Genomic DNA, 72089 nt, shown 5'->3' with positions numbered 1-72089 from the left:
ATTGTGAACAAGTTAATCAAATATTAACTTTTTATACCCTATCACATGAATATGGCCCAATCTTTATTATGTTTAAACAGCTATATCTTTTATATATATTTTTGGTTTTCCTGTTTACTGTTTTATGATAAAAAGGGAGTATACAAATTATCTAAATAATTTAAAATATTAGAGCATTAAAAAAATGTTACGATCCAGTTAGGAAGTAAGAGATACTGTGTGATAAAGTATGAGATACTATGCTTCAATCACTGAGTTGTCTATTACTCATTTTTTAGCATTATTACTATTAAGCTACCCAATTCAACTTTGCAAAAAATCCCTATACTTTGCCCAATTATATACCCCCTACAAGAGTTAAAAAGCATATACTTTAACCATCATATACTTAAATCACCTCATTTCTACTGAATCACTCAGAAGGAGGATAGATGGAAGAAGCAAGCTGAAAACAAAAGAATCAATAAGAAAACTATAATAATACCATATATTAAGAGATAATACAGTTTGAAGGTGTGGTCATTCCATCAGGACATATTTTGGTCTTCATCATCTCCTCTCCACAGAAATAGAGTAAGATCTATATCATTCCTTGATAAGCGAAATAGTTGATGTGGAAATACCAACCTAAGTTTCATTTTCTGGAAGCAGAAAAAGAGGATCAGGAAGAAGAAAGTTCAGATAAATGAATTTTCTTCTAATTCCTGTGCAAATGTTTTGTTATTGTTGTTTTTCCCTATAGTTCTGGACGTCATTCTTGGCACAGACTTAGTAAAAGGCAAAATACAAAATGAGACTTTTCTATTTAAACACTTTACTTTTAAGAAAACACAATATGGAATTGTTCCCAAACTATCACATTGAAAATAATAGTGTTTATTTATTTACTGAGTGTTTACTGTGCTAACCTCTTTAAAAGGATTTTCTCATCTAACCCTAACAGTAACACTGGAGGGTATGTACTATTATTTCTCTGTTTTGCACCTATAAAAGCTGAAAATCACAAAGTTGAAATAATGCCTAATGCCACACAACAACTAATTTATAAATCCAAGTTTCAAATACAGCTATTGTGGCTCCCAAGCTATATTAATTTGATAATCTAACTTTTGAACAATATACAACTGTGTCTTAGTTAGGATATTGTAATTGTATCTAGAAATCACTGAAACTTATTGTATGAAAATATGCTGAAGGATTTATATGGATTTTCTTATTTAATTCTTATTTAATTCTTAACTAATTCTTTAATTCTTAAAGCTGTGATGTTACTGTGACCATTTTTTAGATGAAGTAAAGTGGGAAGTTAAGTGGGAAGGTGAGAAGTGTGCCATCACAGAAAGAATGGAGAGGAAGACAAAAGACAGGAAGTGTGACAAGGATAAATGGTCTACGTTACCACAACTATGGCTCACTCCTGTCTATGACTAGTCATGTCAAATAACTTTAGCATCCCTCTTCTGAAAAGATTACTAGCCTATACTCAATTCCATAAGAAACTGAAGATCACCGATGTTCACTTTTTTTTTTCTCATTTGCTGCATTATAATTTAAAGAAAATGTACAATGGTATATAACTAAGTTCTGTCAATGCTAATGTAACAACCTATTTTGCTCAAGGTAGCATTTATGAACTGTACATCTCTGAAGGGTTTATTTAAGATGATTTAAATGGCACATACCATCTTTGTTACTACATTATCACTACCTATATTCAGTCAGTAAATAAGATAGCATACCCAGGAAGATAACATGACATCTCACTTAAGCATAATTGCTAGCACGTGTAAAGGACTTGGATAGGCATATAACTCTATGACATGTGTAACATTATTATTACACCTTTATAAAAGAGGTAGTTGAATCTAAAACTAAATTGCCCAGGGGCGCCTGGGTGGCTCAGTGGGTTAAAGCCTCTGCCTTTGGCTCAGGTCATGATCCCAGGGTCCTGGGATCGAGCCTGCTTCCTCCTATCTCTCTGCCTGCTTCTCTGTCTACTTGTGATCTCTGTCGCTCAAATAAATAAATAAAATCTTTAAAATAAATAAATAAATAAAGCTAAATTGCCCAGTGTTAGGAAAACAATAAGAGGCAAAGCAATGGCTTAAAACTTTTTTTTTAATAAAATCCTGTGCCTTGGTGCATAAACAATGAACCTTGGAACACTGAAAAAATTAAATTTAATTTAAAATAAATAAATAAATAAATAACAAGATAAAATAAAATCCTGTGCTTTATGCACAGAATGATACTGTTCACTTCAGAGAGCAGAGAATGGGCTCAAGGAAGGACCGAACTCCCCATTATGGGATGTGTCCAAATATAGGCAGAAACACTCTGACAGAGAGGCACAGGCCTCCAGCCAAAGATGGACTAGGTAGTTTCTACAGTACCTCTTAACTCTGAGAGGCCGAATTAGATTAAATATAACATGTTTGTGAAGTATGATGATCTCCGTCTCGGGGGCAGGTTCCGAGTCTCTGCTGCTCTCAGGTTATTCCACCGGACACGACAAACTCAGTGCGATGTACTGGATCTTCACCTGAAAGAGGGGCTTAAATTTTGTTGTTGTGCTCTGGAGTTTTTAATGCACTTTTACATATATGATTTCATTTCTGCCACAACCCTGTGTAGTAGAGAGCACGGGTGTTTTAAGCTGTGTATAATAAATTTGAAAATTAGGTCCCCGCAAGGAAGAAAGTGACTTGGCCAGATTTCCATAATTAATAACTCATAGAATTGAAGCTAGACTCTATTTATTTCCCCTTCATTTTTTGCCGTTGAGGTCTGTACCTGATACAAAAACCCTCCTACTTTCCTTAATTTTTCCAGGAATAAAAGAGAAACTTCTTTAAAAGCTACATTTCTCTTGAAACGTCCAGTGCCTATTAAATGTCACTTTGTTATCTGTAATTTTATGCTTGCTCTATACCAGGAAAATGCAAACATTAACCAGGTAATGAACTGTTTTATCTCTGATGCCAAATAGTCTATGTTCTATTTGCCTCCTTTTAAATTTGCTGCTTCAGTGCTTTGTGGAGAGACCTGGTCTTAATCTGTAAGAGCAGGCCGCCTGCAGTTAGTTAGAAAACAATTTCCCTTAGCCTTTGCATGACTAGCGTTTTATATTTGAAACGGTATTGACATAACACTTACACCATTTGATAACTCAACTACCCTGACAAGAGAAAGTAACGAGGGGAGAAAGGACACCCCAGAATGTTGCAGGCACTGCTATCTAATCAGGTGTTGCTCCTGAGTAAGCTGGAAGCTTTGCAGAAAGGAAACCACCATGAAGAATCAGCTTGTGTAAAACTGGGGAACATCTGTAGCTCTGTGGCCTCTGTAGCCTGGTCTATGTTGCCAGTATCACCCTAGACTCCCCGATATGTTCTTTAGGGTTGAGAAGACATAAGGGCTCCAGATAGAAGCAAAGCCAATTCCCCTTATTGAAACTTCTTTTCTCTCCGAAGGGAGAATCTGTTTACATTATTGTTCCCAGAAAGAACAATAAGCACACATGAACACTAACCTGATTCCTCACCTCTTAAGAGCGCACATAAGCTTCTAATCCTCTTTGCTCTACAGAGTCTTTTAATATGTCTATATGCAAGCTCTACACTGTGGTTCAATGCCATTCTAACTTAATAAGGGGCAAAAAGTCTCCTTTTTTTATGCAAATGAAATCACCACTGAGCGCTCAAAATTGGAGTTTAGCAGATGCCTGGCAACTGCAGGTCGGTAATAAAGGTGAACATATGGGCAGTCGCCTTCAGGGATGGAAGCTTCAGGTGCTGCAGGGAACCCTGAAACCAGAACAAATGTTGTGCACAGTGGAGGGGCCCTGAGTTGCCCCACCCTGCATGTTGAGTCATGTTTCTCTGAGGCTGTTGTGTTTCCTGTAGTTTAACAGTCTGCCAGCACCTGACCCTATGAAGAGGACAACAGCAGAGCCTGAGATAAATGAAAATACTAACAACAGTAGAGCTAAATTGAAGTATGTGTCATTTTAAGTACTTTAAACACTGAGAACCAGAAAACCCAAATCAAGCAGGCCTGAAAAATGAGGAAATGCGTTATTTAAAAAAATTTAAAGCATGGAGGTAGAGCAGACTTTAGAAATAGGACGCTCAGTCAGATTATTCTGCTCTCTGCTATCTGCCTCAGCGTCAGCTTTCTCCCAAGGCTACACCACCTCTCCCCACATGGTTACAGTATGATCTCTGTGGCAATCAGGGAATGAGTTAAACAAACAAACAAACAAAAAAAACACCCATCACTCTCCTTCAAGAGCTTAGCTGTGAACATCTATATTCACAATGAATTACCTCAGAGGAATATAAAAAGAAAAATCAGTTGCCATGTGGCTTCATGGGTGGGAAGAGAACTTTCAGAGGGCACTCATTCGATGTAAGCACATTACTTATAGTTTATTATCTAAAGCTTGAAATAACTCAGGAAAACAGATACTATTAACGGATATTATAGAGATAAAAGAGTTGAGGCTCAGATGGAATAATTGGTTGCAAATATAATGTCATCATGACAAACTTTTCCAAACCCAGAAGTTAGGATTGAAGCAAATGCTACAAAGTACACACACGCACACACACAGAGAGAGAGAGAGAGAGAGAGAGAAAGAAAATTCTTGTCTTTGGGAAAATTGTCTTCATTAGGGCAACCAGAGATCCCTCACTGGGATATAAGAGGAGGAGGAAATGGCTTTTTCCTAATGGGGCAAAATCAACGAGGGATAATCTGAGTTGGGAATTAAAGGAAAGGCAAAATTAGGACAGGCAGAACTGAGAACAGCACTTAAAAGTACAGATTTCCTTGATGAAAATAAGCAAGTGGGAAAGGAGAGATCAGGTTCACCAAATAAAAAGTAACCTGGTCTATTAAAATGTAGGATAATCACATTGAGCCAAACATCTCTTATGTACTGCTTGACATTCTTTCCATTCATTTCTTATTTTAGCAATGATCTAATTCCAAGCATTTTTAACCACGATAGGCCAGCTTCTTGGAAGTGTAACTCAAGTGTACTGCCTCGCTGCCTACTGTGAACCTCTTTCTGTCCTGGGGCTTCTCAGGGGCTTGAAAGTCAGATAATTGCAGAATCCATAGGTATTCGGGTACTTACAGAGGTCTGGAAAGAGTTTAACAAGTAGAACAATTCTTATCCAAAAATCACTAAAGACGTTGGCTAAATGCTTATCCCTTCTATTCTTCCAGTTGATGGATTCTTAGCTGTGCCATAAAATTTCTCAGAAGTCCTGTAATCAAATGCTCATATTCCCCAACTCCAACTCTAATCTGCTTTCAACCTACCCCAGAATTTACATCTTTGTCTCTGTCTCTCCCACTATCCTTTAAGACATAATGGTTTTGAAATATATGAAGTAAACAATAACAGCAGGCAAATAGTGGTGTCATTCAGAGAATATTAATATGCTAGAGGAATATCCAATACTGAAGAGAAAAAAAGTTTGTTTACAGATTAATTAAGTTTGAAAAGTAAGTTACTAATATAGAGCTGTTAAAACAAATGCACATTTTCATTCATAACAGAATTTAATAGAAAAAATATGTGTAGCAATGTCACAAAAAACAGTAGCTAAAGTGACCTAATTAATCATCATTCGAAGACTATAGAGAGAGAAGGCCCAATACAGAATGTGAAATAAAAAAATCATCAGAGCGTATGGAAGAGATCTACACCTAAACCAAACTAAAACTGGTTTTTAAGAAGGAAAAGGTAATCAACAAGCATAAATGTTAAAGAAAGTCAAAGAAGGAAGGATTACAAAAGATCTTCCATTAGAAGACTACGATGACTTTAATGATTTGAGAGAGGAATTGCACTAGGGTGACAGTGACAAAATTTGTACTATAAAATTTTGAAGAATAAGAAGATGGTAAGAAAGTAAATTATATAAACACTGGTCTTTGGAAAGTTCTTCCACTTAATGAACAGAAATGTAGCAAGCCAAGAATAGCAGTTTTGAGACTTTGGAAAATATATGCATGTTTGACATACAAGGGAAAGAATCTAAAACAGAGGTAAAATTCAAAAGTACAAGAAACATATCCAGTTAACATTAAACCATGTTCTTAAAGACCTGGATAATGAGTAGCTCTCAATACAGAAAAGGGCTAAATAGTTTACCATGAAAATAAGATGACCTACAACTTTCTCTGAGGTAATATGGCAAGAAGACAGAATGACTGAATGTTTAAAAAAAAAAAAAGAAAGAAAGAAAAAATAAAGATATGTTTATTAGTTAAAAAGAAAAAAAAGAATATGAGGGCAATCACATTTGGTCACATTTATATATTAAGTAAATTTAAAAAAAATAATTATTAAGTAATTTAAATTTAGTTACAAATTTAATAATGTCCTTACCAGAAATGTTAAAGAAACTCCATTAGGCTGAAAAGAATGGGTGCTAACTAGTAACAAGAACATATATGAAAGAATAAATCTCCCTGGAAAGGTAAATATATAGTGAGGATAGTGGATTAATCATTGATAAAGCTAGTATGAAGATTAAAAGACAAAAGTAGGAAAAATAACTGTGATTATGATACTTGCTTATGGGATGTATAAGATGTAGGTAAAAAGATGTAACGCATGACATCAAAAACAAAATGTCAGAAGAGAGAGAGCAATAATGTTGAGCTTTACAATGGGGTCAAACTTAAGTTGTTACCAACTTAAAAAAGATTTTAGTAGATACAAGCTGTTATATGTAAGCCCCATGGTAAGCACAAAGCAGAAAGTTATAGTAAATACACAAAAGATAAATATAAGCATACTATTAAATAACCAAACCCCAAAGTCAGAGAGCAATAGAAGAAACTGAGAAGAACTACAAAAACAATCAGAAAATAATTAACAAAACGGCAATAAGCAATTCCTATCAATAATTACTTTAGGGGTGCCTGAGTGGTTCAGTCAATTCAGTGTCTGCCTTCAGCTCAGGTCATGATCCCAAGGTCCTGGGATTAAGACCCCATGGGGCTTCCTGCTCTGTGGGAAGCTTGCTTCTCCCTTTCCCTCTGCTTCTCCCCACCACCTCTCCCGCTCATGCTCTCTTTCACTCTACATTATCTATCTGAAATAAATAAATAAAATATTAAAAAAAAACTACTTAAATGTAAGGGGACTAAATTCTCCAACCAAGAGATATAGAGTGGCTGAATGAATTGAAAGAAAGAAAAAGAGAGAGAGGGAGGGAGAAGGGACAAGAAAGAGAAGAAAGACAGACAAGACCCATCTATATGCTGCCTACAAGGATTCATTTTAAATGCAAGAACATACACATATTGAAAGGGAAGGGATAAAAAAATAGTCCATGGAAATGGAAACCAAAAGAAAGCTGGACTAACTATAGTTAGACAAAACAGACTTAAAAACAAAGATGGTAATAAGAAAAAAAGAAGAGCATTAAATGATGATAAAGGGGTCAATTCCAAAGAAGATATAACATTTATAAATATTCATGCACCAACATATGAACACCTAACTATATAAAGCAAATATTAACAGACATAAAAGGAGAAACAGACAGATATACAATAATACCAGGAGATTTAATACCTCACTTATATGAATAGATAGATCATCCTGACAGAAAATCAGTGAGGAAAATTGGCCTTAAATGACACATAAGAACAAAGGGTCATCATAGGTATTTATAGAATATTATATCTAAAAGCAACAGAAAGCATTATTTGTAAGTGCACATGGGGCTTTTTCCAAATTAATCATATACTGGGCCATAAACAAGTCTTAATAAATTTAAGAGAACTAAAATGATATCAAGCATCTTTTCTGATCACAATGGTATGACACAACAAAATTAATTACATCAAAAAAAACTTGGAAAATTCACAAATAGGTAGAAATTAAAGAACATGCTACTAAACAACAAGAAATCAAAAGGGAAATCAAAAAATACTTTGAAATAAATGGAAATGTAACATACCAAAGTCCATGAGATGCAGCAAAAGCAGTTTTTTAAAATTTAATTTTATTTTTTCAGTGTTCCAAGATTCACTGTTTATGCACCACACCCAGTGATCCATGCATAAGCAGTTCTAAGAGGTGCCTACCTCAGGAAAAAAGAGTCTCAAATAAATAACCTAACTTTATACCTCAGAAAGACTAGGGGGAAAAAAATAGAAAACAAATCCCAAAGTTAGTAGAAAGAAGGAAATAATAAAGATTAGAGTGGAAATAAATGAAATAGAGACCAAAAGACAATAGAAAAGATCACTGAAATTAAAAGATAGTTCTTTGAAAAGATAAACAAAATTGAAAAACCTTTAGGTAGACTCACCTGGGGTGGGAGGGAAGAGGACTCAAATAAAATCTGGAATGAAAGAGAAGTGCTACCAAAGAAATGTGAAGGATCATAAGAGATAACTGTGAACAGTTATATGTGAACAAATTGGAGAACCTAGTAAAAATGGATAAGTTATTGGAAACATATAACCTACCATGACTGAAACATGATGAAGTAGAAAATCTGAACACACTGATTACTTGCAAGGATAGTGAATCAGTTATCAAAAACCTCCCAACAAACGAAAGTGCAGGACTAGAAAGTTTCACTGGTGAATTCTACTAAAAAATCAGAGAAAAAGTAATACCAACCCTTCTCAAACTCTCAAAAAATGGAAGAGAAGGAAACTCTTCCAAACTCATTTAATGAGGCCAGCATTACCACGATACAAAACCAGACAAGGATGCCAGTAACAACACCAAAAGGAAAAAAAAAAAGAAAAGAAAATTATAGCCTAATATCCACAAGAAACACACACATAAAAATCCTCAATAAAAGATTAGCAAACCAAATTCAATAATTCATTAAAATGATTATACTTCATGATCAATTAATTTGGAGAGACTTAATTTGGAGAGACAGGGATAACTTGACATCTGCAAATCAGTTGATGTGTTACACCATATTAACAAAATAAAGGATAAATATCATATAATCAATCCAACAAAGAAAAAGCATCTGTCAAAATTCAACAGTTTTTTATGACAAAAACTCTCAAAAAGCAGGTATAGAAAGAATGTACCTTACCGTAATAAAGGCCATATGTGATAAACCCACAGCTAACATCATACTCAAAGGAAAAAAGCTGAAATCTTTTCCTCCAAGATCAGGAACAAAACAAAGATGCCCACTCTCCCCACTTTTATTCTATACAGTATTAGAAGTCCTAACCAGAACTAGTCCAAAAGAAAGAAAGAAAGAAAGGGCATCAAATTTGAAAATAAAAAAGTGTAACTGTCATTATTTGTTGATGATATCTACAGGAAACCCTAAAGATCATTTTTGCTTTTTTTTCCCCTTGCCTTTGGAGATGTGTTTTGAAGAAGTTGCTGTGGCCGATATCGAAGAGGTTGCTGCCACCCATGTTCTTCTCTAGGATTTTGATGGATTCCTATTTCACATTGAGGTCTTTCATCCATTTTGAGTTTATCTTTGTGTATGGTGTAAGAGAAGGTCAAGTATCATTCTTCTGTATATAGCTGTCTAATTTTCCCAGCATCATTTATTGAAGAGACTCTTTTTTCCATTGGATATTTTCTCCTGCTTTGCCGAAGATTAATTGACCATAGAGTTGAGGGTCCATATCTGGAATCTCTATTCTGTTCTATCAGTCTATGTGTCTGTTTTTGTGCCAGTACCATGCTGTCCTGGTGATCACAGCTTTATAATATAGCTTGAAATCAGGCAACGTGACACCCCCAACTTTGTTTTTCTTTTTCAACTTTTCCTTGGTGATTTGGGGTCTTTTCTGATTCCATACAAATTTTAGGATTGTTTGTTGTAGCACTTTGAAAAACGCTGATGATATTTGATTGGAATGGCGTTGAAAGTACAGATTGCTCTGGGAAGCACAGACATTTTAACAATGTTTATTCTTCTGATCCATGAGCACGGAATGTTCTTCCATCTTTTTGTGTTTTCTTCAATTTCCTTCATAAGCATTCTATAGTTTCTAGAGTATAGATCCTTTACTTCTTTGGGGACTTCACCAAGATAAAAAGCTGCTGCATAGCAAGGGTCAGCCAATAAAACAAAAAGACAACTCATGGAATGGGAGAAGATACTTACAAATGACACTAAAGATAAAGGGCTGGTATCCAAGATCTATAAAGAACTTCTCAAACTCAACACCCAAAAAAATAAATAATCAAATCAAAAAATGGGCAGAAGACATGAAAAGACACTTCTCAAAAGAAGACACATAAGTAGCTAACAGACACACGAAAAAATGTTCAACATCATTGGCCATCACAGAAATTCAAATCAAAACCACACTGAGATAACACCTTACATCAGTTACAATGGCAAAAATTGAGAAGACCAGAAACTGACAAGACCAAAAATTGACAAGACCAGACAAGACTCCAAAAAATGTTGGAGAGGCTGTGGAGAAAGAGGAACCTTCTTACACTGTTGGTGGGAAATCAAGTTGGTATAGCCACTTTGGAAAATAGTATGGAGGTTCTTCAAAAAATTAAAAATAGAACTATCCTATGACCCAGCAATTGCAGGGTATTTACCCCAAAGATACAGAAGTAATGAAAACAAGGGCCATATGCATCTCAATGTTCATAGCAGCAATGTCCACAATAGCCAAACTGTGGAAGGAGCCAAGATGATCTTCAACAGATGCATGGATAAAGAAGATGTGGTCCATATATACAATGGAATATTACTCAGCCATCAGAAAGGATGAATACCCAACATCTGCATCAATATGGATGGAACTGGAGGAGATTTTGCTAAGTGAAATAAGTCAAACAGAGAAAGACAATTGTATGTTTTCACTTATTTGTAGAACATAAGGAATAGCATGGAGGACATTAGAAGAAGGAAAGGAAAAATGAAGGTGGTAAGTCAGAGAGGCAGACAAACCATGAGAGCCTATGGACTCCAAAAAACAAACTGAGGATTTTAGAGGCGGGGGTAGGAGGAATGGATGAGCCTGATGATGGGTATTAAGGAGGACACATACTGCATGAAGCACTGGATGTTATACGCAAACAATGAATCATGGAACACTACATCCAAAACTAATGATGCTGACTAACATAATGATAAAAAAAAAAGAACTATTTTTAAAAAAAGGAAAGAAAACCCTAAAGACTCCATCAAAAAACTGTTAGAAGTAACAAATCAGTAAAGTTGCAGTATACAAAAATTAATACATAAAAATCTGTTGCGTTTCTAGTTCTAAATAAATTAAGAAAATAATCCCACTGACAACTGTACCAAAAAGAATAAAATACCTAGAAATATATTTAACCAAAAATATAAAAGACTTGTATATCAAAACTATAAAACATTAATGAAAGAAACAGAAGAAAACACAAATAAATGGAAAGATATTCTGTGCTCATGCATTAGAAGAACTAATATTATTTAAATGTCCATACTACCCAAAACAATATACAAATTGAATATAATCCCTATGAAAATTCCAAAAGCATTTTTTAAAGAGATAGTCCAAACAACCCTAAAATTTATATGGAACAATAAGATCCCAAATAGTCAAAGCAATCTTGAGAAAGAAAAAAGCTGAAAGCATCATGCTTTCTGGTGTCAAACTATTTTACAAAGCTAGACTAATTAAAATAGTATGGTTGGCATAGAAACAGATGTAGATCAATAGAACAGAATACAGCCCAAGAATAAATCCATTCATATATGGTCAATTAATTCACAACAAAGGAACTGAGAACATACATAGGAAAAAAACAGTCTCTTCAAAAGACAGTGCTAGGAAAATTGGACAGTGACAGGCAAAAGACTGAGACTTGATCACTATCTTACATCATACACAAAAATCAATTCAAAATGGATTAAGGACTTCAACATTGGACCCAAAACCATAAAATTCCTTAAAGAAAACCTACACAGTAAGTTCCTGACATATATCTTGGCAATGATATTTTTGAATCTGATAAGAAAAGCAAAAACAACAGAAGTAAAAATAAAAATAAACAAGTAGGACTACATCAAACTAAAAAGCTTCTTCAAGACAAAGGAAACCATCAACAAAATTAAAAGGCAACCTAGTCCATGAAAGAATATATTTGCAAATCATGTATCTGATAAGAGGCTAATATCTGAATCTATAAAGAACTCATACAACTAAATAGCAAAAAACAATCAAATTTTAAAATGTGCAGAATATCTTAACAGATATTTCTCCAAAGAAAACATACAGATGGCCAACAGGTACATTAAAAGATGCTCAAGGGGCACCTGGGTAGTTCAGTGGGTAAAGCCTCTGCCTTCGGCTCAGGTCATGATCCCAGAGTCCTGGGATCAAGCCCCACAGCGGGCTCTCTGCTCGGAAGGGAGCCTGCTTCCTCCTCTCTCTCTGCCGGCCTCTCTGCCTACTTGTGATCTCTGTCTGTCAAATAAATAAATAAACAAAATCTTTAAAAAAAAAAAAAAGGAAAAGAAAAGATGCTCAACATCATTAATCACTAGGGAAATGTAAATCAAAATCACAATGAGATGAGGATGTGAAGAAAAGGGAAGCCTTGTGCAATGATGGTAGGAATGGGAATTGGAGAAATCCTGATGGAAAACACTAGTATGGAGGATCCTCAAAAGATTAAGAATGTAACTACTATATGATGCAGCAATTCCACTTCTGGATATTTATCCCAAGAAAATGAAAACACCAAAACAAAAAGATATCCAACCCTCATGATCATTGCAGCATTATTTACAATAGCCAAGATATGAAACAACCTAAGCATCCATTGATAGAAGAATGGATAAAGAAATTGTGGGGTATATAAATACAATGGAATACTACTCGGCTGCGAAAAAATAACATAATTTTGTCATTTGTGACAACAGGGATGGACCCAGATGGCATGATGCTAAGTTAAATAAGACAGAAAAACAAATACTGCATGCTTTCATTTATATATGGAATCAGGGGGGAAAAAGTAATTAAAACAATATAAAAACAAGCTCACAGATAACACAAAACAGATTGGCAGTTGAAAGGTGGAGGTGCTGGGGTAAATGAAATGGGTCAGAGGTCAAAGTCGCAAACTTCAAGTTATAAATGTCATGGGGATATAATGTACAGCATAGTAACAACAGTTAAGAATACTTTATTGTATATTTGAGTAAATCTTACAAATCCTTATCACATGAGAAAAATTGTACCGAAAATGATAAATGGTAACTAGATTTTCATTGTGATGATTATTTTGCAAAATATACAAATATTGAATCATTATATACACCTGAAATTAATATAATGTTATATGTCAATTACACAACTTAGTTAAAGAAAGAAAGAAAGAAAGACAGGCAGACTTAGGACCTTTAGAGTCTACAATGGTCCTTGGATTTTTTTTTTTTTTAATTTCTGCTTTTACTATTCAAGGTGATTTGCTTATTTACACTCATCAGGATTATTATTATATCCTTCTAAAAAGGTCAATTTACTACAAGCCCTCCTTTCTAAACCATGGAATGTCAGTAGTAGTTTAATACTCTAAACAGATTATCTTAAACCAAAACTCTTCAAAGGGATCATCCTCTTGCCTAACAAATTAAGTAGTTAGTTGTCAACACAGTTTTTGTCTGTTTGTTTAAAGAAGTCTTTTATAAAGTAGCCCCACTAATTTCCAAACCTTGTCTTACATTTCTTTCAGATTTTTGTTCCACAACGCTGGAAAACAGTATGACCAGCTATTATTTAGAAATCTCCCACAGTTCTCAACAGTTCCTTTTCAGCTCAAGTAATCATCTTTCCTGGAGTGCCCTTGTCTCACCCTTACCCTTAATTATTTCCTGTAACAAGTATAGCCATTCCCCAATCCTCTAAACTCCTTTTCAATTGCTTCACACCGATAGATGTTTTTTATATTACTAGCATGAACTTGACCTTAAGATTAAAGAGCTTTCCCTTTTATTTAAAAATCTAAGGGACACAGATACTGGAACCTTATAACAGTGACTACTTTATAACCTATTAAAATGTGAAAAATATATTAAATATAAAAAAGTGAACTCTTCCTTAAATATTGATTTAGATGGCTACTTCCTTCAGAAAAGTGGTAGTTGTGTATCTTACCTTTTCCCTATCACAGTACCTCTTGCATATTTAAAAACTCGCTAAGTATTTTGTGAATTGAAGCGTATTTTACTAAAGTAGAATACACATGTACACTGTCATTGAGGGGAACTTTACATTCTCAGATAAAGAGAGGTAGAGATTTTTGTATACCGTTATCTTTTTTACTCAATTTCACACTATTTTATTTTATGTTGTTTTAAACTAGTGTATGTAGGACCACGTCAGACAATGAGAAGATTGTTTTTGGTTTTTTTGTTCTTTAAAGATTTTATTTATTAGTGAGACAGTGAGAGAACACAAGCACGCAGAGAGGCAGAAGGCAAGGGAGAAGCAGACTCCCCACTGAGCAGGGAGCCTGACATGGGTTTTGATCTCAGGACTCTGGGGATCATGACCTGAACAGATGCTTAACCAACTGAGCCATCCAGGTGCCCCAGAGAAAATTGTTTTTGTTATATACCACTAATTTAAACTTTATTCAGTTTAATTTGTTGATTGAATTCTTTGCATCTGAACTATATTTGTTAAGTTACACAAAAATAATCATACCTTAAGCTAAATTATTTAACTTTTCATTTGCAGTCTTCATAAGTGCACAAACAGTAAGTCTATAGCTGAATGAATTATTACAAAGTGAGTGGACCTATTAAACTGTTACTTGGTTAAACAAATTGAAACGTATCTGAGAGTACATTCTCCTGTACTGTCCCAACTGGCACACTTTCTCTCTTTTTTCAAGGAAACCATTATTCTGACTTCTTTCAGAATAAAATTTTGTCTGCTGTTGGACTTACGTAAGTAGGATCATACAATATTACACTATTTTGTTTCTTGTGCCCAACATTATACTTATGAGATTTATCTGTGTTTTTAAAAAAATTTTCATAGCTATAGTATACCTATTCTATGAATATATCACAGTTTATTTTATACTTGATGGAAATCTGTTTTCCAATATGAAGTTATTATAAATAAAGCTGCCACAAACATTCTTGCATAGGTGTTGTGTGACATGTACTTTTGTGGTATATTTGGGAATGACATGCTGTAATAATAAAGTCTATATATTTTTAGTTTTAGGAGACAGTGACAATTTTCCAAATAAGTTGAACCAGTTTACATTATCACTACTTGGTAGAATTTTGCACCAGATTATAGTATCACCTCTAATGTGTAAGATTTCCCATGCTTCACATTCTTGCCAATAGTCAGCATTGCCTGTTTTAGCTTTTCACATATTTATTCAAATATGTCCAGATTATAGTCAATCAGTTCTGTGTGTGGTGATATTTCATTGTAGCTTTAGTCTGCATTTCTCTGATGACTAAAGGTTGAACAAATCATGTATTTATTGGTTACTGGTGTCTATTTTTCATGAAGTGCCTATTGAATTCTTTTGCCTATTTCTATGGGATGGTTTGTTTCTACTTTCTGACTTATATAAGTTCTTCATGTTTTCTGAGATTTTCATGGGCTATATACCTTGCAAATATATTTCTTGTTACATAGCTCTCAATTTCATCAACCTTCTTAATGCTGTCAAGTGATGAACACAGGATCTTAGCCCCAATGTACCTCTTCCCAGGTCACCATTTTTGTGTTCTGTTTAAAAGCATTTTCCTACCCAATGTTCATGAAAAGTCTCCTATAAATTATACTCCTTCAAACAAATCATAAAAAATGTCCAATGTTGACCAGCATTTGATTCCTTGCCCCCCTTGGATTTTGTTTTGAGTGTTTTTCAGCATAGCTTTCAATACTACCAACTTTTCCTAGTATTTTATAGTTGTAAATTTTCACACAGAAAACTGTGGTTTTATAGCAGGTATTTGAATTTATTTTCTCCCAAGCTATTGGTAGAAATTCTGTAACTTTGCTTTCAACTGAATTTTAACAGCTGTATATGAATTTTCAAAATGTAGATATCAAACATAAATAATACAAATATTCTTATTCTTATTTTCTTATTATTATCATTATTTGAGAACTCAACCAGTAGGAATTGTCTGCCTTTTCCAGAATGTTATTTTGGCAATACCTAAATTGCTTAATTTTCATTATAACATTATTGTTCACTGTCTTCTAAAATCAGAACTAGTACCATTATAAATAGTCATGGGCATTACCATTTAAACAAAATTCTAGCAGGTTAATGACATGCCAACCCCAAATTATAACTGATAAAGTGGACAGTAATTAAACATTTATAACTTGTTTTCTTTTTCAAACATCCAAACAATGGTATAAAGTAGCAGCTAATACTGATCACTGTGACAAAACTGAAACTAATTACCTGAAAAATGGTGAAGTAAATATTGAGAATGCGAGTTGCAGACAAAATTCTCGTAAGCAGACTAAATCCAAATATCTTATCTATTTATCACATTAACTACTCAGTGTAATGGCTATCAATACCCATGTACATAAAAACCCCACAGGAGTTGGTTATAATTACAGATTCCCAAATCCCACACTTAATGATTTTCGTTCCACAGGCTCAATGCTTGGTCTAGAAATCTGAATATTATATGCGGTCTCCTGGGTACTGTTACACACAGAGAGTATAAAATCCACTCAGGGTTAAATTTGTTCTGGATAGATCTGTAAAATAAAAGGAGTCTATCATCAACATCCTGGTGGTTCCAGTTTCTCTCTTGCTCTCCCTTTCTGCACCTCAATTCACGGTACTTGTACTGACCAGGACCTGACTGAGCAAGATGTGTGTGGCAAAAGGGTCTCTCCCAATCAAAAATGATCATTGGAATTTACCTCTAATTAAATACCTTGCAGATAGTTCTCCAAATTGTATTCATTCTTGCGGAAAGTTTTACTAAAAACACTTTATACTAAGTTGTCAATAATTGATACATTTATCAGTATTTTAGTATTGGTATTTTAGTATTTTAGTATCTTCCCATTTCTATATTTAAAAATGAAACTTCAATAATTTAATAATGCACTTTAAGGTTTCCTAAAAACTTGTTGGAATTGTAGATAGAGAAAGAAGTGGTAAATGACAAGATTCTTATATTTGTTCGTATATGTGTGTGCTTACTTTGGTATGTCTTATAAAGTAGAAAGTTTGGCTCTGTACAATACTGAATACCAAGATGCCAAAATGATAAGGAGCCTGGCTTGGAATTAGTCTCTAATAAATACTCTTTGAATAAGTGAGGAGAAAACCAGGTTGAGAAATGAGAGTTTATAGGCTCTATGAGAGGAGTTGGCAAAGGCAGATTTTAAGATACTAAAGATAAGTGAAAAGGAATACTGTATATGCCATGAGAGAACAGGACACTCTAGAAGCTATAGTTAACAAGTCCAAGCTGGAGAAGCAAGTTCATACAAAATTTATCTTTTTCTCTCTATGAGCTCATCAGCATACTTATCTACTAAAATTGAACAAATATGACTAGAGTCTGAGAATTGTGATGAAACATCGATCGAATAGTTGCTATAAGGATTATAAAAGTTTTCTTCTGCTATCTTTTCTTTTTTGGGGGGGTGGGAGGGTTGTTTCTTTGACTTCTTTTGTTTGTTTTCCTGGTTTATAACAGGAACAATCAGAATTGCCTGGTGACTTTAATCCATTCAAATGTATAATGGCACCAATCTGTGGGTCTATGATCAGCTATAGTTGTGTTCTGGAGCCTAAAACTATGAATAGAACTTGTGGATGGCAGTATTGCTCTCTGGTGTTAGGTTGGAGAACTGCTACAAGAGAAGGAAAAGACAGCAAAAGGTAGTAAAATTTATGATGAACACATGAATAAAGGATAAAAAGAAAGAAGTAAAAACAGGGGTAGTTTGATAGTGAGGGAGACAGGATGGATGGACTTTGATGGCAAGTATGCTAAGTGAGATTAGTTAGAATCACAAATACCTTATGATAATCACTTTTATGTGGAATCTAAAAAAAGCTGAACTCATAGAAACAGTAGAATGGTGGTTACCAGAGGCTAGGGGGAAGGGGAAAAGTGGCAATGTTGGTAAAGGGTATACACCTGCAGTTAGAACATGAATAAATTCTGGGGATCTAATGCACAGCACTGTTATTATAATAATTAACACAGTATAACATACTTGAAGGGTGCTAAAAAACTAGATCTTAATGTTTCACCACAAAAAAAGATAATTATGTGATTGTGATGGAGTCAATGGCTAACACTAAGGGGGTAATCCTATTACAATACACAAATGTATCACATCAACATGCTGCACATCTTAAACTTATACAGTGTTACAGATCAATTGTATCTCAATAAAAATACTGACAATGTCAACTTCCATTTGAAGTGAGCATAAGGAAGACAGAAAACAGAAAATGTTGGATGTTGTGGGTGGAGATGTGGCTATTTGTTGTTATATTTTCACAATAGAGTTGTTCTAGCTGTGATCACTCAGATAGGGTGGTCAAGGTAAGTGCATTGTGCAAGAATGATTTAGTGGTCAGCGAAGAATCATACTGACAAGAGAAGAAAATGGTATGGATGGATAACATGAGTCACAAAGGAAGAATGGATTTAATAGCAATGGACGAATGATAGGAAAGAATGGCAGTAGAGAAGAAAGATAATATCCACCTGTATCTTTTTTTTCTTTTATTGACCAAGAGGTTTCTATTCAAGATGTTTTATAAGGAATTAGATCGTTAGAGAATATACACATTTAAATTGAGAACAGAGATTATAAAAACCTTCGGTAAAAAAGATTTGGATCAGAATGAGATGACAGCCCTGCCCTCTGTCTCACACTCTGCTACTAAAACATAGAAAAGCTGGATTCCATATATAAAAATATATACCAATCTGAGCTCTTAAGAAATAAAGATCCTCTGGAGTCAAATGAAAAAGTATCTTACAACCAAGATATACAAGCTGAATGTCTTGTCATTTCTATTCCAAGTAGCTTGGAAATGCAAGGATGGAAGAACAGGTTAGCTGACACCATGAGAAAATGTTCATGTAAGACATTTTATAAGGCCATTAATCTGGTGTCTGGTGTCTCCAAAATACAGTGGCATAGGGTGTGTGTGAACTCTTCTAGATTGGGATGTGTGTGGTGTGGGGAGGAAGTGTAATCAAATGCAGTAATCCTGTTCAAAAAAAAAGAAAGAAAAGCTCCAAAGTAATAGCTCCAAAGTAATATTTTAGGATGATCATAGACATTTCAACAAAGGCAGGATATTAAAGAAATGTCTATAAATTACTTTAAAATATTACAAAGTATTGGCAATTGTTGGGAAGGATACTGAATAGATTATTCATTGTACTATTCTAATTTCTTCCATTTAATAACTTTCAAAACAAAATTAACAAAAGTAGAAAAATGAAATAAAGTACAATGTTATCAACAATTAGCTATTCTTAGAGAACTTTTTATTTATAGATAACTAACCTGAAAATTTGATTTAAGGTAAAGAAACTTGAGTTGCAATGGAAAATTAATTCTGGTAAATATTATCTCTTTTTAATAAGGTAGCTGCCTTTTATATGTTACATTAAATAACTCTTAATACTTGACATATATAAAACGTAGAGTACTGGAAGAATAATATTAGAATTATGGGACTTTTTATGTATTTGAACCAAGCAATATATTTTGCTTGTTCTCAAGGAAGACCTTAAAACCTTTTCAACATTTCATTTAAACTCCTACCAAAATCACTCTAAGTAGAATAATTATTATTTCTTTTCACATAATTTCTTAATCTTCCTACTAGATTTCATATTCCAAATATATCTTTTCTTCAGACCAACATGCCTAGTAATAAAATATTGACACATTTTGCTATATTTATGATACTTATCCTTACATGCTTTTTACCAGTTAGGGTGTAAGCTACTAAAATGTACACATATGCTTTCATTCCATACTCTTTTCAAAGTAACTGTTACAGTATCTGGAAGTTGTTCAATGACTGATTTTCCTTCAGGAAGGTTTTATTTCATAGTAATAGGCATACATATCTTAATACATGTTTATTCAAAAAATAAATACTAATTTTATGACATACAGAAATGAATTAATCCAATTAAACTTCTAATATCTTTTATAACCATGCAATTTAATTGGGGAAAAAATGACAATTCAATTCTCTTGACCATCATCTGCTAAACTGATCAATAGAAAAAATATATTTATACCTGCATTAGACCTAAGTATATATAATTTTATGTTTTACCATCCTGTACCAAAACATTTTAAAAATGAAAATTTTATTCATTTTGTTTCCATATATTCCTAAAACTATATAATATTTTATCAAACAATTGAATTGACTAGTTCAATAAAGAAAAGAGATCAGTGTTAGCCAACCCATCTTCCTAAAATGATGGAAATACTCTATAACTGTGCCAGTATAGTTTCTATAACTATCTATAACAATCCCAGTATAGTTTGGCTACTGACTACCTGAAATGTGGGTAGTCTGACTTAAAATTGAGTTTAAAATTTCATTTAATTTTAATTAACTTAAAATATATGTATATATATATTGGGTTTATAGTCTAATTTATGGATTTTATGTCTTTATTAACATATAATGTATTATTTGTTTCAGGGGTACAGATCTGTGACTCATCAGTCTTACACAATTCAGTGCTCACCACAGCACATACCCTCTTAAATATATATTTAAATAAACATATGTAGCTAGTGGCTGACATATTATACAGTTCAGCATAGATAATGAAAACTATAGACATAAGAAATGGTCTTATTTATTGATACAATCCGTCTTTTAAAAAATACTTATGAAAATGTCATAATTTATAGGTAAGAATGGCATATGTCTTAGATCAATATTAATAATAATAATAGCAAACATTTCTGTTCATTTATTTCATGCCATGCACTGATATACCAATTCATTTACTCTTTACATTAACTTTGATACTGGTAGTAGTATTATCCTTATTTTAAAACTGACTAGATTGAGACACTGTGTACCTATGATTAGTCACAGAGTAAGTAAAGAGCGGAGACTTGATTTGAACCAAAAGATCTGGCTCCAGAATTTTTTAACTGTCTTTAGGTAGAAATATTGCTTCCCCATCTAATTATTTTCACTTATAAAATATATAGAAACAAACATACAGTCATTTGATGTAGCATGTGCCTATTCTTTGAAATTAATTGAAATCAATTTGGGAAAGTTTATTTCCTACCTAACATAGTATTCTATGTCCCATCTCTCCAGAGGTCTCACTGAAATGGCAAATACAGAGATACATACATATATGCAAACATCACCATGCAAACATATCTATGTGTATATTTTCATATATAATAAAACTATTACAATATTTGAAAATAGGGAAGCCTGAGATCAGCAAATTCAAAACCTTAAGGAATACTTGGGTTAGTAGAATGTAATAACATAGAGGCAACCAAAGGCTGGTATAACTTCTTCCCAGCATGCTCCAGAAGATGCTTCAGGTCAGAGTCAACACACTAGCGAGCAGTTGTGCATAGGAATATAAAGTACTGAAGAACTAAGCACAAAAAACTTGAGTCATTCAGGCCATTCATTCCCTTGTCAGCTGCCCACACCAGGGCTCAGAGAATTATTTTCTAGAGGATATGAGAGGTCTATTGGAGATTCCTATGGTGGGTATTGGGGAAAAGAGGAAAACAGAGAGAATGAAGAAAAAAAATGCAGCTCTGTATAAGAGTGAAAACCTCAAATAACTCTGATGCCACAGTAAGAGGAAAAATCCCACCCATGTGTAGCCTACCCAACTGCCAGAAAGGAAATCAAACCACTTAAAATCATTTGTTCATTTAGGACAACCTGTAGTAAGCCATCTATTTCAAGGAGAGGGCCTATTGAGAAATCAATCCTAATCTTTTATGTGTGAAACAGAACCAGCCACTCCTATTAATCAATATAATTATTTGATTATTTTTTAAAAAGAGAAATGAATATCAGAACTCCAGAAATAAGACAAATGAACGTTTAACTCATTCAAATTACTCGTGTCAGTGATATTTAAGCAGATAATGTATCCCTGTGATAAGCACAGACTACTAGGAAAAAACAGCAATCAGAGAACAAACAGTACAAGAAATTAATATATACAATGCTGAACTAATAAAACGGTCACCTATGACAAACAAGTTGGTGATACAAGTCAATATCAAAAATATCAGAACAGACCATAAAGATATAAATAGAAAGATAGAAAAGTTAATATTCATGTAGTCCAACATCAAACCACTGAATGCAACATTTGCCTAAGGGTGGTTTTAGCAAACTCGGGGGAGGATTTCATGTGAAAGTTCTCAAAGCTGGAAAAAAGGCTGAGTTGAAAGGGCCCATACAGACCAAGCAGGATAAGTAAGCACAGCACCACATTTAGACACAATACTATGAAATTTTAAACTATTAAGAAAAAAATGAAAAATTTTTAATGAGAAAATTTCCTAAAAAAAAAAAAAAACAACAACAAATTAACACCAGACTTTTATTCAACAGAGCTGAATGTTAGTTCTGACAAAAAACTATATTAAACCAGAATTTTTTGTGAGGTCAGTCTTTCTATAAAGTTTGAAAGCCTAAAACAAAAATACGTATAGATGCATCTGAATTTTAAATTATTCATAATTTTTTAAAAACTGGAAAAAGAATCTAAGAATTTAGTGAAACTAGGAGAAAAAAAATAAAATGAAAATAGAGGAATTACTGAGTATGCTTTAGAATTGGTGTTGATAGCTGGATCCTGATGTTGGAAAGAGTCTTATTCAGTGAAAGAGGTTTACATAATTATATATTTCATTCTATTTTAATGATTCTCAATCTTATCACCAACCTAAAAGCAAAATGCAGGCTTAAATTTATATCTGCTAGTGAATATATAGTGAAAATATTGTTAAGTAGAAGGTAGTTTATGAGCAATAGAAGGACCTTCTGGAGAGAGTCCCAAGTCCTTGGTTAGAGAATGACAGAGACATGAAGTGGAAGCAAGGAAGGTGATAAATAGGTTACACATTAGAAGTCAGGTGGCACAATATCCTGACCCTGTGGCTTCCAAGACCTTGAGGCTGACAGACCAAGAGCCACAGGTACAGAGCATATGCTTTCCTTTTCCACCTCTGCCCCTAGACACATTATAATATATTATCATTGTGGTTATAGCCTTCCCACCCAAAGGAGAAAGGCAGCCTTTATAGTTCTGGTACTGGTATAGTTCAGTTTATATGGTCAAAAACTTCCCCTCCCAACCTGTAAGAGGATTCCCCCGAATGACTGGAAGCAGCCTCCATTAAAGACCACCCTGCTAACAGTCACAGCTCCTACCAGTCCAGAAAGACCCAATAAATTATACAATCCCAAAACAACCTAGGGGCTGGATCTACCTGGCAGAACCTGACCACTTGCCCACCTTGAGCATATAATTTTGCTTTAGTAAACTGCTTTGTGCATGCTACTTCCTTTCTGGCTGTCTATTCTAGCACCAATCCTCACGTACGTAAATCTTTCCCCGGGAAATCCAAGAACAGAGACTCCATTCACACAATGCAGACCCTCACCCCGGTAACAATGCTGTATGTCAATTATACCTCAATAAATATTAAAAATATTATAAATAGCTATAAATATGTAAAATACAGCCAACACACAGTAAAAGAGACAGTGGACTAGGATACGAAAGGGATAGACGGTCTATTACAAAACCCTTATCGGGGAGAATAAAGTGTTTATATTGACAGGAAGTAAATTTAGAAATAAGTATATTTATATTTTAAAGATTTTATTTATTTGACAGAGAGAGATCACGAGTAGGCAGAGAGGCAAGCAGAAAGAGAGGGGGAAGCAGGCTCCCTGCCCAGCAGAGAGCCAGAGGTGGGACTCCATCCTAAGACCCTGAAATCATGATCTGAGCTGAATAGATAGACAAGCCCTATTTGGCCCACAGACCTTATTTTGCCACTACCTGTACTCAAGTAATCCAGACTTGTCTGCTTTTCTTCATACCTATCTCCATGTTACCTGATGTGAGGAATAAAGGCAAAATAAAAATTGAATTTCCTTACAACTGACTGCCCCACTGACAAGTCCTTGAGACTAGCTGACACTTTATTAAGAGCAAAAGGCAATTTTGGTTAATATTAGCCTGATCTCTCTGTAAGTCTCCTTTAATATGTAAAAATTCCTTTGGAAACTTCCTCTATCTTTACCACCCAAGATATATGTTAGCAACCATCCTCCAAGCAGATGGCCCAATGACACTCATTTGAAGGGTCTCATGACTAAGGTTTTATCAGACTGAAATAAATGACCTTGTCCTAACAATAGCTAGCCCCCCTCAGGATCCTGGAAACCTTGTTCCCAAAATACCCTGGAGGCTTGTGCTATACCTAACCCTTTCCCAATTTGAAGGTCTAATATCAGTCATCCATCACAATCCTGTGTAGCTCTTTATGCCCATGGGTCTGGTCCCCATGCTTTAATAAAATCACCCTTTTGCTCCAAAGATGTCTCAAGAACTCATTCTCGACTGTTCCCTACCAAACCCCAACATTGCCATGTCATTATCTACCTGTACAATTTTGCCCCACTATAATACATATGTTAGTATTAAATTGTGATCAGGTTATAGCGAAATTATATAGTAGATCTATAATGTTTACAGTTGTCTCTGCTTCATGCTGGGCACATAGTGCTTACCCAGTTTTTTCTCCTCAGTTAACTTAATAGATTTATAACTGGTTCATGATCCAGGTCATTTACACTGATTAGAAACAATCCACACTTTCACTCTATCTGAAAAATATACTTATGTTCAATTCTAATTTCCTGTTGCTTGTAACCAAAGAGGCTAAACACATTGTGAAGTATAAAAAAAAAAAAAAAAGTGTGCAGTACTAAGAGGAAAGTGACAGTGCACTGCAATTCAATTGGGTCACTGATGGAATGACCTTAATTTCTATTCAAAATGCTCTGGTACACACTTATTCAGATGTAGATGAGAGATAATGGGCTTACAATGAACATTGCCTGCCAGCCTGATAAAACTGACAAGACAGAGATAAGAAAGTTCCACATCCTCTTAGATTCATGTTTAGCCCTTGGGGTATTTTGTATCAGAGCATTGTTGATGCTTTGTCTGATAAAGCCAGGTTAAGATATTTATGGAAAGATTGTGAAATGCTCAGAAGGAGACAACTGACAGGAATTTGAGACACACACAATGGAGCTGGAAAATCTCTAAACAGAAATTTATGCTGGTGTCATGATAAAAAATGAAAAGTCATTTGAAATCCATTGATGTTTAACTTCAATGATACCACCACCGAAGGCACATTATATAGTGGGCTCTTCCTATATTTCTCAGAACTAAAAAGGGTATGCGCCCAGGGTTTTATGCTGTAAAGTTATATAGTTCTGAGACATGGAAACCGAAGGGACCCAATGGGGGGGGGTGCGGATAAAGAAAAGAGCTGTTTTTCTTTTCTTTTCTTTTTTTTTTACTTTGCTTCCTTTCTGGCTTCTGTTCCTAGGAGGACCAGCTCCTCCACTCCACTCTACACTTGCCTTGTAATGCAAATAAGCTATGTCTTCCTTGTAAGTGACAAGGAGATAATGATATACTGGAGTCTTCCACCACAAAAGATAACATCTAACGTGTGAACAGGCAGGGTTATCAAAAGTTCTCTGAGACCACTATTTCCAAACACCAGACCCCTGAGATAAGGGAATGAGTTACTTAGGAAGGACACCTGAACCCTATCCCTGCTCTGATCAGTTCTTGGATGCTTAAGAAGATCCATGTACCAGGACCATGATCACTAAATAAAACCCCCAGACCCCAAGCAAAGACAAGACTTGTGCTCTTTTCCTTTCCTGAGTCTCCCAGACTCAGGTCCATTCTCTTTCCCTTTCCCCCTCTTCCTCCCTATTGCACTCCTTCCTTCCACCCTCCCCCTCCCTCCCTCCTCTCTCTCTCTCTCATATATATACATATACATGTGTATATATACATATATGTATGTGTGTGTGTGTGTAGCATACATATATGTATATGTGTGTGTGTGTGTATACACACACATATGTGTGTCTCTATATATAGAGAGAGAGGTAGATAAATATAGATATATATCTTCAACAAGCCCTGCTTTCACCTCCTGCTGACTCATGTTTGATTTCCATCCCATGTGAAGCCAAGGACCCTCTTGGCTAGTCCTCTGGGTCCCTGCTCTGGATCTTAGGACCCAGCATCAGTTCTACTCTCCAAATTTTACGAAAAAGGGTTTGATTTCAGGTGTTGGAAAATTTAGCCTTCTGAGAAAAGAGGTAAATTCATAGTAAGCAGAATTAGAGTGGAAAGGTCTAGTATTACACTACGCTCGTTTTTGTATTCCCCCACCTAAAAGGAGGCTGCAGACAGAACTGTCACTTCTTTTTATGTATTGTATCGTAGCAATTTGTCTATGTTGGGTCCATGGTCAAAGGAGCAAGACTGATACAAAACGAAGGTCAAGCAAAGCTTTATTTCGTGCCAAGCAATGAGAATCAAACCAACTGTCAAACCCACCAGTCGGGGCCACACCTTACAGAGAGGGCGACCCCTCCCTGCCTTACAGACTAAGTTTTATAGAGCAAAGGCCATGTGGTTGAAACTGGCCACACACAGGTAGCCAACGAGATTGTAACACACAGAGAAAGCTGCACAGTCATGCTAGGTCACACACGGGTGGCCAACTGAATTCACCCCATAGTAGCTATTTGAACTAGCCTATCACGTTGGTCAGAATTGGTGCCCAAAAGGCACCCAAAAGGCGGGGCCTACACTGCTTGGTAGCTAGGGAGACGGTAAGAGTGCTTTACTGATTGGATGTCTCCAGCTGAGCCGACTCATCTCTGCTTTCAGGCCGTTATCTCCACCTGACCTGACCCACCCTTTTATTTGGGGTTTGTTTCCTGGAATTGGTTTCCCAGACTTCCTTTTAAGTAAGTTTCCCTCGGGTGGGTGGCAGGGTCAATTTAAGTTTTACTGCATAAACAACAAAAGTGCTATTCCACCGAGGTGGGGCCACTCTGACTAAATAGGCCCTTACAGTCTACTTCTCCCCTAGTTCTACGCTTTGCTCCAAGTTCTGGAAGTTGTTCACTATGCACATATCTCCAAAATGTAAAACATTGTCTTTCTTCCGAACTATTCTTCTACAAAGACCTCACTCTCAATATTTGGCTAAACAGAGGGATGATTGGAGGATCCCAAAAATATATTCATTATTTATATGTGTACTGTTGATGAAGGATCGTTGGAAGGCAGGCAGGGAGGGACAATGCACGTCCTGTCCCTCAGCCCAAGACAAAACTGCCCTTTTAAGGATTTTACACCACCCTGGGAAGGCCCTGTCCACCCCTTCCCATGTGATAAGATACATGACAAAAGTAAGAACCTCACTGGAGGACAGACACCGGAAGGGTGAATCAGATTAAAATAGCCCACGAACAAGCCCACAAAAGCCCTGGAGTTAGAAACTCCAGTGTCAAACCCTCTTGGGTCCCCTCCCTCATTGGCAGCTTTGTACGATCACTCAATAAATTCTGCTTTGCTGCCCACCACTTCACCTGGTCTACCTCTTCATTCTCTGAAGTGGCTTGACCAAGAACTGTGGACACCAAAGGAAAAAATTCCTGTAACACCTTCATCCTTGCTGCTGCCCCTCGGAACAATGTGTTCCTTAACCTGTAACCCCTGGAGGATTTTACTAGTTACCAAGCACAGTTAGATATGGCCTTAAGAAATACATATACCGGCAACAGGTCTTTGGGGAGAAGGACGATGTACGACCGTGAAGCTGGGCAGCTGGGGATGCCCGGCTCGCTCAGGGCAGAATGTCGCCCTTTCACAGAAGCAGGGCAGCCGGGAACGCCCAGCCCGCCCGGGGCGGAACGCCACCTGCTTGCCACCTGCTTCAGGGAGGCCGCGCACCGGGAACGCCCGGTCACCTCAGGGTGGAACGAAAACCGCCTGCTTCCCTTTTCCGTTATCGCTCCTTTCTCTTCCCAGAAGCGCCCGTTGTTAGTTAGATGAGTCCTTTGAATGTGCTTGTTTAACTATAAACTTTATCCTCCTTCTTGCTTGTCTGCAAGACTTGACCAACGTTTGACCTTCATCGATCCTTCCGTTGGCTATTGTTTTCTATCTAATAAAAGTCAGACTGTGGAGTTGCTCATGGCAGCAGTCCTTTTTGACTGTTGTCCCCTGTTCCCGATCTCTTGCAGCTGACTTGTTTGTGCCTAATTCTTCTCTCGTCGCCGACTGGAAGCGGCAATCCCAAGTATCCCTTACATTTACGACCCAAGATCTCTTGTTTTTATTTCCTTTTCTAAAAAGGTAAAAAAAATATATATATAGATATATATATCTATATCTATATATATATATATCTTGAAGATTTTGTAGGTACTGAAACTCAGAGTTCAGCACACATTCCTTTCTCATCAACAGTTAAAATGGAGAATGGGTGACTTATTAAAGAGCAAGCACAGTCTCTTACTGTTTAAGCTCCTCTAGCACAAAAGACACATCTTTAATTTGCAGAGGAAAAAGTTGCAGAGAGCCCATAGCCACCGCCTATCTCTCTTTTCCCCCACCTTCAGCCATGTACTGGACTATCTCATCCTCTTAAAATCTCATATTTTCGGGGCCTGGGTGGCTCAGTGGGTTAAAGCCTCTGCCTTCAGCTCAGGTCATGATCCCAGGGTCCTGGGATAGAGCCCCGCATCGGGCTCTCTGCTCCGTGGAGAGCCTGCTTCCTCCTCTCTCTCTGCCTGCCTCTCTGCCTACGTGTGATCTCTGTCAAGTAAATAAATAAAATCTTAAAAAAAAAAAAATCTTGTATTTTCTACACACAGGTATTTATGGAACATCATTGGCAAATAGCCAAATAATTCTAATTGGTCAATCAGAGGCTCTTAGTGAATCAGAAATCAAATAGGTGCTACAGCCCATTTTCCAGGCACTAAACTGGAGGCTCTAGAGGCAACTGATTGTAATTCGTTAACCTTCCTATCACCACCTGCTAAAGATTAACTGGAAATTGTTGGGGAAATATAATTAAAAACAAAATTATCTGCCAAGCCAGAAAACCTCTCCACAAAAGAAGAGAAAGAGAAGATTTTTATCATTGGTTAAGCATTAAATCAGAATCTGATGCACATCACAGGCAACCACTGAAGAGTTTACAAACACAAAAAGAAAGCTCATACTTTTAACCAGACAGAAACAAACCACTGCATACATGTTCTCAAAATATACAATAACTAGCCCTCAAATAAGAGAACTTGACAGCATCATTTTCCACACACAGTTCATCTTAAATTAACCTGGCAATTGGGTTGGCCATTTTTGTTTGCAAATTGCCTTTATCCAAAGGAATAATAAACTTCTTACATCTCCATGAAGGTAGGTAGAATTTGAAGCCAGATGACCTACATTAATCTCTCATGAGGACCTGGATGGGGATGGGGGGGGGAGGGTACTATCTTCTTTGCTAATTACATTTCTAAGCAATAGATCCCAGATCTTTAAAAAAGATGTTTGTTCCCCAATGTAAAGCTGACCTAAAGCTTTTATTTAGCTTTTCATTAGATTTATATAACATCTCAACAGGGCAGAGAAAGAATTCACAAGTATTCTAAAGTAAATGCTCTACGAAAAGAGAGTTAGAAAGTCTCTCTCTTTTTACACAGGGGAATTTCCATATTTTTTTGTATAATCAGATTTGTATCTACACTCACAGAGTTTATCTTGAAAAGATGCCCTAACATTATGCATGCCCATCTTCCTTGTCCTGCTCTAGGTCCTACCCATTGTGACATTGAAAGATACGCCTCTGTTGTCTTCAAATTCTTACATAAATTCATGTAGGTTGAGAATTCAGGCTAAATAGCGATTGTGTTCAATATTATGTATTACAAGTACAATGTTTCTTCTCCTCAAAATTCCCAAAACCGTGAAAAGTCAGTGCAGAGAGCAAAATGGAGTCTCTCACGTTAAGCAGGAGCCTGTATCAAGCAACAACGCAAGTAGTTCAGGTACCGCAACTAGGAGATATTACCGGGAGCAACATCAGCTGACACCCTAGAACGGATAACAAACAGAACTACTGGAGGTCTGAAGAAACCCCAAACTGACTAAAGCCCTTTAAAAAGGGAAGGATTTTGGCAGCAAACTGTCTGACTCTTCAGACCTGACCCCTCTATGTCTGACCACTTAAAACAGATAACCGCCGCCGAAGGCGCTACCCGATGGATCTCTGAACAGAGCCGGATCCTTCACTGCACGACAGCAGAAGCAGTAAGTGCCGAGAGCTGTACCAGGACCAGACCACAGCCTTATCTCAACTGTGTGCCCACAGACTGACTTTGTGGTTGGTTTGTTAACTTCCTGCACCCTTCTGCTATCTTGTTCGTTGTGTAACTTGCCTTCTGTCCTGCTCTGTGTGCTGTGTAAGAAGCCAAGTTTAATCACATGGTGAATTGTCATCAAGTCTGGAATCCTGAACCTGCTTTATCGTTGTGGTCTAACTTTGCTTTATGATTGAATAAAGCTGACACTGTGGAAAGACACAACTCGTGTGTGGCTTCATAATGTGCTTATGACAGTTTAGGAGTTTTTGAGTCTCCTAATTTTTTCTGATTCCCCAGTAAAGAAAATTGCACTAAGTTGCTGATGTGTCACTTTACATACTTATTAAAATCTCAGTTACTAAAGGGCAGTAGTTTAAAGAATAGCTAAGAAACTGCATAATGTATAAAACAAAAGAAAAACTAGAATGGCAGTATTACTACCCAAAAGTGAAAATTTCTTTTAAGTGGTTAGTCCACAATGAAATTATCACTTCTAGGAACAACTAGATACAAAAATAGCAAATCAATCAACTGATCGACACCAATGCATATGTACTTCACTACAGACATACATCAATAACAAACAAATACAAAGAAAGGATAACTGTATTTAACACTGAAGATCATGACATACTTGTTTAGTACTTTCTAGATTAAGAAGCAAAAAATAACTAAGATTTGAGCTTGTAAGAGTAAGAAAATTTACATCTTAATAAAAATTCATGAAACTGTCTCTAAGGACAGTTAACTTCCCTGTATATGTAGAATATTTCCATAAAACTGACTGACTTCAAAAATAAAGTATGCAAGCAACAGAAATTAATAACAATACTATAAACAAAGAAAAGAAAAATAGCATTTAGGGAAAAAAATCCATATAATGTCTAGATCAATGAGTAAATCCAAACATTAATTACAGAATTTTTTTTAAAGATTTTATTTATTTATTTGAGAGAGAGAGCATGGTGGGGTCAGAGGGAGAAGCAGGTTCCCCACTGAGCAGGGAACCCATCATGGGGCTTAACCCCGGACTCTGGGGATCATGACCTGAGCTGAAGGCAGACACTTAATGGACTGAGCCACCCAGCCCCTTAACTTCAGAGTTTTTAAAGATAAACAAAAATCAGAACAAAACATCAAAATGTATAGTTTTACAAAAACTGTATTCTTAGAGAAAAATACATGTTTAATTATTTTTGTTATTAAACAAGAAACTATGATAACACATTAACTAAGATTCAAATTAAAAGTATAAATCCTAATGTAAATTGCAGTTTTTGAGGCTAAAAAGAACAAAACCTGAAAAAGCTTATAGACTTCCCCAAAAGTATATTCAGAGAAAAAGGCAGAATTTAATCATTTTTAGTACTTAACAAAAATAATAACCATAGCTAAACTTGAACTTAATTAATACTTATAATTAAACAAATATAACTGAAGCAGAATTGACCAATGTTAAATGACATACACAAATTAATTTTTTAATAAAAAAGTAAAGGTAGCATCATTGAATTTAAGAATTCATGATTTTATGTAGTATATGTAGTATATATATATATATATATACTGATAGGAAATATATATATATATATATTCTTTTCAACAAGCCTAACCCAAAAAGCAAAGGTAAAGCAAAAGTATACATCTTTAGGATTAAATATTTTAAATATAAATATAAAAAATTTAAAATGTTAAAAAAAATGCAATATGTTACCTTGAAAACTAATTTAAAAACATAAAAATTATAATTATATACATATACATACTCATATTTTTCCAAAAAATGTTTAAAAAGAGACAGAAAAGTAAGTATAGAAAAAAAATGAGATATTTAAAGACAAGCATCTTTCCATATACTAACTCTAGCACTGATAACTCCCAAGAGGCAAGGTTTCCAACTGAGTTACCAGTCCATGGAGTTTCCTAAGAATACAAGGTAAAAACAAAACAGATCAGAGTCCTCTCAGAGACTATATATATAACTGTATTGCTAACCTACTACTGCATAATTCCAATGATAATTCTTAGGTGTCCGTAACTGCATGATAGGAAATCTTTTGATAAAGTCATATAGACCTAGAAATGAAGTGTCTTCTAGTGGACAGGACTAGAGCCAACTACATTTTGATCAGTAAATCATTCCACTGACAGAAAAATGATGTTTCTGATCGTATGCAGCAAATGATATGGAAGAGTCATCATTATGAACCTTTCTGCTTTTATAAATAGGAAATGTTATATGTGCTCCATCTTCAACCATATATTGTACTGGTAACTTGGGGGTTATTATGTTTACCTGTTAGTTTCTAAAAGAGATGTGTTAGAACATGTGTCTGGTTGTGAAGTTCAACCACAGATTAATGTCTAACATGAAAGAGAGGCCAAAATGAAAGATAGAGAAATGAATAGATAGAGAGAGAGACAGATACCCAAGAGATATCTCAAGATCAAGGAACAGGTGTAGAGAGAGTGAAAGTTAAGCAGCTGAAAGTTGTTGTTACAACAGCATATTTTCATTCTTTAAAATTTTAGATAATCCATAGTGTGACTAAGACTGAAGCAGAGTGGAGAAAGTATAGGATATGAAGCAATTCAGAAACTGTGATGGTACAGGGGTCCAAGATCTATTCAGAAGAAATAACTAAAGATATTGGAAATAAAAAGCAAATTTATTTTTATTTTTTTTTTAAAAAGTAGATACTCAGGAATATAGGCAGAGACAAAGATTCAATTGGCAAGTTAGAATCATTTGCCCAGTTCAAAGCAGAAATAGCGGAATAGAAAAATATAAAATAAAACTGGAGAAATAAAGAATAAATGCTAAAGTCTAATACTTTATTAATAAAAGGTTCAGAAAAAGAAAAAGATAGTAAGGAAATATTTAAAGAATTGATAATAAAGGATTCTTGGAACTAAAGTATGCTGTTTTCAAAAAGCTTATTTAAATGGGACAAGCTTGTATAAGAAAAAGAAACTAAAAATAACCCTTTCTAGATACATGGAAGTGAAATTTCATAAAATAAAAAATAAATAAAGCTTATAAAAGATACCAAAGATTAGCAGCCTCTAAAAGTTCAGCAATCTTGCACTTGTACCATTCCTTGGCCTCCTGAAGGTTCTTGATAGCCAGGCTTTCATACTGCTGGAGTACCTCATGCAGGACAGCTGTGAGGTCAGGCTTGGAAACATATGTATTGAGTTGGACATGCTGGTCCTGAATCTGGGCCTGCAGTTCCTGGATTTCCTCATCATGTAGGTTCTTCAAAAAAGCAATCTCTTTTTTTTTTTTTTTTAAGATTTTATTATTTATTTATTTATTTGACAGACAGAGATCACAAGTAGGTAGAGAAGCAGGCTCCCCACTGAGCAGAGAGCCCAACGCTGGGCCTGATCCCAGGACTTCGGGATCATGACCCAAGCTGAAGGCAGAGGCTTCAACCCACTGAGCCACCCAGGCACCCCAAAAGAAATCTCTTCTTGCAAGTATTCCACTTTGTGCTCAAAGTCAAGATATGCCAAAGAAGCACTTGTCAACACCCTGTTTCAAAGGCTGCAGGGAGCTTTTGGCTTCCTCTCTTAAGCATCTTCCCTTGCAACTTCTCCTGCAGCCACATGATGTCCTCAGCCAGGGTGTCCTGCTCCACCTTGAAATGGGCTTTGTCATTGGTGAGCTGGTCCACCTGCCGGCACAGCTCCCGAATCTCCTCCTCACAGAGTCCCCCAGGTGTAACTTACCCAGATCCTTGTGCTGCTCCACTTCGGCCAGGTGGATCTTGTTCTGCTGCTCCAAGAAGCCCACACTGATGTAGTTGACAAAGCCGTCATTCAGCTCCTGCAGCTCCACGTTCTCATTGGCACAAGTGTTCCCAAACTCAGTGTCCATGGCATCGGCCAATGAAAAGGATACTGAGTCCTGCAGTAGATGCACTCTGGGCACACTGTTCCTCACCTTCCGGCATACCAGGACAGCTGAATGTTAAGACGGTTCTCAACACTGACACTGCCTCCTACAGGAAGCTGCTGGAAGGTGAAGAGAGCAGGATTGCTCTGCCTCTTACAAACTTTCCTTCCCTGAACCTGAGGGAAACCAATCTGGATTCACCAACGCCCCCAACCACTTGACACTCACTCAAGGACAATTTTAATTAAGACACTTGAAACTAGAGATGGACAGGTCATCAATGAAACTTCCCAGCATCACGATGACCTTGAGTGAAGATTGCGCATATTGGGTACAGCAATTATTACCAGCAAGAGTTAAAAAAATAAATCCATATCTTAAAGTAACAGCTTTCAAATGACTTTCTGCAGTTTTTTAGGACCGTAAGATCGATTTATAATAGGAATAACCTCTAGTTCTTAAGAAATAACACTCTTAAAAGATTTGGGAAAAAGTTTACAACATAGTCTAGTTTATGAAGAAAACTTGTGCTAGAATATTTCTGAAAAAGTATTTTTGAGTACCATTAAAACTGCTTTTTTCCAAGAAGTATCTGACCGATTTGTTTCTGCTTCAATAAATCTTTGGAAAACTCAAAAAAAAAAAAAAGAAAAGATATGAAAGAGCTTGCTAAAATACCTACAGTTAATTAGCATAAGATTGACATCTGATTTCTCTTCAACAACATTTTCAGCAATCAAAAAAGTCTTAAAAGTTGAGCAAAACCCTTTGAAAATAAAACTATTTCCAGCTGGAGTAATATTTAAATATGAGTTGTTACTGTCAAATATATATAGGATTCAAAAAGTTTATCACCAAGAGACAATCTCCAAAATGATTACTAAATGACGCTACCTAAGAAGGAAAAAAATGAATCTAGAAGATCAAGATAATATAAGGAACAAAAGTAAATTATTAAAATTTGCTTAATGCCTACCCAGTAATAATAGTTTTTTTCCATAAAAGTCCAGAACTAAAATCCGAGAGGTTGAAAATACTGGATCTACATTGAGGAAGAAAGGAGAAAAGAGTAAGAAGTGGAAGGGACAAAGGAAGGGAAGTAATACTTAAATAAGCATGAATACAAAAATATGCTAAGGGATAAAATATATTAAATATTCTTTATAATTTGAAGATAAAACAATAGAAATAATACATATCAGGCAAATACTAACCTAAAAGAGAGAGAAGAAGAGGGTGATGTGGACCAGCAGCAGCAGCAGACGTGACACAAAGAGGATAATGATCAGTTTCATAATTACCATATTTCTCCCCTAAGTCAATATACAAAGCAGACAAAAAATTAGAAATAAAATGATTTATATTATAATTCTATAAAATAATATAATTTATACCTAAGGAATAGGAAATTAAAATTTTTACCACATAATAAAAATATTAAGAAATATTGGCTACATAATAGAGAATAGTGGCTGTCTCAAGAAATTATCATAATTTCCATGTTACAGGATAAATCCTAAAAAAAGGGGGGATAAATTCTTAGTTTACAATGCAATGCAATCTGAAATCTACAGCAGAAAGATCGTTTTTTTGAATCACATAGGAAGAAAGGAAAGCCCCCCCCCCCATATTACACACAGTCAATACAGGGGAAATCTGGGCAAGTTTTAGCGAGAACTCCAGTGAAATCACTACAAAACAAAATCTGCTGGGACAAACTAAAATGTATGTAACAGGGTGCCTGGGTGGCTTAGTTGGTTTGGTAACTGCCTTTAGCTCCTGCCTTGGGCTCAGGTCATGAACCTGAAGTGTCGGGATCAAGTCCTGCATCCGGTTCCCTGCTCCATGGGGAGTTTGCTTCTCCCTCTGACCTTCTCCCTTCTCATGCTCTCTCTCACTGTCTCTCTCTCAAATAAATAAATAAAATCTTTTATAAATAAATAAATAAAATGTACCTAACACAAAACTTCAGAAGGTTAAAAGAGCTAATGTGATTAACTATAAAAGAATATCATATGGTATTAGAATATCATATGAAGAAAATATTTTATGTTTGAAAACACATAAGACTGGTAGTGAGAAATCACAAATTAAAATGAATATACAAATTTACATAAATAAGAATTGGTAACTATAGACATATGGGCAGAGACTATGAGGAGGCAATTCCTAGGTGAACCATGAAGCTCAAGCTCACTAGTACTCAAAAGAAATGCAAACTGGAACAAGGAGAAAACATTTTTCACCCACTGGGTAGGGAAATTTTAGAAGTGTGATTACATCAATATTTGAGAGTATGAGGAAAAGAGAAACTCATATATGCTGATGATAAACCTGTAACACAGTCATATTAAAGAACCATTTGGTAGCTTAAGTAAAGTGAAAATGCATTTATCTTTACGTCCTAGAAATACTCTTCTACATATATATCCTAAAAAAATTTGTACATTGTACAAAAGGAGGTATGTGTGAGGATAGCCACTGTGGCATCCTAAGGAACAACTTAATATGCTTTGGTGAGGTCAATGGATTTATAAAATGTGAAATAACATGATGTAATTAATGAAATATATAACAAAATATGTTGAAAATGCTGATAGAAAAGTCAAGTTGCAATAGAACGTGTACACTAAATTTACATAATTTTTTTTAAGATTTATCAGAGAGAGAGTGAGCACAAGCAGGCAGAGTGGCAGGCTGAGGCAGAGAGAGGAGCAGGCTCCCTGCTGAGCAAGGAGCCCGATGTGGAACTTGATTCCAGAACCCTGGGATCATGACCTGAGCCAAAGGCAGCAGCTTAACAGACTGAGCCACCCAGGCTCACCCAATTTATATAATTTTTAAAAGTACATATGATACATTATATGTATAATAACATATGTACATATGTCTCACATATGTATATCTGTAAATAAAGGTAGAGATGGAAGATTTGCAGGTTAAGCATCTAATTTGTGATAATGTTTTTTTTTTTTTAATATTTTATTTATTTATTTGACAGAGAGAAATCACAAGTAGATGGAGAGGCAGGCAGAGAGAGAGAGAGGGAAGCAGGCTTCTCCGCTGAGCAGAGAGCCCGATGCGGGACTCGATCCCAGGACTCTGAGATCATGACCTGAGCCGAAGGCAGCGGCTTAACCCACTGAGCCACCCAGGCGCCCCTGTGATAATGTTTTTATGATGAGAAGAAAAGGTACTGAAATGGAAGATTAAAGAAAAAAATGGGGTCTCAACTAAGGAAGAGGTTGAAAAGATAAACTGATTTAAATCTGTGCCTAAGATCCAGCATGATACAAATACTTAAATGAATTAAATATATGCAATATGAGCCAAGGAAAACACCTGCTTTGATAGAAAAAATATGTAGATACACCTAATATCTAATAAAGCTCCTGAGTTTTGTTTTCTGGCTCTATCAATCTATGAAATAATTGTGAATATTGACATTGACAAGAATGTGTAAGCTTTATATATTTATATACACACACATGCTATGTATACCTATATATGTATATACATAGTTATTTTCAGACATACATATGATTCAAATGCCTTCCAAAAGAAAAATAATGACTCTAGGAGGAAAACTAAGACACGCAGAGTACGGTAAAAGTAAATTTTATATATGTATAAAACTTTTTGCAGTATTTTCAGCCCATATCAAACAGAAACATAACCAAATTGAAGCACTGGTTATCTCCTGATGTCCATGGAATATGCCAGCTGGTTTGCTCAAGGCTGAGCTGGTAATGGGTCATCAAAATATAGGAGAATAGAAAAGTTTAGCTTAATGCAACACAGTAATATTTCGAAATGAATGACTAGAACAGTTTCAAGTCAGAAACTTTCCATGAGGGAATGGATTATGTATGACAGTGTGTAAGATTTGATTAGATACTGATGATAATGTGTTTTATTAATTACATTCAGACAGGTGCTGAGCAGAAGTAACTGAAAAACAAAACAACTTCGAAGATTCATTTAGATTAAGGTTTAACTAATTAATATTACTGCGATAAATATATCACATAATTATCCTATGTGCTGCAAATGACTGATAAATAAATGAACGAATATTTGTCCCCTTTACCATAAGAGTCTCTGATCCCTTTTTCCTTCCCATTTCTTTGCCTGTGGCCAGGGACATCCATAGTCACTTCATGTCTTTTCCTGACCTTAGATGTTGCTTCTGTTGCTGCCTCATAAGATAATTTTTCCAGTTACTCTTGACTTTACATCTTAGCATAGATATCAATATGTTTGTCAAGATTTGGTCTTCTGATTGAAAAACTGTAATATTCTTCCTATAAAGCTGAAAATTAATTAATAGGACAAAAACAGAGCCCTATTAGTTTCTTACAACCTTCTATATAACTCCTGACTTATTTTTGACTTTATATAGTCTTCATACTATAATATTTTTATTCAAATTCTTGGGCAGACAGCATCAAAAGAAAATGGGGAAGAGGCATCACACAGGACATTCCAAGTCATCCATTCTCAAGAGCAGTTCCAAGTGCTCCAGAAGCATTTCAAAGCATTCTTGCTCTTCTTCCACCAAATCTCTTTCATCCCACTAATTGCTTGGGAGTTTAAGGATTGTGTTCCCAACCCCTCCTGCTCCTGTCTCATTCTGAGATTGTGACCTGAGTTGAAAGCAGAGACTTAACCCACTGAGCCACCCAGGTGCCACAAAGAAATACCTTCGAAACTTTTTAGATCATGGCTCCCCAAGAGATATATAAAGATACAAGTATACAATATGTGCACGTATGCCTGAACATATGTGTATAAGAAAGTTTCAGCAGCCGGTCAGAGCCAGCACCCAGAACTCCAAAATACTCTAATCTGTACCAGTGAAGGAGAAGAAGATCACAGATGTCAAACTAGGAAAGCTGCCAAGCTGGATGCCGATGGGGGATTTCACCCCTGAAAGTACTGTTGGAGCATTTCAAAGAGGTTATTACCAGAATTACAAGTATGCCAGTATGAAGAAAGGGAGTGTCACTGGGATTTCTACAGTGCTGGCAGCCTACATGCTTTTCAATCACAGTCTCCTTACAACGAACTCAAAGGTGATCAGCTGTGCAAGAATCACTGGAGAGGACCCAGCATTAACATTCTGCATTCCTGACTATGACTTTTGCCCTGCAACCCTTGAATCCTTTCATATCCTAATTGAGAATTAACATCCAATAAAAGACAATGGGGAGGGAATGGAGGATGACAAAATTTCATATAAAAATCCTTAATCTTACTATATGTGATAGATCTCATATTTTCTATTCATCTATTATTTTTAATACTGATCATAACCTATTGGACTGATTTTATGAATCCTGAAAGTGTCATGGTTCTAAACTTAGGAAGAAGAAAACCCCAGCAGAATTATCTCCTCTTTCCCCCTAGGTAGATCACTCTGTTATCTACCATCACTGTACTTAGTACATACCTATGTGATAGAACTTGTGCTTTTTTAACATTTATTTAAACATTGCCATCATGTGCTTTTTAGATTAGGGCCCTTTTCAATTCATATTTTTTTATTTTTTATTTTTTTAAAATTTTATTTATTTATTTGACAGAGAGAGGCAGAGAGGCAGGCAGAGAGGGGGAAGCAGGCTCCCTGCTGAGCAGAGAGCTTGATGCGGGGCTGGATCCCAGGACCCTGAGATCATGACCTGAGCTGAAGGCAGAGGCTTAACCCACTGTGCCACCCAGGCACCCTGCAATTCATTTAAAAAAAAAAAAAAAAGATTCTATTTATTTATTTATTTGAGAGAGAATAAGCATGGGGAGAGTGACAAGCAGACTCCCTGCTGAGTAAGGAGCCCCATTCAGAACTTGGTCCCAGAACCTTTAGATATGACCTGAGCTGAAGTCAGATGCTTAACCAACTGAACCACTAAGGTACCCCCAAATCATCTCTATATCCCTTAGCATACTTCGCACACTTAGAACACTTAGCATAGGGTTCAGCATATAAAAATTATTCAATAAATGTTTCTTCACTAAATTTGATAATACTTAAATATTCCCCAAAACTTATTATTTCAAATGCCTAAAATGGAAAAAGTTATACTACTATAATATTTAGTTCAATAAAACTGTAGACTGGTGAAAGATATGCTACAGTTATAAAAGAGACTCGGATTAGATAACATATGGAAAAATGCTGATCCATTTCAGTCACCAAGTATTATGGACTGTTTTTGTCCCCCCAGCTCATATGCTGAAACCCTACCTCTCAATTTAATATCAAGGTATAAAGAGGTAGGGTCTTTGAGAGATAATTAGGACCAGATAAGGTCATGAGAATGGGATTATTACCCTTGTAAGAGAGCTTGCTTCCCCTCTCTACTCTGTCGTGTGAGGATAAAATGAGAAGCTAGCAGTGCAACCCAGAAGAGAGCTCTCCCCGGGACGTGACTACGTTGATATACTGATCTTGGACCTCTAATATCTCCAACTGTAAGAAATAATTTCTGTGGTTTATTAAGGCACCCATTCCATGGCATTTTTGTTATAGCAGCCTGAGATATCTAAGATATCTAGAAATGGCGAAGGTATCCTCACTAGTTTCAAAGAAGGCAGAAAGGTTTTTGAAATAGTTCATCCTTATTTCCATTAAAAATAATAAAATTTAACATTTTGAGGTCAAGTTAGTTAGGCTTCAGTTATCTGGAATATGTTTCTACCCATGCTGATTTTCTCTTTCATTAGGCTAGGAAGAAAAGTATATTTTGCATCCTAATTTCTTAAAATCTTTACTTAAAAAATACATAGATAAAAACACATTAGAGTCTGATATGTTTTAAAGCAACAAAATGAATTTTTTAAAAAATCTGACATAATTTTGTAAGAACATTACAGACTTTTATAAAATTTCAATATTTTATTCCTAAGACATTATGCCTAAAATAAATAAATAAATAAAGCATTAACGCTATGTATAAAGGTAAGTAAGTATAGTTAGAATTAAATACCGTAGCTTTTACAGTATCTGGAGGATATCACAGTTACAGTTTACCGTATTTCTACGAATTATTATGGATGAATGCTTTGTAAACTCTAAATTCTGTAACCCTTGGAGAAATTTTTACCTTTACAAGATGGGAGAAAATTTTCTTAAAATGAGTCCACTGGGGCACCTGGGTGGTTCAGTGGGTTAAAGACTCTGCCTTCAGCTCAGGTCATGATCCCAGGGTCCTTGGGCTCTCTGCTCGGTGGGGAGCCTGCTCCCCCCCCCCCGCCTGCCTCTCTGGCTACTTGTGATCTCTATCTGTCAAATAAGTAGATAAAGTCTTTAACAAAAAAAAGAAGAGTCCACTGAAGTGCAAAGTTTACTTTTCATCACGTATCAGAAATAAACATAAATGGACTAAGGAGGTGTTCTGGAAATGAAATAAACCATTTTTACTAATCTTTTAAATGTCAGACTAGCATAGAATATAAAGCAATACTTCTAAAAAGCTGCAACCCCAGTTAAAAATGTTTTATGGCTACTTGATACAAAATCACCAAGTGTTATCTTTCTTAATTAGAGATATGCTTATTTGATGGACAAACTAATTCAGAACCTCAAAAATCTTAAAACTCAAAAACAACACTGAAATTTAAGTCTTCATGCAGTCAATGTAAAGGCATTACATATACTGACACGGGAAATTTCTCAAGCATATATCGCTTTTATATTAGGAGGGGGAAAGAATAAGACTAATATATTGCCCATATGACCAAAAACGTGGTACACTTGGGCAAATGTGGGAATAAATTGCTTAAAATTACTGTCAGCATCAAGACTCAGGCTGACAAGAAGCCTCTCACTGTCATGATGTAAAATGAATAATTTATAATTATATCATGTATTCTCTAGTCTACTTCTAGAAGCACAAGGCTTGATTTTCTTATTTAAGGAACAAATAAATGCATTAACAAATAACTTATTATAATTATTACAGTTAATTATAAACTTTTAAAGTATGTATAAATTTAATGAAAATTTAAAGTTAAATAATACTACCTACAACCTACCCTACAGAGTTGAAGATTACTTTTTAAGACAATGTTTTTTAAAATGTATCATATATACTGAGAAATGCACAGGCCACAAAAGTATAGTTCAACACATTTTCACAACATGCCTATGCTTGTATAACTGTGACCAGACTTCTCAGCACAAAGGTTCTCATATGGCTCGCTGAGTTTCTTTCCTTCCGTCACGAAGAGTAATCTCTATCCTGACTTCTACCACAATCAACTGTGATGTTCCTATTCTTGTAATTCATGTAATTGAATCATAGAGAAATTCATGTTCTTGCACATGTTTTCTCTAGTTCAATATCTATGAGATTTGTCTTCTTGAATGTAACAATAATTCATAAATTGCTATCCCTCATTTACATTACATTATATGAATATACCATAATTTACTTGTCCATTCTACCACTGATAAACATTTGGATTGTTTCCAAATTGGGGCAAATGCAAATAGTGCTGCTGTAAATATTCTACCTTTTGATGCATATAGAAGAATAACTTCCTAGAAGTGGTATGTCTGAATAATAAGTTTTGCAACATGACAGCTTTGTAGACACAACCATGCTTTTCTCCAAAGTGGTTCTATCAGATTACATTCTGACAATAATGTAATAGATTTCTGATTATTCTACATAATATCCAAGACTGGGAGTGACAATTTTGTTGTTGTTGTTGTTTAATTTTACCCATTCCACACTAAATGAGAAGAACACACAGCCAAAAATACTTTATCCAAGGCTGACATTCAAAATGGATGGAGAGGGGCGCCTGGGTGGCTCAGTAGGTTAAAGCCTCTGCTTTGGGCTGGGATCATGATCCCAGGGTCCTGGGATTGAGCCCCAAGTCAGGCTCTCTGCTCAGCAGGGAGCCTGCTTCCCTCCCTTCTCTCTGCCTGCCTCTATGCCTGCTTGTAATCTCTGTCAAGTAAATAAATAAAATCTTAAAAAAAAATTATGGAGAGATAAAAAGCTTCTGAGACCAGTAAGGTTTAAAAGAATATGTGAACCCCCAAGCCCGCACTACAAGAAATATTAAAGGGGGTTCTATAAAACAAGAACCCAAGAGTGTCATAGAACAGAAATTTACAGAGACAATCTATAGAAATGAGGACTTCACAGGCAACATGATGTCAATAAAAACATACCTTTCAACAACCACTCTCAACACGAACAGCCTAAATGCTTCCATAAAACGACACAAGGTTGCAGATTGGATAAAATGACAGGACCCATCCATGTATTGTCTATAAGAGACCCATTTTGAACCTCAGGATACATCCAGACTGAAAGTGAAGGGATGGAGAAGCATTGTTCATGCCAATGGGCCTCAAAAGAAATCTGGGATAGCAATTCTTGTATCATATAAATTAGATTTAAACTAAAAAGTATAGTCAGAGATAAAGAAGGTCACTTCATAATTCTTAAAGGGTCTATCCATCAAGGAGATCTAACAATTGTAGATATTTATGTCCCCAGTACGGGAGCAGCCAACTACATGAGACAACTGTTAATCAAGATAAAGAGTCATAATGATATGAATACATTAATAGCAGGGGATCTTAACACACCGCTCTCAGTAATAGACAGATCATCGAAGCAGAAAATCAATAAAGAAATAAGAGCATTGAATGACACATTGGACCAGATGGACCTCATAGATATATACAGAACATTCCACCCTAAAACAACAGAATACTCATTCTTCTCGAACACACATGGAACTTTCTCCAGAAAAGACCACATACTGGGTCAAAATCATGGCTCAACCAATATCAAAAGATTGAGATAATTCCCTGCATATTCTTAGACCACCATGTTTTGAAACTGGAACTCAACCACAAAAAAAAGTATGGAAGGAATTCAAACACTTGGAAGCTAAAGACCACCCTGCTTAAGAATATTTGGATCAACCAGTAAATCAAAGAAGAACTTAAACAATTCATGGAAACCAGTGAGAATGAAGACACATCGGTCCAAAGTCTATGGGATTCAACAAAGGCAGTCCTAAGTGGGAAATACATAGCCATCCAAGCCTTCCTCAAAAAAAAAAAAAAATTAAAAATCCTGAATATACCAGTTCTCTTTACACCTTGAAGAACTGGAAAAATCAACAACAAATTAAGCCAACCTCACACAGAAGGGAAATAATCAAGATTAGAGCAGAGATCAATGAGATAGAAACTAGAGATACAGTAGAACACATCAATGAAACTAGAAGCTGGTTTTTTTTAAAGTATCAGTAAGACCAATAAACCACTGGCTAATACAAAAGAAAGGAGAGAGGACCCAAGTTAATAAAATTATGAATGAAAAGGGAGAGATCATAACTAACACCAAGGAAATAGAAATGATCATCAGAAATTATTATCAACAGATATACGCCAACAAAGTTAAAGCAACCTAGATGAAATGGATGCATTCCTGGAAACCTATAAACTTCCAAAACTGAATCAGGAAGAAGAAGAAATTGACAACAGGAATAGAACAATATCTAGTAAAAAAGATTGAAGAGACCAAAATCCTCCCAAATAGCAAAGAGTCCAAGACCTGATGGATTCCCTGAAGAATTCTACCAAACATTCAAAGAAGAAATAATACCCATTCTCCTGAAGTTGCTTCAAAAAATAAAAAGAGAAGGAAAACTTCCAGACTCTTTCTATGAAGCCAGCATTACCCTGATCCCCAAGCCAGAATTTCAGACCAATATCCTTGATGAATATGGATGCCAAGATTCTTGAAAATATCCTAGCTAATAGGATACAGCAGTACATTAAAAATATTAACCACCATGACCAGGTATGATTTATCCATGGGATGCAAGCATGGTTCAACATTAGCAAATCAATCAAGAGAAGAGAGAACCACCTGGTCCTCTCAACTGATGCAGAAAAAGCATTTGACAAGATACAACATCCATTCCTGATTAAAAGGATTCAAAGTACAGGGATAGAGGGAACATTCCTCAACCTCATAAAATCTACCTAAGAAAAACCCACAGCAGATACCATCCTCAATGACAGCCTTCCCTTTGAGATCAGGAACACAATAAGGATGCCCACTCTCGCCACTGTTGTTCAACATAGTACTAGAAGCTCTAGCAACAGCAATCTGACAGCAAAAAGAAATAAAAGGTATTCAAATTGGCAAAGAATAAGTCAAACTCTCTCACAGATGACATGATACTTTATATGGAAAACACAAAAGACTCCACCCCTAAACTACTAGAACTCATGCAGCAATTCTAGCACCAAGAACTATAAGCTACTTGGGAATAAACTTAATCAAAGAGGTAAAAGATCTGTACTCAAGGAACTACAGAACACTCATGAAAGAATTTGAAGAAGTCGCAAAAAGATGGAATAGCATTCCATGCTCATGGCTCCGAAGAATAAGCATTGTTAAAATGTCTATACAGCCTAGAGCAATCTATACTTTCAATGCCATCCCAATCAGAAGTCCATTGGTATTGGAACAAACAATCCTACAACTTGTATGGAACCAGAAAAGACCCCAAATCACCAAGGAAATATTGAAAAAGAAAAACAAAACTGGGGACATCATGTTGCCTGATTTCAAGCTTTACTACAAAGCTATGATCATCAAGGCAGCATGGAACTGGTTCGAAAACAGACACATAGACCAGAGGAACACAGTAGAGAGCCGAGATATGCACCCTCAACTTTATGGTCAAATGATCTTCAACAAAGCAGGAGAAAACATACAGTGGAAAAAAAGACAGTCTCTTCAATAAATGGTGCTGGGAAAATTTGACAGTTACATGTAGAAGAATGAAATTCAACCATTCTCTTACACCATACACAAAGATAACTCAAAATGAAGAAAAGACCTCAACATGAAGCAGGAATCTATCAAAATCCTAGAGGAGAACATAGGTAGTAACTTCTTCCACATCGGCTACAGCAACTTCTTTTAAGACATGTCTCCAAAAGCAAAGGAAACAAAAGCAAAAATGAACTTTTGGGACTTCATCAAGATCAAAGCTTCTGCACAGCAAAGTAAACAGTCAACAAAACAAAGGGGAAACCCATGGAATGGGAGAAGATATTCGCAAATGACACTAAAGACAAAGGGCTGATATCCAAGATCTATAAAGAACTCCTCAAACTCAACACACACCAAAAAGAAAATCACGTCAAAAAATGGGCAAAAGACATGAACAGACACTTCTCCAAAGAAGACATACAAATGGCTAACAGGCACATGAAAAAATGTTCATCATAATAATGATGATTATTATTCATCATCTCCATGATGGAGATGATTCATCTCTATCAGGGAAATTCAAATCAAAACCACATTGAGATATCACCTTATACCAGTTAGAATGGCCAAAATCAACAAGACAGTAAACATGTGTTGCAGTGGATGTGGAGAAAGGGGAACCCTCTTACACCATTGATGGGAATGAAAGTTGGTGCACCCACTTGGGAAAACAGTGTGGAGATTCCTTAAGAAATTAAAAACACAGCTTCCCTATGACCCTGCAATTGCCCTACTGGGTATTTATGACAAAGATACTGAAAAGAAAGACCATCTGTGCCCCAGTGTTCATAGAAACAATGGCCATAGTCGTTGAACTGTGGAAAGAACCAAGATGCCTTTAAACAGACGAATGGATAAAGAAGATATATGGTCCATGTATACAATGGAGTATTATGCCTCCATCAGAAAGGATGAATACCCAACTTTTGTATCAACATGGATGGGACTGGAAGAGATTATGCTGAGTGAAATAAATCAAGCAGAGAGAGTCAATTATTATATGGTTTCACTTACCTGTGGACCATAAGGAATAATACAGAGGACATTGGGAGATGGAAAGGAGAAGTGAGTTGGGAGAAATTGGAGGGGGAGACCAACTATAAGAGACCATGTACTCTGAGAAACAAACTGAGGGTTATGGAGGAGAGAGGGGTGGGAGGTTGGGTGAGCCTGGTGGTGGGTATTATGGAGGGCACATATTGCATGGAGCACTGGGTGTGGTGCATAAAAAATGAATTCTGGAACATTGAAAAGAAATAAAATAAAATGGGAAAAAAAATTCAGCCATTCCAAAGGATATGCAATAGTATAATATTGTGGGTTTAATTTGCATATTACTAATAATGAATTAAACAGATTTTCATGTTTATTGTCTACTTAGATACTCTTTTGTTTTACTCCTGAAGTCTACTACCTAATCTTTTAAATGGAGATATCTAAGTTTGTTAATACTTTGCAGAAATTTTTGAAATACTGTGATAAGATTTCCTAAAATATGAAAATAACTTCTTCTACTTTGTACATTGTACTTTCACTTCTAATGGTACTTTTGACAAATATAAACTATTAATTTAAAATAGCCAAATTTGGGGTGCTTTGGTGGCTCACTCTGTTAAGCATCTGCTTTCAGCTCAGGTAATGATACTGAAGTCCTACCTCCTGCTCTCTGCTGAGCAAGGAGTCTGCTGCTTCTCCTTCTCCCTCTGCCACTACCTCCTGCTTGTGCTCTATCAAATAAATAAATAAAATCTTTAAAATAAAATAGCCAAATTTACCAAAGTTTTATGATTAATGCTTTTTTGTTTCCTTCTCAAAATATCTTTGCTTAACTTAGGGTCCTGAAGAAATTACTGTATGTTATCTCCCATAAATTTTATTGTTTTAATTTTCACATTTAAACACTCAATCCACTTGGAATTAATTTTTCTGTATGGTGTAAGGTAGGAGTAAAAACGTGCTTCTTTTCTTTTTTTTTTCTTTTCAGAGTAACTACCCAGCTACACAATATCGTTTCTTCAAAGCATACTTTAAACCAAATAGTAGTTCTATGTGTGGGGGTGTCTTTCGCATTGCTAAATTTTCTTCTATCTTATATTGGTCTGTCCTGGAACCAATAATAGACATTATTAATTAACTTTTTTAAGATTTTTTTTTTATTTATTTGACAGAGAGGGAGAGAGATCACAAGTAGGCAGAGAGAGGGGGAAGCAGGCTCCCCGCCGAGCAGAGAGCCCGATGCAGGGCTCAATCCCAGGACCCTGAGATCATGACCTTAGCCGAAGGCAGAGGCTTAACCCACTGAGCCACTCAGGTGCCCCTTAATTAACTTTTATAATTAGCCTTTAAGACTGGTGGTCTAGGTCTTCCAGTTCCTATTCTTATGAAATAAGGATGGCATTATTCTAAGATAGCCCTGGAGTTTCCCAACCCCTGGTGAACACACCCTGCGGAGTAACCTCCCTTTAACAGTCAGGACCTCAGAACACAATGGAATAATGGCTCCCTTGATTTTACATTGTATGGAAAACAATGGGATTATCTCTCCTGTGATTACACTGCATTATGTGAGACTATCACGTAGCAAATAGGAGAAAGATTCTCCTGCCACCTTTGAAGACATAAGCTGCTATGTTATTTGAGGGCGATGTGCCTAGGACATGAGGATAACTTTAGGAAACTGAAAACCACCCTTGACTAACAGCCAGCAAGAGAACTGGGGTATCAGCTTCACAGCTGCTGGGAAATGAATTCTGACAACAACCTGAATTGAGCTTGGAAATGGGATTCTTCCCTGGTCAGTTCTCAGATGAGCGGGCAGCCTGGCTGACACCTTGACTGCAGCCTGTGAGACCCTAAGCAGAGAACCCAGATGAGTTTGTTTTCTGATCTACCAAAGCTGTGAGCTAACAAATAGATTTTAAGCTGCCAAATTTGTTGTAACTTATAAAAATAAAAAGCTGATACAAATAATTTTACCTTTTTAAAGGTTTTTATTTCTACATATATTCTAAAATCATCTTGTCAATTTCCAGTTTTAAAAACCTGCTGAGGGACGCCTGGGTGGCTCAGTGGGTTAAAGCCTCTGCCTTTGGCTCAGGTCATGACCTCAGGGTCCTGGGATAGAGCCCCGCATGAGGCGCTCAACTCAGTGGGGAGCCGGCTTCCTCCTCTCTGCCTGCCAAACAAATAAAATCTTTAAAAAAAAAAAAAAACCTGCTGAAAATCTGAATGGAAAGGTACTAATTTTGTAAATAAAACAGAGGAGACTTTAGTTTTTTTTTACTTTCTTTCAATACAGTTGGTTGTTCTCTTGTTTTCCAGTTTAGAGGACCTGCACAGCTTATATTACTTATATCTAGTTATTTCATTTCCTTTAGATGCTATGGAGTTAAATATTTGTTTTATTTTCTAATTACTTGTTGAGAGCATACAGAAATACTCATTGAATTCTGAATACTCTCATTTAAAATTTTGATTAAATTAACTATTGATTTTTTTTAATAGAATCTGTAGATTCTTTTGGATTTTCTGTAAAAATTATAATGTTAAATTCATTAGTTTCATTTATTCCTTTCTAATGTCTGTATCTTTTCTCTCCTAGCTTATTGCAATGGCTTATAACTCAAATATAGTATTGAATATACTTAGTCTTAGCAGACATCCTTTATATTTTCCCAGTCTTAGAATAAAATTTTTCAATATATAACCATTAAGAAAAATGGCTTCTCTAAGTGTTTTTAAATAAAACATATCAAGGTAAGAGTTCCAGTCCATTCAAAATTTTCTATATTTTTATTTTTTTATTTATTTTTTTTTTTTAAAGATTTTATTTATTTATTTGACAGAAATCACAAGTAGATGGAGAGGCAGGCAGAGAGAGAGAGAGAGGGAAGCAGGCTCCCTGCTGAGCAGAGAGCCCGATGCGGGCCTCGATCCCAGGACCCTGAGATCATGACCTGAGCCGAAGGCAGCGGCTTAACCCACTGAGCCACCCAGGCGCCCAAAATTTTCTATATTTTTAAACAGTTTTAAACATGAGCTGAATCTATCAGATGTTTCTCCTGCATCTGTTGAAATGGCCATTTGAGTTCTTTTCTTTTTTCTTTTAATGAGGTAAGATGCAATGACTGTTTTAAATACTAAACCAAACTTACATTACTGCAATAGGTCCCACTTCATCATAAATTATTATCGTCTTGATATATTACTGGAACTTATTTGAAATTTTTCATTTAGGCTGTATGCACATAGGCATGCATGTTCAGATACAGAAAAAGACTAACTCGTAATTCTCCTTTCTGTAATATTCTTGTTACAATTTGGTATAAAAATTATGCTGACTTCTAACAAGTATTAGTGTTCTCTTTTTTTTAGTCTCAAGAAGAATGCTTGTAAAACTGGTGTTTTGGTTTTGACCTTAACTATTTAGAAAAATTCACTAATAAAATTATACAAATTCTATTTTTTTGAGGAAAGTATTTTTTGGAGTTTCAATTTCTTTAGTACATAAAAAATTTTGAATTTCAACTAGTGTTACTTTTGGGGGAAAAATATATATAAGGTCATATATATGTGGTCACTACATAATATAATATTTCCTTTTATATAGATTATTATCCTTATTACCTTTTTAGTATCTGTGGGGTCTGTTAAGTCATTGCTTTTTTAGCTATTATAATAATAAATATGACATATATAAATTATATACATATTTGTATTAGTCTTACTAGTCTTATCAAAATGTTGTCAATTTATCAAACATTTCAATAAACCAACTTTCACCTTTTTTGATTTTATTTGTGCATGTTATGCTTCTTTTTCATTGACTTTTGTCCCTAGCTTTGTAATTTACTTTCTTCTATTTTTTTTAGGATTAATTTGCTGTTATTTTTCTAGCTTTTTAAGAGAGATGTTTATGTCACTAAACTCAGAATTTTATGATTTTGAATATATGCCTTTAGGCCTATAACTTTTCCTCTGAAATATGAAAGAAATAATACAGGCAAAATTAAAATTAAGAAAGGTTCAGGGAATATGGAGTTTTCTGTTTTTTCTTGAGGGTTGTGCAAGGGCAAGAGTAAGAATCATTTCCAGAAGACCTGGTTGAAATCACAGTGTAAGACTCTAATATTTAATTAATAAATTATACTTAATTCTAATGTTATCTAATTGGCCCTAGAAAATATATCATCAGCTATTTTAATAAGGTTACTATTAGCAGTATTCAAAATAGATTAGGGCACAGGGGCAACGAATTACAATTTCCCATACAGGACGTACTGCTGGTTTGTATTATTACAAAAGCCTCTCCTAGGCATAAAAACATTAAAGAGGTCATAGTTGAGAGAGATAATAGAATTTAAACTGGGAAGCAATTAATTAGATTTAAAAACAAAGTAAAAGGCAGAATCAACAACATCTTTAAACTTTTAACTTGAGTAGTACAGATGATGGAATGGGGTAGCTATGTCATCAGAGAAAAGAGGGACTTCTAAAAGAAGAGTTGTCTTGGGGCACCTCGGTGGCTCAGTGGGTTAAGCCCCTGCCTTTGGCTCAGGTCATGATCTCAGGGTCCTGGGATCGGCGGGGAGCCTGCTTCCCCCCCACCCCCTGCCTCTGTCTGCCTCTCTGCCTACTTGTGATCTTTGTTGAATAAATAAAAATCTTAAAAAAAAAAGAAAAGTTGTCTTGAATGAGGCTAAAAATGGTGGAAGTAAGGAGATAAAAGGATTAGGGACTAAAAATTATTCTTCTCCCCTCTCAGTTTGGTTTGGGATAAACTTTCTAAACATTAAGTAAGTAGGAGGGATAATAATTCTTACTAGCAATAGCTCTGAAATGAACCAAACACAAAAGATAAGAAATTGGAGGGGAAAAAAAAAAAGATAAGAAATTGGGCACTATAAAGATGTCAGATTGCAATGCAAGTACAAAAACAGCTGTTAATTATATAGCGAGATCAATGAAGATAAGAGATGATAGAGAGATGAATCAGAGATTTAGACTGGAAATGTTTATCAAGAATCAAGAAAGCCAAAGAAGAAGTCAGCAGCAAGCAAAAGGGATTTGCTGAGAACAGTGTGGTAAATGGTGGGCTTTCTTTAGGTCTTTTCAAAAACTAATCTCTCAATTTGAAGGGAGTCAAATCTCTTATTTCATTATCTTTGTTTTGGAATTATGAATTCTCTATTTCAAGTTTCAAGGGTAATGGATTAATAATCTTGAAGCTGCTTTGGATGTACGCTAGGAACTGTTAAACAAGTAAATATGTTAGAGAAAAAGAAAGCCAAGTTTCTGTCAGAGAAAAAAGTTACCAATAGGATAGGTGGAAGGCTGAAATAAACTTAGCGGAGTTAGAATGAAATTAGATGTATCAATATAAATTTCTGTGTTTTTTTTTAAAGCTACATGCATTCAGATAGAGAAATATAGGTATCTGTGTGTTCAGGAACTAAAATACATACATTATTTCCTCGTTCTGTCTGATGAAAAGACCTAGAAGCTATCTTATAGCAATAAACAAAGTGCCCAAATCTTGATACCTTGATTTAATATGCATATATATGTCGGGGTCGCGCCCCAAGATGGCGCAGGAGCAGTACGGACAGCCTAAAAAATATCCGCCCTGGCCACACGTGACTTCGTGCTCGTCACATGAGCACCGTGTGCCGCCACTGCCTGCAAGCCCCAGATACCTCCACGTGAACAGCCCTGTGATTGGCTGTATAATCCCTGTTCACGTGAACACCCCTGTGATTGGCTGTTATGCCCTATATAAGGCAAGGGAACTTCCCCGCAGGAGAAGGAGGAGGAGGAGAAAGAAGGAGAGGAGAAAGATCGACCAGGGAATAAACAAGAGCTTGTGCATCGACCTATGTGTGTGTTGCGTCATCTCTGTGGGCAGGGAGAGCGTGACATATATACACACACAACCACTTGTATATACATATATACATACACATATATAATAAACTTACACATAAAATTGCCAATTACATATGTAAACCATATATATATATATGTATATATATATGTAACTATTTTAAGTATCTAGAAATGCATATCCAGCATTAAGTAAATATAGCTTCAATTCTTTCTCTTAAAATCCTTATGGTCTCTTATACATAGTTATTCTATCTACCTATCTATCTATCTATATAGGTATGTGTTCTATATACAATAGGTATGTGTTATATTCCTGTTTTGTCATCACACACAATAAAGTTTTCTTTCCTCCTGTCTCATATTCACATGGGGGAGACAGACATTAAGTAACAGAAATAAAATATATTTTCAGTTCATGATAATTCCTGAGAACAAAATGGAAATATATTATGAGAGAGTAACCTGACTGGGCTGATAGGGAGAAAGAGTGGTCTCTTAAATAAAATGATTAGGAATGGCAAACCTCTCCTTCTTGGATACCTAGAGGAGGCATATAAGATATTCTCTAGCTGGGGGAATGGATTTAAGCCCTCTGTGAAAGAAGGCCTTGAAAAGATTTTGGAATATGGGACAGACAAAGAAACCACTATACCTAGAGAAAGGAGAAATAACATCCAACACCACAGAAATAGAAACAAATATAAGAGAATATTATGATAAATTAGGTGCCACAAACTACACAATCTGGAAGAAGTGGATGAATTTTTAAAAACAAATAAACTAAAATAGGAAGGAATAGAAAACTTGAACAGACTACCAGCAAAAAAAAACTGAATCAGTATTCAAAAAACTCCCAACAAACAAAAGTCCAGGAGCAGAGGCTTCACAGGTAAACTCCACCAAACATTTAAAGAGTTAATACCTAATTCTTTTCAAACTATTCTAAAAAATAAGGAATAAAACTTCCAAATCTATTCTACGAGGTCAGCATTATCCTAATAACAAAACCAGATAAAGATGCCACTAAAAAAAGATTATTACAGGCCAATATTCCTGATGAACATGGATACGAAAATTCTCAAGAAAATACTAGCAAACTGAATCCAAAATGCTGAATCCAACTTGCATTAAAAAAATCACTCAACATGGGGCACCTGGGTGGCTCAGTGGGTTAGGCCTCTGCCTTCAGCTCGGGTCATGATCTCAGGGTCCTGGGATCAAGTCCCATGTTGTGCCCTCTGCTCAGCAGGGAGCCTGCTTCCCCCTCTCTCTCTGCCTGCCTCTCTGCCTGCTTGTGATCTCTCTCTGTCAAATAAATAAAACCTTTAAAAAGAAAAAAATCACTCAACACGATCAAGTGGGATTTATTCCTGTGTTGCAAGAATGGTTCATTATTCACAAATTCAATCAACAGGATACCACAGTAACAAAAGAAAAGAACCATATGATCCTCACAATAGATGCAGAAAAAGCATCTAAGTACAATATCCACGGATGATAAAAACCTTGAATCAAGAAGGTTTACAGGGAACATACCTCAGCATAATAAAGGACATATATGAAAAACCCACAGCTAATAAAATCTTCAATGGGGAAAAACTGTGGGGTTTTCCTCTATGATCAGGAACAAAACAGGGATGTCCACTCTTGCCACTTTTACTCAAAATAGTACTAGAAGACTTAGTAACCACAATCGGACAACAAAAAGAAATAAAAGACATCCAACTCAGCAAGGAAAAAGTCAAACTTTCACTATTTGCAGATGACATGATACTATATACAAAAAACCTGAAGACTCCACCAAAAAAAAAAAAAAATGACTAGAACTGATACACGAATTTAATAAAGTCACAGGATACAAACTCAACATGCAGAAATCTGTTGGATTTCTATACACCAATAATGAAGCAAAAAGAGAAATTAGGGAATCAATCCCATTTATTGCACCAATTGCATCAAAAATAACACCAAAAATAAGATGCTTAGGAATAAAACTAACCAAAGATGTCAAAGACCTGTACTTTGAAAATCACAAAACACTGATGAAGGAAACTGAAGATGACACAAAGAAATGGAAAGACATTCCATGCTCATAGATGTGTCTGTGTGTGTGTATAAAATAAAGAACTTATAAAACTCAACACCCAAAAAATGAATAATCCAATAAAAAAATGAGGAGAGGACATGAATAGTCATTTTTCTAAAGAACACATACAGATGGCTAACATACATGAAAAGATGCTTCATATTACTTACCAATCAGTAATTATTTAGTTATTTATCAAAACTACAATGAGAGAACACCTATCAGAATGGCTAAAATCAACAACACAAAAAATGGCAGGTGTTGGGGAGGATGTGGAGAAAGGGGAACCCTCTTGCACTGTTGGTGGGAATGCAAACTGGTGCAGCTACTGTGGAAAAGAGTATGGAGGTGCCTCAAAAAAGTTTAAAATAGAACTACCCTATGATCCAGCAATTGCACTAGTAGGAATTTACCCAAAGAACACAAAAATACTAATTGAAAGTACACACATACCCTGATGTTTAAAGCAGCATTATCTACAATAGCCAAATCATGAAAACAGACCAAGTGTCCACCAACACATGAATAAAGAAGAGGTGATCTTATGCTGAGCAAAAGAAGTTAGAGAAGACAAATACCTTTTGATTTCACTTGTATGTGGAATTTAAGAAGCAAAGCAAACAAGCAAAGGGAAAAAAAAGAGAGGCCAACCAAGAAACAAGCCCTTAACTAGAGAATAAACTGATGGTTACCAAAGAAAGAGGTAGGAGGGGGGATTGGTGGAACAGGTAATAGGGATTAAAGAGGACAATTAATGATGAGCATTGGTGTGTACAGAGTGTTGAATCACTATACTGTAGACCTGAAACTAATATAACACTGTATATTAACTATAATTTAAATAAGAAGTAAAAGAAAGAAAAAGAAAAAGAAACTACTGTGCCTGGATCTCAGGATCTCAGGGGGTAGCGTGAATGGTGGATTATGAAACTCAGCAGTAGGTAGAAATAATTTTGTGAACATCCAAAATCTGGATTAAACTTGAAAATTTCCAGAAAAGAGGCTCAAAATAATCATATAAGAAATATTTGCAATTTACTACATGCAGCAAAGGGTGAAAATATTACTCCCATTCTCCTAAATCTAGAATCACCTTTCCTTACAGGCAGGAATATTTGACTTTGGTGAATTAAATTCCAGGTATCAAAACTGAGCAGAAGTATATAATTTTTTTCAATTTGGATACTTAGCAATTAATTCCTCACCCCCTCCCCAAACTGAGCCTGGAGCTCTTTATTTCCACAAAACTTTTTTAAAACACAAATACATTTAGGAAGGTAGAAGTACCTAAAGAACATAAATATCCTCTTGCTGTAGAAAATGGATACTACTGCCAACAATGTAATTTATTGATGTGTTAGACACTGATTTTCCTTTAAGAGAATGGGAATTCCTGAAATGAGTATTTCAAAAAGTCTCTCAATTATACTCTACTTTTATGAGAGCTACCAGTATGACCTTAACTCTCTAAAGGATTATTCTTAGTAACACCTTCATTGAACATGGTTCTCTAAGAATAGTAGATATTAGTTAACAAATGAATATATTCAGTAACTTTGCTGCCATTTGTACTTTTCTTCATGAGCTGATTTTAGAAAGGCTATGATAAACGGTTATCTGTTTCTATTCCTCATTAAGTTATCTTTGAATTTACTATCTCTTGGTCTCAAGGATGATTGCAGAAATAGGACCATAAAATGGCAGCTTATCATTACACCTGGAAGCAGGAGGAGTACAGTATTTATAATCTCATTATCTCAATGGATAGTTGTAGCTGTGCATATGCTCTCATTATCTCTACTGGGAACTGTAATGATATATATAGTCTCATTTTCTGTGCTGTGGAATTGGAGAGATACATTTAAAATTGAGTGGTCTGCACTGTAAGTAATATGAGGTGGGTGGATAACTGCTTGAGAGTGCATCTAGCTTTTTTTTTTCTTATTACAGTTTCTGTTTTTCACTTATATTTGATATTTACTCCTAAAATTTTTACGATTATAAAATTCTGGTAATAGTAGAGAAATAAGAAAAAAAATGAAATGAAAAATACTGAAGAAAATGTAAGAAAAGGTAGAAAAACTATCAACATCATAGATGATACCCTCTCCTCTCCTCAACACCCCCAACCCATAAGATTGTCATTTAAGTAAAACACAAATGAGAAATAACATAGTAACAAGTTCATATGACAAAAAAATAATACTGTAGTTTTGAACTTTCCTGTTCTCAGTTCAATCCCATAGCTATCAGTTTTCTTACATAAGGCAGTATGGAAAATACCCTCTGCTTAAAATAATTCAAAATACAAGTTTGATTATAAGCAGTCTCATAAACATAATGTTTCACAATCTCATAGCAGTTTCAAGGTGGTAACTAAAGCTCAAAGAACAAAATAAAAACCCACAGTTTACAAAGCTTATAAATTATGTTGCCAAATAAACTTCTCCAAAATAAAGCCAAAGACAAGGATAAAATTTTAGCTCTCAAAGGCTAAATGGGATATATATTTTCAAGTAGCCTGCTAATGTGATTTACAAAAAATCTCCTAAACTCAATTTTTCCCACTTTTTACTAAGGAAATTAATAAATATTTAAATTCATGACTTTAAATAAAGAAGTACATAGACAAATGGAGACAATTCCAGTATTACTGTTAGGTCCCAAATAACTAGCTTGGAAATAAGTAAATCATTCCTCTTTTTAATATTTTTATTAAATTCTGGAACTCTCACCTGCTTGTATTAACAGGACATCCAATTTATGTTAATTACTTCATAATATATAATATCCCAACACATGAAGAAAACAGAGGGGTTTGTTTTGTTTTTAAATACTTTCATCATGTCAAAATATAGGGGAGTTTTTCTTTATTTATATTTAAATATAAAATTTATTTTCTTTGTATTGCCTTGAGAAACAGTGCTTCAATGTACATTTTGTACATACCTATAGGTTTTGAAGTTTCTCTAAGATAAACATGCCTTTTTGCACTAAAAGTTGTGTCTAAGATGACATTTTCTGAGCTTAGTGTGCATACATCTACAATGTCATTAGATATTTTGCCAAATTTTCTCCTCGGATTTGTTTTGTCAATTTACCCTCCCACAGTTCACAAGATTCCGTGTTTCCTCATATTGAGAACCAACAGTTAAAGATGTTGCTGCTTTAAAAGGTATGACTGAGACCAATATATCATTGTTGAATTTGCATTCTGGTTATCAGCACTAAAGTGGAGTAGTCTCCTAAGTATTAGCTTTTTTAATTTATTTCTCTGTACATAGTTTTATGTTACTTGCTATTTTTTATTGGTTCTTTTTTACTTATTTGTGAGAGCTCCCTTGTGTTCTGTATATTAATCCTTTGCACACTTTGAAGTTATATTATGCCTTGCATAGATTTTGATGAAAAGTCCTCTGTCAGTCTTATCTTTGTTCCCAAATATATGTTCTTTTTGTTCTGGCTAGTTTTAAAGTTTTCTCTTTATCACTGCATCTCAGCTACTTGTTTACTTCCTGGCACTTCACAAATAATGGTAAAACTGTAGGTCTTTCATAGCTATCCATCAATTAAAGACATTCACTTCTCTCCATAATTTGCTTTGTCACAGTTAGTTAGTTTTTGTCATGACTCATAGTTCTTCTGCACATACTGGAAAGATCAAAGGAAGTATCTGCTTTGTTAATTTTGTTAATGACATTTTCTTGTATTAAAATATATTTGCATTCCCGGGATATAGTAAAGTAGGATAACAATGGTACATATGTTATATATTACTGAATTCAGTTTTATAACATATCTTTTATGATTTTTTAATTTGTATTTAAAAGGAGACTTTTATCAGTTTTCCTCCACTTTGTCTTCCTTAATTCCTCTATTATGATTATATGAATAATATGAGATAATTCGCCTTTTCTTTTCTCGAATACTATGTATTAGATTGCTTTTATAGAATAAGAGAAAAAAACATCTGTAGCTTATGGAATTTTAGTACAGATTTCAAGTATTTAATGGCTATAATTTTATTTTTCCCTCTGAAGTTACCTATTTAATCTACTTTTTCCAAGTATCTTCCAATGAAAATTTTAATAATATTTTTAATCCCTTTTATAGATATCTTTTATTTCAATTATTTTTTTCTTGGTGTGACTCAACAAAAAAAAAAATACTATTTAACTAAACTCTTCATAGGACCAGCTTCAAAAATCCTAGTAACATATTTATTTTCTATATCATTAAGTATATTCTTATATTTGCTACATTTCCACATTGTTTCTTTTTTTTAATTGATTACATATAGGGATACTTAGATTATTAAATTATAATTTTTCTTTTTAATGTATGTGAAAAAATTTTAGTTTTAAATATTGCTTTATTACATCATAGATTACTAAATATATAATGTTTTCTTTATTCTTTATTTTTAGATTTTATTTACTTATTTAAGAGACAGAAAGAGAAGGAGAGCATATGCATGAACAGGGGGAGGGTCAGAGAGAGAGGAAGAAGCAGGGTCTCCACTGAGCAGGGAACCCAATGCAGGGCTTGATCCCAGGACTCTGGGATCATGACTTGAGCCAAAGGCAGCTGTTTAACTGACTGAGCCACCCAGGCTCCCATCAGGATGGATTTTATGACAACACGACTAGAACAGATCAACTTCTGTAGTAGCACAGCCTCTCCCCATTACAGAGGCTGAAAATTCTAGATGTTCTTCAAATAATCCTAAAATTTGTGGAACCACAAAAGACCCTGTATAGACAAAGCAACCTTAAACAAGAAAAACAGACCTAGAAGCATAATTTTGGACTTCAAGTTATAGTCCAGAGCTGTAGTAATCAAAACAGTATGGTATTGGTACAAAAATAGACACACAGATCAATGGAGCATAAAAGAAAACCCAGAAATGAGCCCAAAATTATATGGCCAATTAATCTTTAACCAATGGAAAAAAGTCTCCTCAACAAACTGTATTGGGAAAACTGGACAGCAACATGCTGCAAAAGAATGAAAATGGACCATTTTCTTAACCATACACAAAAATAAATTCAGAATGGACTAAGGTCATAAATGTGAGACTTGAAACCATAAAAATCCTAGACAGAAAAGAGGCAGTAACTTCTTCAACTTTGGCTGTACCAACCCCTTTCTCCTGGGGAGAAAGGGAAGCAAAGGCAAAAATAAATTATTGGGACTTCATCAAAATAAAAATCTTACACACAGCAAAGGAAACAATCGATAAAATTGTGGTGTATGGGTGGCTCAGTCAGTTAGGCATCTGCCTTCAGGTGAAGTTATGATCCCAGGGTCCCATGATCCCTGCTCAGAGCAGAAGCTCACTTTTCCCTCTGCCTCTCCCACTGCCCCTCCCCCTCTGCTCATGCATGTGTTCCCGTTTCTCTCTCTCTCTGTCTCTCTCAAATAAATAAAATCTTAAATGGGGAAAAAAAAAAAAACCCTAAAAGGCAACCTAAGGAATGGGAGAAGATATTTGCAAATGACATATCTCATAAAGGGTCAGTATCCAAAGTATATATATAAGTTATATAACTTAATACCCAAAAAGCAAATAATCCAATTTAAAAATGGGCAGAGGACATGAAAAGAGATTTTTCTACAGAAGACCTACAGATGGCCAACAGACACATGAAAAGATGCCCAACATTACACATCATCAGGGAAATGCAAATCAAAAGTACAATGAGATATCACCTCTCATGTGTCAGAATGGCTAAAATCAACAGCACACACACACACACACATACACACACACACAACAGGTGCTGGTGAGGATACAGAGAAAGGGGAACCCTCTTACACTGTTTTTGGGAAAGCAAACTGGAACAGTCCCTCTGGAAAATAGTATGGAATTTCCTCAAAAAGTTAAAAATAGAGCTACCCTATGATCCAGCAATTGCATACTAGGTATTTACCCAAAGGATACAAAAAGATAGACTTGAAGGGATACATGCATCCTGATGTTCACAGCAGCATTATCTACAATATACAAACTATGCAAAAAGCCCAATTTCTGAATAACTAATGAATGGATGAAGAAGAGATGGTATTAAAAAAAAGAGATGAAGAGAGAGACGGTATATGTATATACAATATACTATTACTCAGCATAAAAGAGAATGAAATTTTGACATTTGCAGTGACATGGATAGAACCAGTGTTACGTTGACCAAAATAAGTCAGTCAGTAAAAACAAATACCTTATGATTTCACTCATAGAATTTAAGAAACAAAGCAAATGAACAAAAGGAAGAGAGTGAGAGGGAGAGAGAAAGAGAGGCAAATGAAGAAAGAGACTCTCAAATTATAGAGAGCAAATTGATGATTACCAGAGGGGAGGTGGGTGGGAGGGACAGGTCAAATAGGTGATGGGGATTAAGGAGTACATTTGATGTGATGAGTACAAGGTGATGTATGAAAGTGTTGAAGTACTATATTGTACACCTGCAACTAGTATTACACTGTATGTTAACTAACTGGAATTTAAATAAAAATTAAAAAAAAATTCTAGATGTTCTTACCACATTTACAACTCGGAGCAGACAATATGACATAAGAGAAAGTCTATTTGAGGACTATTTCTAAAAATAGACTGTTTTCAGATACAGTTTTATGATCACAGAGAAACTGAATGAAAGGTGCAGAGAATTCTCATATACACCCTTTGTTCCTCCTAGCTCCTCACAGCTTCCTCATTATCAACTCTCACCAGAGTGGGATGTGTTAGTCATGCATAGTCCATGGTTTACATTAGGTTCACTCCGGTGTTGTGTATGCCATGGTTCAGACAAATGTATAATGGCAAGTATGCGCCACTGTAGTATCACACAAGTTTCATTGTCCTAAAAATTCTATTCATCCCTCTCTCCAACCCCCGAACTCCTGGCAACCACATCTTTTTACTATCTCTATAATTTTGCCTTTTCCAAAATGTCATATAGTTGGAATCATACATATATAGCCTTTTCAGACTGGCTTTTTAACATAGTAATACACATTTAAGGTTCTTGCATTCCTTTCCAAGGCTTGGAATTTCTTTTTTTCTTTTCTTTTTTTTTTTTTTTTTTTTTTTTTTAGTTTATCTGATAGACAGAGATCACAAGCAGACAGAGAGGTGGGGAAGCGGGCTCCCTGTTGAGCAGAGAGCCCGATGCAGGGCTCGATCCCAGGACCCTGGGATCACGACCTGAGCTGAAGGCAGAGGCTTTAATCCACTGAGCCACTCAGGCGCCCCTTGGCATTTCTTATTAATGCTGAATAATATTCCATTGTCTGAGTGTACCAGTTTACTTTTCTACTCACCCACTGAAGGGTATCTCACTTGGTTGCTTCCAATATTTCAGCAAATGTTGATAAAGCTACTATAAACATCCCTGTGTAGGTTTCTTCAAGGATGTAAATTTTCAAATTCTTGGGGTAAACGCCACGGACCATTATTGATGGATTATATGGTAAAAGTATGTTTAATTTTATAAGAAACTGCTGAACTATCTTCCTAAATGGCTGTGTCATTTTGTATTCCCATCAGCAATGAGTAAGAGTTTCTTTTGCTCCACATCCTTGCTGGCATTTGGTGTTGTCAGTGTTCCAGATTTTGGTCATTCCAGTAAGTATCTCATTGCTTTAATTTGTATTTCCCTTATGACATATGATGTGGAACATCTTTTCACATGCTTATTTGGTATCTTTATGTCTTCTTTGATGAAATGTCTATTAGGGTCCTTGACTCGCTTTTTAATCAGGTTGTTTGTTAATTTTCTTATTATTGAGTTTCAAAGATTCTTGTATATTCTAGATAACTCTTTTATCTGTATTTTATGTTTTTTTCAAATATTTTCTTTCCATCTGTGGTTTGTCTCCTCATTTTTTGACTTAGTCTTTCACAGAGCAGAAATTTTTCATTTTAGTAAAGTCCAGCCCACCAATTATTTTTTTCACGGATCATGACTTTGATTTTTTTTTCTAAGAAGTCACCACCCTCCCCAAACTCATCTAGGTTTTCTTTTATTTTATTCATCTAGGTTTTCTTCTATGTTTTCTTACGGGAGTTTTATATTTTTGCATTTTACAGTTAAGTCTATAATACATCTCAAGTTAATTTTTAAGAAGAGTGTAAGGTCTATATTTAGATTGTTTTTTCTTTTACACATGATGTCCAGTTGTTCTAACACCATTTGTTGAAAGACTATCTCTTCCCTGTTGTACTGCCTTTGCTCCTCTGCCAAAGATCAACAGACTATATTTATGTGGGTCTATTTCTGGGCTCCTTATTCTGTCACACTGATCTCTTTGAGCTATTCATATATTCTTTTTTTTTTGTATCTTCTTTTATCAATATCACACTGTCTTGATTACTGTACTTTATAAGTACTTTATAAGTACAGATTTTCTTCTTCTTCAATATTGTGTTTGCCATTCTGGGTCTTTTGCCTCTTCATTTAATCTTCAGAATCAGTTTTCCAATATCTGCAAATTAACTTGCTGGAATTGCCATTGGGATTGTATTGAAATATAGGGCAAGTAGTGGAAAACGGGCATGCTGACAGTATTATTGAGTATTCTTATTCATGAACATTGAATATCTCTCCATTCACTTAGTTCTTCTTTGATTTTGCTCACCAGTTTTGTAGTCTTCCTCACACAGATCTTACGTATCTTTTGTTCGATTTACACCTAAATGTTCAATTTCAGAGGTTGCTAAGTTAAGTGGTACTATGTTTTTAATTTCAAGTTCCACTTATTCACTGTCAGTATAAAATAAAATGACTTCTGTATATTAACCTTATGAATAGCAATTTTGCTATAATCACTTCTTAGTTCCAGGAGATTTTTAGTGATTCTTTTAAAATTTTTTACAAAGAATTATGTATAAATTATGCAGGTAAGGAAGAAATTACACCAATTCCATTATGTATATGTCTTTTGTAGTTCTCCCACCGTTCTTGGATATTGTGTTCTATTTTTTTTAAGTATTTTTCCTGTCTGCTTTTCAGCTTTGCATACTTCTACTGAGATAATGTCAAACTCAGAAATATTTTCCTCAATCATGTCAAAGGCATCTGACGAAAATCAAATAAGCAAATCTGTGAAAAAAATTCAATGTTTTGGTTCTTGGAATTTCCAGTTTCCTGCTTACATTGGCCACCTATTCTTGCTTGTGGTCTCCTTTATCATTAGAGCCCTTAGCATCTTAATCATAGTTGTTTCAAATCCCTGGCCTGATAATGCCAATATCCCTGTCATGTTGGATTCTAATGACTGTTCTGTTCCTTCAAACTGTATTTTTCCCCTCGCTTTTAGTATATCTTGTGCTTTTTTCTCTTGATAACTAGATATGATGTGCTGGATAAAAGGTACTGGGTACTACTGTAAATAGGTGTTAGTAATGTAGTGGTAAGGTGTGAGGAAAGGAACTATTCCATAGTCCTATGATAAGAGTACTCTATCATGATATGAGCCTATGCCTCTGGACTATAAACTTCACATGTGCTTTCTGGTTATCTCCCTCCTTAGGTGTGACAGGATGGCTAGAATGGGCTTGAAGGCCAGAGTTAGATGGTTTCTTCTCTGATATTCACTGTGAGAATCTTGCAGGGTTTAAGAGACAAAAATCACAAAGAGTGCAGTTCCCCTGTTTGTTGGGTCATCTTGAAGTTTGTATCTCCCACTCTTTCATAGTTAGCCAGAAGAAATTCAACTATAGTTCAAGTTTCCATATTCTGGCACTTGTTGCTGTGTGAGTTTTAGCTAGACAGTTTCTGCTTCAAAAAGTTGTGATTCTTTGTATTAGCCTATCAGTCTCTCCAATTTGGAAAGCAGCAATTTGTCCTGTAACCTCATTTCCCTTATAGACCTAAGAAGACTTGCTGATATTTTATTCTGTTCAGCTATTGTTGTTAGAATGGGCTGGTGATTTCCAAATATCCAGAAACTGGAATTCTGCTTGAGGTTTTTCAGAAATAAATTTCTCTGAATAAGAAGGGAAAGGCATATAAGAAAGCTGGTCTTTTTTTTTTTATCATTATTAAATTTTATTTTTTTTTATATTTTTTATTTTTTATAAACATATATTTTTATCCCCAGGAGTACAGGTCTGTGAATCACCAGGTTTACACACTTCACAGCACTCACCAAAGCACATACCCTCCCCAATGTCCATAATCCCACCCCCTTCTCCCAAACCCCCTCCCCCCAGCAACCCTCAGTTTGTTTTGTGAGATTAAGAGTCACTTATGTTTTGTCTCCCTCCCAATCCCATCTTTTTTCATTTATTCTTCTCCTACCCACTTAAGCCCCCATGTTGCATCACCACTTCCTCATATCAGGGAGATCATATGATAGTTGTCTTTCTCTGCTTGACTTATTTCGCTAAGCATGATACGCTCTAGTTCCATCCATGTTGTCGCAAATGGCAAGATTTCATTTCTTTTGATGGCTGCATAGTATTCCATTGTGTATATATACCACATCTTCTTGATCCATTCATCTGTTGATGGACATCTAGGTTCTTTCCATAGTTTGGCTATTGTGGACATTGCTGCTATAAACATTCGAGTACACGTGCCCCTTTGGATCACTACGTTTGTATCTTTAGGGTAAATACCCAATAGTGCAATTGGTGGGTCATAGGGCAGTTCTATTTTTAACATTTTGAGGAACCTCCATGCTGTTTTCCAGAGAGGTTGCACCAGCTTGCATTCCCACCAACAGTGTAGGAGGGTTCCCCTTTCTCCACATCCTTGCCAGCATCTGTCATTTCCTGACTTGTTGATTTTAGCCATTCTGACTGGTGTGAGGTGATATCTCATTGTGGTTTTGATTTGTATTTCCCTGATGCCGAGTGATATGGAGCACTTTTTCATGTGTATGTTGGCCATCTGGATGTCTTCTTTGCAGAAATGTCTGTTCATGTCCTCTGCCCATTTCTTGATTGGATTATTTGTTCTTTGGGTGTTGAGTTTGCTAAGTTCTTTATAGATTCTGGACACTAGTCCTTTATCCGATATGTCGTTTGCAAATATCTTCTCCCAGTCTGTCAGTTGTCTTTTGATTTTGTTAACTGTTTCCTTTGCTGTGCAAAAGCTTTTGATCTTGATGAAATCCCAATAGTTCATTTTTTCCCTTGCTTCCCTTGCCTTTGGCGTTGTTCCTAGAAAGATGTTGCTGCGGCTGAGGTCGAAGAGGTTGCTGCCTGTGTTCTCCTCAAGGATTTTGATGGATTCCTTTCGCACATTGAGGTCCTTCATCCATTTTGAGTCTATTTTCGTGTGTGGTGTAAGGAAATGGTCCAGTTTCATTTTTCTGCATGTGGCTGTCCAATTTTCCCAGCACCACTTATTGAAGAGGCTGTCTTTTTTCCATTGGACATTCTTTCCTGCTTTGTCGAAGATTAGTTGGCCATAGAGTTGAGGGTCTATTTCTGGGCTCTCTATTCTGTTCCATTGATCTATGTGTCTGTTTTTGTGCCAATACCATGCTGTCTTGATGATGACAGCTTTGTAATAGAGCTTGAAGTCCGGAATTGTGATGCCACCAACGTTGGCTTTCTTTTTCAATATCCCTTTCGCTATTCGAGGTCTTTTCTGGTTCCATATAAATTTTAGAATTATTTGTTCCATTTCTTTGAAAAAGATGGATGGTACTTTGATAGGAATTGCATTAAATGTGTAGATTGCTTTAGGTAGCATAGACATTTTCACAATATTTATTCTTTCAATCCAGGAGCATGGAACATTTTAAAATATTAGATTGGCGGCTGACTTGTCCACAGAGACCTGGCAGGCCAGAAAGAGCTGGCATGATATTTTCAGAGCACTAAACGAGAAAAACATGCAGCCAAGAATACTATATCCAGCTAGGCTATCATTGAAAATAGAAGGAGAGATTAAAAGCTTCCAGGACAAAAAACAACTGAAAGAATTTGCAAACACCAAACCAGCTCTACAGGAAATCTTGAAAGGGGTCCTCTAAGCAAAGAGAGAGCCTACAAGTGGTAGATCAGAAAGGAACAGAGACCATATACAGTAACAGTCACCTTACAGGCAATACAATGGCACTAAATTCATATCTCTCAATAGTTACCCTGAATGTGAATGGGCTAAATGCCCCTGTCAAAAGACACAGGGTATCAGAATGGATAAAAAAACAAAACCCATCTCTATGTTGCCTCCATGAAACTCATTTTAAGCCCGAAGACACCTCCAGATTTAAAGTGAGGGGGTGGAAAAGAATTTACCATGCTAATGGACATCAGAAGAAAGCAGGAGTGGCAATCCTTATATCAGATCAATTAGATTTTAAGCCAACGACTATAATAAGAGATGAGGAAGGACACTATATCATACTCAAAGGGTCTGTCCAACAAGAAGATTTAACAATTTTAAATATCTATGCCCCCAACGTGGGAGCAGCCAACTATATAAACCAATTAATAACAAAATCAAAGAAACACATCAACAATAATACAATAATAGTAGGGGACTTTAATACTCCCCTCACTGAAATGGACAGGTCATCCAAGCAAAAGATCAGCAAGGAAATAAAGGCCTTAAACGACACACTGGACCAGATGGACATCACAGATATATTCAGAATATTTCATCCCAAAGCAACAGAATACACATTCTTCTCTAGTGCACATGGAACATTCTCCAGAATAGATCACATCCTCGGTCCTAAATCAGGACTCAACCGGTATCAAAAGATTGGGATCATTCCCTGCATATTTTCAGACCACAACGCTCTAAAGCTAGAACTCAACCACAAAAGGAAGTTTGATAAGAAAGCTTGTCTTTATCACCTGCTCATCAACATCCTCTTCCTGTTTTATGGAAGGCTTTGCTGGCATACTAAGAATAGCATATCAGAACAATTAAAGGAATTTTGAACCCAAATTTACAATCTTGATCTCTGTGCTATCTGGGACTATCTATCTCTGGAATTGTTATGTAAGATTAAAAATAAGTCCCTATTGTCCAAGTCACTTTGGTCAGTTTTTCTGTTGTTTTGCAACTAGTATTAACTGACAGACTTAAAAAAAAGAACCAGTGTTAAAATAGAAAATTTATGGTATTACAGACTCATTTCAAATTGTTAAAGCATTCAGCTTTCTATGTTCTGCTTCCTCTCTTTTACCCAACCTAAGATGACATTTAGAAGGCCAAAAGAAATATTACTATGCTCTTGAGGTCTCTGAAAAGGACAGTGTCAGATCTCCACTGTCTTCTGGTTTTCTTAGGTCCCTGCTGTAACTGGTTGGCAAAGATCAGTTTCTGCTGAGTATCTTCTTGACCCTGGCAGCATGAGCATTTATTCTCCACCTACTCACTATTCACTTTTTTGCTGTTTGAGAATAGTTTGCTCTCCTCTAGATTAGCTCCACAGGTCCCCTACCTGTTGACTTTGCCCCACCTCAATGCTGGTGCATCACAGCCTCTGAAATTTGTCTGTGACTTTATTCAAACTCTACCAACTGATTCCCCTGTGCTGTTGATTACAGAATCACATCTTTGCTACACTGCACATGAGGGAACTACATCATATTTTTTATGTCTGGCTAGAACAACAAAGTTGAGGCATAACCCAAAGAAGCTAAAAAGAAGGCATTCGTGGTGGCTAAACACTCTACAGCACAGGTAATGGGTGAACATACCCCATCTCCTCATAGTTCAGTCAGATTTCAAAGTCCAAAACAGATTGCTGGGGAATAAAAAGCCCCCTATTATCTTTGACTTTTCCCGCTAATTCTTTTAAATACTCTCTCCTTCAGTAACTTCAGTCTTGATAAAGGAGAGACAGGAATATTTATCTCAACACCTGAAACTTTCCCTCCATGCTGTTCTTCTTAAAATTTATCAGGGACCAAAAGAGTAGATTTTCTACTTAATTTTTTTTCCCTCAGACTTCCTTAACATCTTATCTCCCATTTCCCTATGCCTCTTCCAGTGTTATGATGCTAGAATAACACCAAGAAGCATGATGTATGGGGAGAAAAGTAAAAAGGTTTAGCAACTTAACATTGTCAGATATTATTCCTTTCACCCAAGCCACTTAAAGTGATAAAGGCTAAGTTAATTAGAGATGGGATTTATTGCAAAAGTAGTGGATAGCTCAAAAATCTAAAGGGAATGCTTTAGGTCAGAAGGAAACCAAGGGTAATTCAGTAGGTAGTGAGAACCAATGTGAGTCTCTCCAAGGTACCAAAAATTAGTATAGATGAGTAAGTTCCAATCTTGCTCAGCCTTTTTACATTCATTTTGCTCAAAGTTCAAATTCCTAGGGAAGAAAGTCAGCCTGGCCCAGCTTGAGTTTTGTTCCCTCAGCTGAGACAAGGTTTGGACAAACTCTCTCACTAGATCAAATCGAAGGATAATTTCCCACACAGAAAGTCAGAGTGCTGTTTTCAGAAAGCTAAGCAGATGCTGGGCAGCAAAGCAACAGATGTGTTTTATATGAGAAGAGTTTGGACAAGGGAGATTTCTTAATCTCTTTCTTCCTTTGAAAAATGCCTGTACTTAATAATCCTTAACATAATGTTGTTGTCATTACCTCTAGGGCAGAAGTTACTGTTCCACACCAGTGAGCAAATAGAAATAAGGACTGTTTCACCACTAAAACATTTTATTTTTTTAATCATTTCAGTGTATGCTAAGAGGACTCAGAGACATTAGGGTCCAAAAAAATGGTACAATTAGCAAACATACATAGGATGTGGATTTAGCTGTGGGAGCAGCTCACCATCATTTAAAAAATAAACACATATTAGTTATTTACCCTCTGGGTAAATAAGAGAGAGCTTCCAGGCTCAGTTACATAACTTATAGAGAATTATAGTAATAGAGTTTAATGAGTTTGGGTCTGTAACTTGACAGTCCTTGGCTTAGTTTCCCCAATATGTAAAATTGGAACAATAATATAGTTTCTCTAAACTATCTTGTAGGAATCAGGGAAAAGCAAATAAAATAACAGAAATAAAATATTTTAGAGTTCAACTATATTCCTTACCATAAATATTAAAAGATTGCATTAAATTAATGCTAGATATATGAAAACTTTCAGCAGAAAATAATACTCTGCACATGGCTTATGTAAATTATAATTATAAAATGAGTTCTCCACAATTTTCAAATCAATATTTTATTCAAAACTCTCTCATGGCTAAAATCAACATATTCAATGGAATCACTAAACGCCACCTCTTCCCCAGAAAAGTCAACATTTAGTAAATAAACTTCAACAAAGTATTTTTTCCTTTTTTTTTTTTTTAAGACATTCATTTTAGAGAGACAGAGCATGCATGCATGCAAGTGGGGCTAGGGGCAGAAGGAGAAAATCTTCAAGCCCACTCCCTGCTGAACACAGAGCTTGACATGGGGGCCTGATCTCTTGACGCATGAGATTATGTCATGAGCAGAAACCAAGGGTCACATGTTCAACCAGCTGAGCCATCCAGATGCCCCTTTCCTTATCCTTCTGAAAGGAAAATAACTGCCAGAGATATAAAAATATAAAATATGCCAAAGATATGTATCAACATAACAAGATTATAAAAATTAATCTTATCCCTCTATGCAATGCAGTTTTTGTCAAATTTTATAATCAGGAGTAAAATAAGCTTTGATATTTTGCTCCGATCAATTTTTGAAAAAAATGTATTTTACATTATGTTTCTTTGTTGTTGTTTAAAGGTTAACTATATCATTTGTTTCTCAAATTTAGCTTCAATCTTCCCATCTGAATTCATAAAGATTATAAAAGGATTTTCTCCTTTCTCACACAACTGTTTGGCAGAAGAAATTCCTACAATATTATGAACAGAGTCCTTAAATTACATTCCAAGGCAAAACATATCTCTCTAGGGTATGTGATATTTAAGGACCTCAGAAATTTACAGTTTTAAGAAGTTCCACCTTGGAGTATCCATTTTTCAGTCTGTCCCAAGTGCCAATATATAAGACACAGGCAATTTATAATGCAGTAAACAGACACTCAGATTGGTCTTTTTTGCTGAGCAGTTTAAACAAGGCCACTAAAACAATGACACACTGAAAATAACCTCTTTCATCTTGTGTATAAGCAATCGATATTAAGACACTAGAATGACTATAACACCAAGATAAGTAGTTTGAAATATCCTGTTCTAGAAAAAACAGCATGGAAAATAATATAAAATATGGAAAAGGTAATATAGAAATATGAAACATGAAATATGAAAATGCATACATTCCTGTATTAGAGAAAATGCAAATTAATGCATAAAATGATGATTGTGCTTAGGTCACATGACAAAAAAATCACTTGAGCAAGTAAATATTGAACAGACCATCTAGTTACTTTGGTCAAAATCAACCTCTTTTTTCATTGATTTATCATTAAAAAAAGGATTTGGGAATATTTACTGCTTAAAATAAAATAAATATGAGACCTACTTCATTAAATATATGATATAAATCTCACTTCATTAAGATGCATAAAATATATTGTTGACTATTTAAATTATCTTCTAAGAACAGCATGATTTATATTTGGGTTTGCAATACAACAAAATTAGTAAAAAGGAAAAGGTCAGAACTTGAAACATAATTATTTCTCAAAATAATAATATTCAGGACTTTTTTCTACATGAATATAATAATGGTATTATATATTTATGGGTGTGATTTGAAAAGGTAGATAGATAAGTGATATATAGAGTCATATTCCTAAACCGAGATTTTATCTGGAATTTGCAAAAGCTGGTACAATTTGCAAAAATAGTTCATTCTCAAAAAATAAAGAAGCTAAAATCCAAGCAGCAAAAGTATCAAGCAGCAAAAGTAGCAAACACCTTAGCAGAGGTGTTTGTAAAGTTTTGGAAATAGCCAT

General features: G+C 35.5%; 1 pseudogene; it reads right to left on the bottom strand.

Moving 5' to 3' along the window:
• Window positions 1-33551: 33551 nt before the first annotated feature.
• Window positions 33552-38562, bottom strand: LOC101693221 (annotated as a pseudogene).
• Window positions 38563-72089: the final 33527 nt, after the last annotated feature.

Source organism: Mustela putorius, unplaced genomic scaffold (genome assembly GCF_011764305.1).
Source record: "Mustela putorius furo isolate JIRA1106 unplaced genomic scaffold, ASM1176430v1.1 tig00003898_pilon_pilon_pilon, whole genome shotgun sequence".
Classification (NCBI taxonomy): domain Eukaryota; kingdom Metazoa; phylum Chordata; class Mammalia; order Carnivora; family Mustelidae; genus Mustela; species Mustela putorius.
Note: the sequence above shows the minus strand (reverse complement) of the source record. Positions and strands in the feature narration are given on the sequence as shown.